Consider the following 71,740-nt stretch of genomic DNA (forward strand, 5'->3'; position numbering starts at 1 on the left):
AAAACAAAAAAAGGACATTGAAGAAGCATAACTGCTAGAACCACAAAGAAAGACTTCATAAACTCCATTCCCTGATCCTCACAGCCACCAAGATCTCTAGAAACAGGTCTGATTTTACCATCCAAGATAAAGTAGAAGTCTTCCACATACCACGAAAGCAGCAAGAGGAGAATAAATGATCTATTTTTTTGACATCTTTATTTTGGTGTGGAGATTACGGTTGATGTCTCCAATATTATTTTATTTTATTTTGTTTTGTCTTTCTCTTTCTTTTTGCACTTGAGTATGATTTGATTTCAGAACCGAGATTATTGTGTGGTGCCTGTCTTTATTGTTGTGGTGCTTATCGGTTATTTAATTCGATATTTTTTTTGTGTGTGTGTGTGTATTGTTGTGGTATTTTAATTACTTTTTTCACATCCTCTCTCAAACTGAGTTTGGAAGCCTCTAGACAGGACTCTGCCTATTTTCAGTATATTTGATTTTTGATTGAGAAGAGGACATATTAGGTGATGGGTATTCCCCTGATTTAATGTGAATATGTACCCAAAATACTACAGTGAAAGATATGTAAGCCATTATGGAAAAAAAAATTGTGTTTTTAATCAGAAACTTTCTTTGACTTACATGTATTATTATTATATTAATTATATTATATGTTATGTTATGTCACTATATTATGTTATATTAGTTTACCTTATTATGTTAATCAATTTTGTCCTTTAAATGAATTCTTACTTAAAAAAAAAACAAAACAACTTTAGTTTGCCCTGAAGAAAAAAAAAATAAAAGATAAAATAAGGCCTCCCAATTCTTACCACAGGCTGTGTTCTTTACACTGGCTGTATAGAAAGAGGAGGTACAGTAAAGGCACCCCATATACACCTCAACACAGGCCCCTTGCCGGGTATGTATTGTGAATTGGGGGACAAAAAAAAAAAAAAAGTCAACTGGGCATGTTTCATTAGAACACTGGTTTTAACCATAGGACTTTGGGGAAAAAGAACTCATTTTAGGCACTCCCTTTAGAGTGGATGGGAAAGTTGTGATAGATATATATGATGGATGAAATATTATAAGTCCTTACTTAAGAAAAGACAAAACCCTGGAGTTCGCTGCAATGTGGAGAGTATTGTGTTATGTGAAGTAAGTCAGAGGGAGAAAGACAAACACCAAGTGCTATCACTCATTTGTGCTATTAAACAAGTAAATAGATGGTATTGAAAGATGACTTTAACTGGCCTTGAATCAAACCTAAGATGATCATGTGGGGGGGAGGGGGAGGAAGAGGGACACTAATGGTAACACAGGGACAATGTTGGCGTCTTTGGTGGTGATAAAGGTGCAGTGATTATGTACATCAAAAGCCACAAATGCTAATTACTAACATTATTGCAACCATGTAACCTAACTATAAAAAAAACTAAAAAAATAATGAAATTTGATGTAGTCCATTCAAAAAATCATGATAAGCTATGACCACAGCGATTGTCCACGTCATGGCCACATGCACACACACCACAATGACTCATTCTCTTTTTCTCTCCTCACCCCTCACTCCCATCTTATTACAGTCCTGCAAGCTGTGTCTTATTAAGACTCAGCCAAGGATTATGCAGAGGAGCCTAGTTTCATCTCACCAGGACCAGAATGTGCAGGGGTAGGAGGAGGAGGTACATTTCTGATTCTCTCTAAATGCCCTGCTGCTGGTGTCAAAGGGCCCCAGTGTTGTTTGTGAAAGACCATTATACTTTTCCACAGTAGACCATCTTTTTGTTGAGGTCAGGGAGATGGAGTTACCAAGGCTTGGCTTCCAGTCTCACACAACCTAAACACGTAATAAATGTTTGGCCAGGAAACATGAAGGAAAGAAAATAATGACATATAATAGGTATTTAACTTTAGATACTCACCAAAAAGATGGAACTTTGTAAGTTCTTGGGCAAGCTCCAGAATTGGAGGAGACCAGGAACTAAAGGCACTTTCTACAAGCATTGAATTATTTCTGGTTACTTGCTTGTTGTACCTTTTAAAATATTGCTTTAGGTCCATATCCTGTGGTGCTCAGGAGTTACTCCTGGCTCTGGTCTCAGAAATCATTCGTGATGGACTTGGGGAACCATATGGGGTGTAGGAAATCCACCCCAGGTCAGTACCACAAGAGCCCTTCCTGCTGTCTTAGCGCTCCAGGCCCATAAAAGTGCCTTTTCTTCAGTCCCAAATTTAAATGTTCAGGTCTAAAATATTCTCTCTCAAGTATTTTTGTGGTTTGACACTTTACTTCGTACCTAGATATTAGACCCATCAACGGGAAGGGGTGGAGGCACTTCTGGGTGTGACGGCTGCAAACATTGCAAGCTCTTAGGGTGCAGAGGGAGGGCAGGAAGGAGCGTGCCAAGAGCTAGTGGGCTGCGTGCCACCTGCAATACAAATGAACAAGCCTGTCTGGCAAACAACACAGGAAAGATTGTTTCTAGCATGGAGTAATTGTCCTGAAAAGCGTTGCCTCACACGTTTTTATTGGTAGACCATGAAGGTTTTACTATTGAAAATCCCACCAGAGGGAGGTTTGAAGTAATTTTAAAGAGGTATTGTATGCTTTATTGTTGTTGTTGTTAGGGCAAGTCAAGCAGCTTCATGCCAATAATTATCACCCTACAGTTGCTTTTTTGTTTTGTTTTGTTTTGTTTTTGGGTCACACCCCAGCAGCACTCAGGGGTTACTCCTGGCTCTATGCTCAGAAATCACTCCTGGCATGTTCAGGGGACCATATGGGATGCTGGGATTCAAACCACTGCCCTGCATGCAAGGCAAAAGCCCTACCTCCATGCTATCTCTCCGGCCCTCAGTTGCTTTTTTGATGCCCTCTTACTAGAAAATCTGGACATCATGTTAACATTGCAGAACATTTATGTCATGTCAATGACTTTCTATGTACAGCAAACAGGAACTATTGAAAGGATAACCTGAGGCCTTAGAGGAGTAACTCCTGAGCACCATCACATATGGGCTAAAACAAACAAACAAAAAAGGATAATCTGTAAAACAGGTTATTTGGGGACAAGTAAATCTACACAGAGAAGATTCTAGACTATGAGTCATTTGGTTGACTACAATGTTTTTTAACTTAATATTTTTATTGAAGTATCATTGTTTATAAGAAGTGCGAATGTTGGTAAGTCTTAGGAGTTCATCCTTAAACAGGGGCCATGCTAATCTTCTCTGTATTTTCCAATTTTAGTGTACGTGCTGCCGAAATAAGCACAAGTCTTAGGGGTTCAGTGTTCACTACATCCCATCCATGACCCAAGTGCTAACTAACCCTACTCATTAAGCTCCCTTCTCTCTTGGTAATCTCAGATCTGGAGACAGTCTCAGTTGTTTTCAGTGGACATTGTCTTTTCCCTTGCTTAGTTTTATTTTAAGAGTAAGGGAAATTTGGGGCACTTAAGTTTTTTATTAAAGAACCATGATTTGGGGCTGGAGAAATAGCATGGAGGTAAGGTGTTTGCCTTTCATGCAAGAGGTCATCGGTTCGAATCCCAGCGTCCCATATGGTCCCCCGTGCCTGCCAGGAGCAATTTCTGAGCACGGAGCCAGGAGTAACCCCTGAGCACTGCTGGGTGTGACCCAAAAACCACAAAAAAAAAAAAAAAAAAAGAACCATGATTTATCAAATTGATAGTTGAGATCATTATTTTAGTTAAACACTGTTTTACAAAAGTTGCTCTTAATAGTTTTCTTTCTTTCTTTCTTTCTTTCTTTCTTTCTTTCTTTCTTTCTTTCTTTCTTTCTTTCTTTCTTTCTGTCTTTCTTTCTTTGTTTCTTTCTTTCTTTCTTTCTTTCTTTCTCTTTCTTTCTTTCTCTTTCTTTCTTTTGGTTTATGGGCCACACCCAGCGGTGCTCAGGGGTTACTCCTGTCTATCTGCTCAGAAATAGCTTCTGGCAGGCATGGGGGACCATATGGGATGCCGGGATTCAAACCAACCACCTTAGGTCCTGGGTCGGCTGCTTGCAAGGCAAATACCACTGTGCTATCTCTCTGGGCCCCAGTACAGTTATTTCTGTAATTCATTGTTTCAACATCAATCCCACCACCATTGTAACATTCCCTTCATCATGTCAGCAGCTTTCAAACCTCCCAGGGGCAAGAATAATTCACCTAAAGAAAAAAGAAAAAGGAGGAAAAGAAGGAAGAAAGATGGAAGGAAGAAAAGAAGGAAGGAAGGAGAAAAAGAAAAAAATGAAAGAAAGAAAAAGAAAATTAAAGAAAGGAAAGAAGAAAAAAGAGAAAGAAGAAAGGAAAGAAAGAAAAAGAAAGAAAGAAAGAAAGAAAGAAAGAAAGAAAGAAAGAAAGAAAGAAAGAAAGAAAGAAAGAAAGAAAGAAAGAGAGAAGAAAGAGAAAGAAAAACAAACCTATATTTGGGAACAAGTAATTGTAAACAGAAGATTCTAGATTATGAGCCATGGGGTTCAGTGTTAACTACATCTCATCCATAAATCCATCAACTAAATGGTAATGGAATGCTCAAAACCAAACTTCATTAAAGGAAAATGTATAAGTTGTCATACCTTGCAAAGTCAGTCTGAAAATTTAAAAAGCTGTTTGTTGCTATGAACAGGCTGTTGTTGGTTTTATTTGCTGAATTTAGGAGGGGGCTTCTATGATAATTTGACCTCTAATTTGGTACATGCCTACTGGGATGTCTGTATTAAAAATAGGAAGTGTCCAGGAGAATCTGTGGAGCTGGGCCAGTAACTGACACGGCTGCCACTGTGGGTTGTGGGACGAGTATGACGTCATACTCCTGATTGATGCTGCACATCTGTTTGAAGTTGGAGAGAGGCCAAGACTTCGGGAAGTACAGACGCATCCGGGAGGCAGCCTGCAATGACTCCACAAAGAGTCCCTGGAGATCTCAGCCACAAAGCTGGCATACCTGGATTTTTTGGTAGTTAGGTGTCTCTACGGAGATTAGTGGAAAAACCATCAAGTTGGGCTTTTGGTGTGTGGGGGTTGTAGGGTGTATGTGCAACTTCTGTGGCTTTAAGAAAAATGGAGGAACTGCCTCGTCCTCCTGCTGTGAGATCAGTATATCCATGAATTTTTGCTGCTTGGCTTACCTCTCTTTTGAGAGTTAAATAAGTCTTATAGGGCTAGCCAATGGGCAGATATGGCAGAGGCTGTGGATCATGGATGTAACTGCTGCTGCTATTGTTGTTGTTGTTGTTGTTATTATTATTACTATTACTATTATTATTATTATTATTATTATTATTATTATTATTATTATGTTGGCTTTGGGAGCCACACCGGCAATGTCCAGGGCTTACTCCTGGCTCTGTACTCTCTTGGTTGTTCTCAGGGAAACTATGAGATTCTGAGGATCCAGCCCAGGTCTGCTGTGTGCAAATCTCTCAGGGTTCGATAGTTGAATTTTAGATACATATATTGTTCTAGCACTGATTGCACCACCAATATCAACTTCCCTCCACCTGCCCCCACCTATCTGCCACCTTGACCAGTGAATTTAAGTTTGGCTGTTTTCAGTGTTGTTAACTGTGCTTTGGATATATAGCTAACCACTCCCCCACATTACCCATTTACTCAAGACCCCTCCCCCACCTCTGCTACTTGTCTTCTCCCCCAACCCCTGATTTCTTTTTTTTTTTTTTTTTTTTTTAGTTTTTAGTTTTTGGGTCACACCCGGCAGTGCTCAGGGGTTACTCCTGACTGTCTGCTCAGAAATAGCTCCTGGCAGGCACGGGGGACCATATGGGACACCGGGATTTGAACCAACCACCTTTGGCCCTGGATCGGCTGTTTGCAAGGCAAACGCCACTATGCCATCTCTCCGGGCCCAACCCCTGATTTCTTACCTTCTCTGCCTTTCTTCTCTCTCTACTTTAGGGTCAAGGGTGGTCTAGGTATCTGCCCTTTACTGCATTGCATTCCCTCATACAGTTATTTTCTGTATTACAAATTAAGTGATATTCTGTGATTGTGGCCTTGAGTCAAAGGAGAATCGCTCCTGTAATGAGTTGAGGGAACAAATAAGCCCCAAAACAACCAGTTGTCAAAGCCAGACCTCTGGGATTAGAGATCTTGGTTTTTGTACAAATCCTAGGCCGAGCCCTAGTCTAGGAACTTCCTCACTGTCCCTTGATAGGTTCTGTCCAGTCCATGTTTGTCAAAGCCAGTCTTCTGTAAATAGTGATTTTGGTTTTTGCTTAGGGCAAAGGATGACATGTCTGACTTTGACAACTGCAACTGAGTAGAACTTCTGGAACCATGCTGAAAGACTATATTAGCCTAGGCTCTGTCTTAGAATCTGAGCAAAAACCAAATCCACTAATTACAGAAGACTGATTACAACAACAGTGATGGAACAGAAATCCTAGAACCGTAAAGAAAAACTCTCTTCTAGCCTTCGCCCTATGATCTATGCAAATAACAAGATCTCCAGCTACAGAAGCGGATGTCATTACCCACATCTGAGTGGAAAGTTTTCGGGCACCATAAAAAGACCTTGGGGTATGTAAATGAGTGAGTATGGAGCCTGTGGTTGTTTCCATGGCAGTATGCTTCAAGAACAGAGAAACCCTGTATCAAGGAAATTGCTGTTCTAATTTCCCCAATATTTACTATGCCTATGCAAAAAATAAAAAAGAAACACAACCCTTTTTTAAGAAGTTGCTGGTCTGGTATTTTTAATTTTTGTTTTTTGGGTCACACCAGGCAGCACTCGGGTTAGTCCTGGCTCTGCGCTCAGAAATCTCTCCTGGCAGGCACAGGGGACCACATGGGATGCAGAGATCAAACCAATGTCGGTCCTGGATCAGCTGCTTGCAAAGCAAAAGTCCTACCGCTGTGCTATCTCTCCCCTTGTCTTTTGTTTGTTTGTTGTTGTTTCTTCATAGCTGATGATTTTGGGTTTTGGTTTATTCTTTTTGTACTTTTGTTGTTAACTCCATTTTTCGTTATTTTTCATTTGGTCTTGCTTTATTACCTTTTTCTTCTTTTTTCCCTTTCTTCCAAATAGGTATTTACAACACCTAGATAGACTCCACCCATACATTTTCTTATATCTTCAACAGAGCCACATTACTGGAATCACCTTGATCAGCTTCATAATTGGAGGAAGAAAAATGGATGGTACCAAGGCTAGACAGTCGTATGTTCATTTGGTGGAAATGAAAAATGATCAGACTTGAATAGCAAATCCAAAGTCAATGAAAACTGAATCAATACTCAATCTACAACAAGCTGTACAAGGGGGGAACAGTTGCACTAGCATTATGGGGGGTAAAGGAGGAAGAAGGGGGATGCATGCTGGGAACAGGGGTGGAGGGAGGACAACACTGGTGGTGGGAATGCCTCTCACTTATTGTCACTATGTGCTTCAAATATTACTGTGAGAGAATTGTAATTCACTTTATAATAATATAATTATTATATTTAATAAAAATTAAAACAACAACAACAACAACAAAAACCAACCAAACAAGGCACCAATCACAACCAAACCCCAAAATGTGGCTACTTCTCCTTCCTTCAGTTAGATCCCTTCCAAGCTCTTTGTAAAGAGCTTGCTCTTCTCAAAAGCTAAATAGGGGCTGTAAAGCAATTTATGTCCAAGTCAGCATTCCTCTACCCTTGTGATCTGCCCTTCATTTCTTTCAGGTACAGTTTCTTTTCTGGCACATGGATGGACTTGGGACCACACCTTCCATTATTCAGAACTTAACTCTTGGCTCCATGCTCAGGTCTTTCTCCTGGCATGGCTCAGGGGACCAAGTGCAGTGTTGGAAAGACCAAACCATCAGTAAGAACCTTACCCCCATACTGTCTCTCTGGTAACTAAAAAGTGGTGCTAAATTAAATACCCTTAAAAAAAAAAACAAGCTAATGGAGGCTGCGTCTCAGGTTGAATATAACTTTGGGCTTCCTGGCAACCATGGTATAAAGGGGCAAGAAAAGTAGCTCGAGGGGATATATTACTTTATATTTACAGTGGCACTGTAACTTACAGTTAACTGCTGACTAGATGTTTTATTCTGTTGTTTTGGGGACATACCTCTGGTACTCTAGCCTTCTCCTGGACCTGTGCTCATTGATTACTCTTTTCAGTGCTCCCAGGACAGTATGTGTTGCTGGGGATCGAACAGTGATTGGTTATGTCAAATACAAGCATCTCAACTCCTGTACTGTATCTTGGGCTCAGAAAAAGAGAGCTCCTTCTATCCATAACCTTTTGGTTACAAGCAACACTTCAAATAATGACCGCCTTTTTATTTTTCATCAGCACTCTACACATCTTCATGAAAAAAAAATTAGTTTTTCGATCATTCACAAGATTCTCCTAAGTATCCTTAGAGATAAAAATGCTAAGCTTGTCCAATCTTGGTAAAGCTATGATCTTTTCCACATGTCACTAGCCAAGTTTTAGTTATGAGTTTCTTCTGTAGTCACAGAGAAACAGTCTATCCCCAAATGCACAGGAAATGGAAAGGGTAACTGTTCAGCACAAATGTTAATAGGAAACAGAACATGGCCACAATCAAACATAATTAGGATTTTTTTTTCCAGTTGCATTAAAAATGCTTGTGTATTGCCAGGAAGGAGCAAGAACTGTGATTAATACAAATAAAGAACCCAGAAGGCATTTCTGTACACCTGTCCATATTCTTCTTATTTTAAAATTAGTGCTTTTCTAGGCTTTGGTGCTGCCATACTCATGGAGTGCTCTTGGCTGCTTCCTGCAGATCTCATGGCTTATTCCTGATTCCTGATTCTGTGATAAGAGATCACTTCTGCCAGATATTAGGCCTGTATGTGGTGCTGGGGATTAAAAACCAGATTAATTACTTGAAAGACAAGCATCTTAACCCCTGCAGGTTTAAGGAGTACTGCCCATGTAACATTAATCCCGACAACATGAAATCTCTTTCCATTATTTGTGTCTTCCAATGATGATTTGTCATAGTAGAAATGTGCACCTCTATGGTCTTTGTAGCACTATGTACAATAACCAAAATCCGGAAACAACCCAAATGCCCAAGAATAGATGACTGGGTAAAGAAACTATGGTACATGTATACAATGGACTATTACTCAAGTCATAAAAAGTTATGCAATTTGCTGCCACATGGAGGGGCCTGGAGTATCATTCTGAGTGAAGTTAGTCAGTGGGGGAGAGACCCACACAGAATAATCTCTCCCATATATGGGATATAAAGAAACAATGATGGAATAAAAAATGCCCAAAGACAATGGAAACAAAGAACATAAAAACTGGTCTTGAGTAGGAAACCTGTCACCTGATGGGGCTAGAGGATAGGAGAGGGAAGGGGGCAACAACTATGGTGGAGGGATCAGCTCAACAGGGAGGAGGATAATGTGTTGAAAGGTGGGTGGGGCAAACCTTGGGGGCTGGGGGTGAGGCATTGGTGGAGGGAAGTACACACTGGTGAAGGAATCCTTGTTCAAACATTGTATATCTGAAGCCCAATCATTAAAACTTTGTAATTCCATGGTGACTAAATTTTTTTAAATGATTTGTCTGTTCAATTTATTCTCATATTTTATTATCTCAAATACTTAAAAATGTAACTTTTTTTTTGTTTTTTTTTGGGGGTCACGCCCAGCAGCTCTCAGGGGCTCCTCCTGGCTCTGCCTCAGAAGTTGCTTCTGGCAGGCTCAGGGTACCATATGGGATGCCGGGATTAGAACCACCATCTGTCCTGGATCAATTGCGTGTAAAGCAAATGTCCTACCATTGTGCTCTCTCCAGCCCCCCAAAAAGCAACTATCTTACCTTTTTTTTAAAGTTTACTGCTTGTGTATAGAAATATAAGATTTTTGAATATTGATCCTGTACAGCTCTATGTTTCTAATTCCTTTTGCAAAGTCAAAAAATATTCCCCATTACTTCTATTTTGTTGCATGACAATGACAGTGGTTTCACACACATGGTGCTCAGTATCCCAAAAGGCAATGCTGTAAGATTATACATGGCAAGTGAAGTGGTGCTGGAGATTGAACTTGAGGGTTATATCTGTTGTAACAATACCTCTAAACCACACCTGGACTGTTTTAGGAAACAATCTGGGGAGTAATACATGAACTATATCACTAAGCAACATCCCTCCCTAGTCCCTCATAAAAATTTATAAAGTCTAATTCTATTTATTTTAGATACTGTAATTTAGAGTTGTTCATAATCATTTTGACATCCAATATTCCAACACCAATCCCCCAAATGTAACATCCCCTCCACTAGTCATCAGCTTCTCAACCTCCCCGGAAGTAGGTACAAATTGGCAGGTATGAATAATCTACTTAATATGGCTTGGTACAACTAATGGTAATGGAAATTGAAAAAAAATTCATTGAAGGAAAATTTGTTCAAATTCTCACAATTTGGTTATGGTATCATTATCTAAAGGTTTACTAAGCTGTTTACTGCTATTTGAACATTTTGTTGTTGGTTTCACATCTAAATTGGTGTGTTCTGAGAATTGTAATGACATGCCCACACAACCCACAATTTTGAGTATCTGTAGAGCTAGGCCGATGAGCTCATATGGTGACAACGGTAACTCATGGGCATGGTTGCCAGGCTTCTGAAAGTACAGAAAGAACGGTGGTGGTGTGCAGGTTGGGAAAGATGGTCCACCTTGGCTCTAACCATCCTTGAAGATGCCAGCTACGCATACCTGAAATTTTGGGTGGCTAAGTCTCTGAAGATTAGTGGAAAATCGGAGAAAACTGACCATTGTGTGTGGTGGCAATTATAAGGTGGATCTATGTGTGCAGCCGCCGGATCTTCAGCAGGATGGGTAAATTGCCCTGCCACCATCCCATGGGTCTCTCTCATAAGCTTATCTGTAGCTTTACCCTGTGTCCTGCTACAAAATACTAAAAATATTCAAGTTTGAGGCTGGAGAGCTAGTATAACAGGTAGGCAGTTTTATCTTGCATGCGGCCAATCTAGGATTGATTCCCTGTACTACATGTGGTCTGAGTCTTGTCAGGAGTGATCGCCAAGAACACAGCTAGGGATAAGCTCTGAGCACAGCCAGGTGTGTTCTCAAAACAAAAAATATTCAAGAATTTTAATAATTCATTTTAAATACTTTAAATAACACAATTTTAATATGCCACCTCAAACTTTATTTGGACTGAATTAGAGCTTCATCTAAAATTACTGCTTTAAAACATTGCTTTAGTATAAAAGTGTATCTATTTTCCCTAAAACAGAACGATGAATTTTGTCTCACCTCATTGAGAAAATGGCATTTATCCTGTTTTGATGTTCTTTTGCTGTATCAGATTTATATTATACACACACACACACACACATATATATGTTGTTTGTTTTTGGGCCACACCGGGTAATGTTCAGGTGTTACTCCTGGCTATACATACTCAGAAATCGCTCCTGGCTTGGAGACTGACTATATGGGACGCTGGGGCATGGAACCGCAGTTCATTCTAGGTCAGCCATGTGCAAGGCAAACACCCTCCTGCTATGACACTGCTCCAGCCCTCCATTTTTATTTTATGCCATTTCTAAAATGAGAACCTATGACTGGGCAACCTTATCTCATCAGAGCTGCCTGTGAGCCCAAGTAGTGCTTCAAGTGGGAATGAACAAAGCAGGGGATATAAATCCTCTTGGCTCAAGGAACAACTTCTATTGTTGCTTTTGTCCACTAGACTCCATATTTGCAAGGGCTTGTGATATTAGACACATAACATTTTCTTGGCATTCTGAGTCAAGCAGAGAGGACACAGTATAAGGGAGTGTAAAAAAAACCTATTTTTGAAAAGCAGAAAAGTTGCTTCAAGTGAAATATGCAAAGAAGCAAGTTACAACACTTAAGGGAGACTCAATATTTATTGTGCAACTTTATTTTCAACAGAACATGTGGCATTCTAGAGGTATGAGGTAATCAAATCAATACTCCAATTAGAACACCTGAAATAAGTGGCTCTAGTAACAAATGTTTCTTATAATTAAAAATATTGAATGTTTAAAAAACTCTTATAACATTTTAGGATCCTAAAAGAAAATTGCCTACCACTTAAAAAACAACTTACTCTTCTATATAAACTGTTCACAAAAAATCTTGCTATTCTATATTACACTATGCATTTATAGTTTTATTAACATATCCCTAGTGGGTACGAATTCTACACAGTACCATCAAATAGAAATTATTCATAGAGATTCAACAAGACTCCAACAATAAAAATATTAAGATCAATGGATTTGTCACAGTTTTTCCACAAATGTTCATCATAGAAAACAGAGTAAAGGCAAGTTGGCCCCAGTGTTAGGTTGCTACATAAAATTTTGGAGATAAAAAGGCAATGCTTAAATTGGGCAAGGTTAGGCTGGCCCACTGATGCTGAAAGTACAAGGCCTACCCTATGGTCTGCCTTGTACTATTCCCAAGAAGCTCAAGCTAGGCACCAGAGCCTTGGTGTGCTCTTGAATACAGCCAGATGTTCAACCCCAAACTACAGGAAAGAATCAGTAGATGACTCTATTTCCTACCAAGTCATTTCTCACAGTGACATCTTACATGAAAACTTCTCCATACTCAGTCAAATCTAAGGCTACAAAGACAATAGAAAACTGAATGGTAAATTGGCAGAGATGCCCACTGTTCTCTCTACCACCTACAGGTTCCCTTAGTGTCATGTCATGGAATTAAACTTCAAACTTCTTGCTACTCTTTAATTGGGAACCTAGGAAGTCAATGTGAACATATCAGTACTTTCAATATATTTTCCAGTTTCATCATAAGGTTTTATAAAGTGTAGTCTAACACATTTTGTCAGGTCTGAAAGAATACATGTCCTATGCTCCAATTTTAGCATCAATATTACCTGAAATGTTTTTTTGTAACTCAAATATCAACATTCCCTCTATGGTATGACTTAGAAACAAATCCATACCAAACCAAAGCATTGACAGGTTCTGAGAATGTTGCTTTGACCACTGGGAAAAACAGAGCTAGAGGTTCAATTTACTAATCCAAATATGGTCCTCCTAAAGTGACAAGGCAATGTCCTTATCAATTAAATGGGGATAGTAACAGTAACAGTCTCCAAGGATTAAAATCAAGTTTAAAGTGCTTAGCAAAGTACCCGGTACAGAAGACACAACAAATATGAGCCATTACAATCACTATTGTTGGTTTTTGGATGACCAGGAAGAGATTTACATATAAATGGACCCATTCAACCACCACCATATGGTGACATTGATTCTGAGAATAAACACGCTTTCAAAAGTCTCCTTATAGATGTATTTTCATTTTAACTCAGTCCCTTTTTTAGTCAGCCATGGGTGGTGGTGAGAGAAAAATGAAGCCAGTCACTTTTACTACAAAGATGTGCTTATTTTAGTTCTTTGGGTAGCCAAATTGAACAACCTAGCTAGTCCTTAGGTGAGAGACGTCCAGTCTTTACTTTTTCTCACTCTGTGATATACTGTTGAGCGTGAAAGTGTTCTCAAAGATTATGTGGGTACTGGTTAACAGTTTTGAGTATTTTTTGTACCAGATGGCAAGTCTGGATGGGCTATTCTCTTGGCACTCCATCTTGTCTGTCAATTTTTCACTCTAAAAAAAATTAACAGAGACAACAAATGCCATTGGCTAACAATGCAAGAACTTTGCAAAGGGCCTGTCAGCTAGGTTTGACAGATTCCTCTATTACTTCAAGAAGGTTATTTTTATCTAGTACCCACTGGTTATTTTTATGCAATGTAACAGAAAGCAGCCCTCACTATGTTTACAAAAATACATCACAATGATACATATCACTGTCTAGACACATTTACATTAGTGTTCTGACTCAAGCATCTGATTTGATATGTTGTGCCAAGCAGTTGTGCCAAGTGTTGCCACATTCACCATATACTAGCAAGATATGCACCATATGTGCAAACTCATTTTCGGTTACATTTCTAAAACTTTGTATAATATCTATGAAATGTCACATGGATCTGAACAAGAATGACAGAGCACTGAATGAGGAAGTCAGAGCTGCTCACAGCTTTTCTAGAGACGAAGTGATCTAAAAATGAGATTTTTAAAGAAAATGATTGAACTCTAAGCAAGAATGAAAGAGGTAGTCAGTGGGCATTAGAATGAGGTTCTAGAGCAAAACCTGAATGATGGATGCGGTTGAAACAAGGGCAATGCAGTGGTGTTTCTGGAGATGGTACTGGTTTATCTTACATGGTGCTACACCTGTCCTGATATTGAAAGAGGGAAATATTAAGTCATTTTAAGTGTCAGGTAAAGGCAGACATCTGGGACCTGTGGGTCCCGAATCTGAACTGCTAATATTTACATTCTGAATATTCAAAGCCCAGGGTGATGCCAGAAGTAACCCCTGAGCAATGAACTGGGAGCAGCCTCTGAGTATAACCAGAAGTGGTCCTCAGACTGAAAATGGTAAAAGAGAAGTGTCTGGCAGTGTGATTGCTCAGTTCACAGGGCACCACCTTTCCAGGCATTGCTTCCCTCATGTGCATCACAAGTGGCCAATATATAGTTCCAACATCTTGTATTTTGTGAAACATTGGAAAATAACTGACAGAGAAATAGCTTACCTGGAAAAGGCAGGGGAGTGTGTGCACAGGGACAGACCAAGCATTATTTTGGAATCAAAGATTGTGTGAAATAAAGAGGCTTGTGATTGGAGGTGGCAGGAGAGGCTTCTCCCACAGATGCTCAGCATAGGCCCTAACAAAGGTCCCTTCAGAAGCAGAGTGAACAACTCCATCTTTAAGCAAATCAACATAGGCGCTGTAGAAAAGAATGAGGCCCATGCTCAGAACAGCAGGATTACAACATAGCCTGAGAAGACACTCAGATTTCCAAGTTTGCATGCAAAGTGGGAGACAGAAGGATTTTTGTTTTTAAAGCAGTGGTTATTTATTGCAGGTATATGAAAAAAAATAATGATATGTTGTTTTGGTATCAAGTCTGATAGCAAAAATAGAAAGTTCAGATGTTAAGATTGATATTTTAGAAAAGTTACTTTCCTTCAGGCCAATATTATATCTGCTTTTTATCAATTCTTCACTTTTAGATCTTAACAAAATCTCCCTGATAGAAAGGTTCGTATTAGCTCTCCCTACAATATGCAGCAGATTGAAGAGATGATCATCTCCATAAAACATCAAATTTTACAATGACTGACAGCCAAAATAACAACAAAACTTAGATGGGCCCTGCACAGAGTAAGTGTAATTAGCAAATACAAATAATTTAAATCCAAAAAAATCACAAAGGTGGACCTAATGTCCCAACAGACTGTTACAGACTTTTCCAAATTTCAAAGCCTTCTTCCTGGTCTCACAGTAAGCACTGGTCATGCAGTCCTTCACTTTACCAAGAACCTAGTATTTGGTTTTGTGTTTGGTCGGGAAACTCCTAACCTCCAAATTTTAACATCTCTACAGCATTCTTGGATAGAAAATGGCTGCAGGAACATGGCTTGTTTCACACAGAGCTCAATAAACTCAACAGAGAGAAGTGGGTGGATGTGGTGTCTCTGAAGAAACTTAGCCAGAACACGTCATTCTAGGAATGACATCTTGGCAGTAGAAAGCTTAAACTGGGTATTTTGGGGCCGGGCGGTGGCGCTAGAGGTAAGGTGCCTGCCTTGCCTGCGCTAGCCTAGGGCGGACCGTGGTTCGATCCCCCGGCATCCCATATGGTCCCCCAAGCCAGGAGCGACTTCTGAGCGCATAGCCAGGAGTAACCCCTGAGCGTCACCGGGTGTGACCCAAAAACCAAAAAAAAAAAACAAAAAAAAAACACAAAAAAAAAAACTGGGTATTTCCATGAACAGAAGAAAATATTAAGTTGATGAAAATTCTGAATATCCATCCAGTACAGAAAGACCCTCACATTTCAGAGAAATTACAGACAAGCCCATTGCATAGTTGCCAGAATGGTCTTGAAGCGATATCTCAGCAATTCTAGAACATCTGGTCAATTCAGTTAGTACTGTCAGTCACCCCACTTTGTTTGGTCTTTAGTGTACTTGTACTAATTGGTTGAAATCCTTATGACTTTGGTATTATGTCAAAAAAGCCTGATTTAAGGCTATGGAAACTGTGGATCTATATTTCTACAAAAGCTTTTGAAAAATGGGTTTGGATCTTTGGGGGTTTCTTGACTAACGTAATGGAAACAATGAGTTTGTAAACTTACACACTGAAGATCACATAGTGCCTTCTTAATCAAGACAAAATTTTTTTTATAAAGAGTAACTTTAAAAAAAACCAAAATGACAGGATTTTGATGAATTCTATAGAGGTGGTCTTGTTCTCTGTAGTAATACCTTTTGTCCACATAGAGATAGTTTGGGACATCACCTTTCCCACATTTACTGAGAAAAATGAATCTTTGGAAACTTAAGAGCAAATTAATGGAATTGAAAAGATAATGTATGTTCCTTGTCCTTTAGAATAATTCTGTCTCTACCTTTCCCCATGGGCAGGAACATGCACTCAAATTCAGTGGGGTTAAGCTCTAGGGAGCAGCACTCACTTGAAAAATTTGAACAGATGACCAAAAGTGCACCTATTTATTCCCTTCACCCCACCCTTCAGGTCTCATCTGGTAATCATTTAAAATCAATTGTGATATTTCCCCCCTTTTAATAATACAGTAGTATGAAACATTAGACTCCATAAATTTTCCAAACCACCCTAAAATGGATGGTTTGGGAAAAATTTGGGACTATGGCCGACAGTCAAGAGGAACGGTTGAACTTGTGAGAAGTTTGACAGAATGACATGCTTTGGATTCTACAGGCGTTTAACAAGACATTCACAATGTGAACCTTTGAGAGGACTGGCCACTACAGAGGAAAGAAAGAGTTGTCTTCTAATCCCCCGATGCATCCTGGGAGGTTTTGTTGAAGACTTCATCCTGGGGAACCTGGGGGTCAAGGCCTTCATAGAATGAGCCACCGTTGTGTAGGAAAGTCCCCACGGCCCGTCCCTGCCGGGCATGGCCCACGGCATCGCTAAATACTTTGTTGATCTGTTCCTCTGAGGGCATCCACCAGTCGGGGTTGGAGGTACAGTGCATCCTAATGAATTCTGTGGGAACATACAGAACAGTGAAGAGACACAGATACACACACGCACACACAGCTGGTTTTGGCAGATGGAGAGGGGACAGGTGCTTACATTAGAACAGAAGTTCTGGAAGGAACATTTTATGAGAAACCCAGGTCATGCCATGATGATGTCACTTGCCAAACCCAACTTATTCCTAAGGCAATCACTAAGGAAAGACCAGTCAGTCTGACTCCTAAGACAGGAGAACTATCCCACCTTCGGAGGAAGTCTTCTGTTCCTTTCAACCCATGCTGTTATCTGCTCATGTTTTTGCAATGTTAACACTGTAGGAGAACAGCAAACATCACTAACATGCACTTCTTACAATTATAGCTTTGTGGACTTCAGCACAATCAAAGATCACCACCACCTGGGTGAGCAAGACACTGTCCACATGCGTGAACTAGAATTAAACACAGCTATGACTTAAATGAAATTAACTCAGCCTCTCCCGTGAAGTCAAATGACTAAGCCCTTCCTGTATTCTAAGGGTTGGCATGGAGTAGGGAAGATATCCATGCAGCAATCTAACTATAAACATTTGTAGCCTTACATTCTTTGTCAGAATGGCAAATTCTGGCATTTGTAGCCAGACGTGAGCATTCTAAGAATCTGAGTTCAGACGAAGTTTTGAAGGTTGAAAAATGACTCTTGTTAACAATGTAAGCTTCTCCAACTACTCTAGGTTTTAGTTCCTTGCCTGAAGCACTGCTATGGACAAGATGCTTCTCTAGAAGGTTTGGGAACCATTAGGGACCAGCCCTAATACTTAGTCCAACTAGTCTAGGTCACTTTGGGGGCTTTTCAAGCTGCCTCCTAGTCATTGCCTTGTCCTTGTTTCCAACAGTCCTCCACAGCAAGTGTCTCTAGAAAGTCTGTTCTCTATCCCCCCTGCCTCTCCTAAGCATAGCCTCGGACAGAAGGATCTTTCTGTTTGAACTTCCCATCTCACGGGTCCCCTGGAAAATAAGAGTTAAGGAATGAGTCCGAGGGTACAGAAACCCAGCTGCAATGCTGGCCCATGGCCTCCTGAGACTGACCTAACACTACTGCCCAATTCCCTTTATCACACACCTTCAGGGGGTAGGGAGATGACTAAGCCTCAGTGACATCCCCAAAGACAACTCACTTCATTTTACTCATGTCCACATTGGGGACCCTCCTGGGCTCTCTGATTCTTTGAGCTCAGGGCCATTCCATCACAGGGAATCCCCATTGTGTTGCCAGGCAGGATCTTAGCAACCAGCATACACAAACAATGGACGTTTTCTATCCTTACAATGACCAGTTTTGGTACATGATAGCATCACAGCTTCAGAAAAGGCATCTTAAACAGTAGCTGTCACAGTGGCAACCACAGCATCGGTATTGTGGGAGACATAAAATGCCCAGCTTCATGGGACTGCTAAATGGACTATAAAATATGTAAGAATTTAAGGGAAGGATGGGACCAGAGCGGTGGCGCAAGTGGTAAGGCGTCTGCCTTGCCCATGCTAGCCTAGGAACCAGGGTTCGATCCCCTGCATCTCATATGGCCCCCCAAGCCAGGAGTTAACCTCTGAGCGTCACCAGGTGTGGCTCCAACCTCTCCCCCACCCCAAATTTAAGGAAAGGAATCTGGTTGCAAGGCCCCTTGCAAGGTTGTACGAACTCTTGTACAAGCCTAAGAATGACTTGCCTGAGACATGCAGAAGCCTGTAGGTAAAGGTCCCAGCTCAATCACTGCCTCTGAGAATTCAAGGTGAGCTAACTGGCTGATCTGAGTGAATGGGGAGTTAAGGGGAGTAATTGGGGACTTGACTGCAGATAGACCCAGGAAGCATCCATCCTTTCACTTGGAAATGAAACTTTCAGACTGGCAACAGGGATGGGCCCGAAGCATTTGTGCCTAATGAATCTTGGTGCAGTCCTAACAGGTGGTTTTTGTCACAAAGGGACAAAACCTTAATTGTATTCCAAAGGGATAAGAAGTGGCGATGATCTGCAATGCATCCCCTCATTCTGTGTGCCCTCAGCCCTCAACAATTTACATTGATAGCTCTACAGGGCTGAGCAAAGTTTCAGCTGCTACCCAGATACCATCAGATCTGTGTCTCACTCAGGCCACCTGCTGGACTACAATGCACATCCCAGGAGGAAGTGTCTAGCCAGGTCGATTGGGTGCCTCCAAGAAGGGCTTTGACTGTGACTTCCTCCCCGGGGCACACTGACTCCCCAGTGTTAGTCAGTGATAACTTTCAAGCAATGTAAACATCACAGACGAAAACTCGGTGCCATTAGTGCTTCGGTAGGTAGGGCTTTTTCAAGGGTACAGGTGTTGCGTTGGCACCCTAGTTCTGCTAGTTCAAGTCTTTTATTTGCACTGAGGACTCACCCTGACATCTTTAACCCCACTAGCTGACATAGCTACGGTAAATAAATAGCTGTTACCACCATCAAGTAGTCTTTTAAAATCAGAACACTTTCAAAAACAAAAAATATCTTTCACGATATGGGAAAGGTATGTTTTAAGCCCTAAAGAAAACTTGCTACTTAACAAGCTGGGAGCAGGGAAGTTGAGAAAGTAACTGGCAGCAGAGGCAAGGCAAACAGGTTACATGTAGGAAATGGGGCTCGTTCTTCAAAGGTTTTAGAATCCTACATCCTCCCTACGTGCATCTCCTCCCCACAATCAGGTTTCACTGGGGCTGGCTCTTCTCTGGGAATTAAGCAAATCCGCGCATGATGCGTGAACCACAAGAGGCCTAGGCAATGCTCAGGTGCTTTTCAAGTGAGAGTATCAAGGCTAAAGTGAACCAAGATTTCTTAAAAAAAAAAAAAAAAAAAAAGAATTTTCAATAAGCAAGTCAATGGTCCACATGAAGCCTAGAAGGTCTCAGCAGAGAGGGAGGGATGGGAGAGGGTTTAACCAAAATACAGTCAAGGCTGAACACTTGCATGGGGAAAGCCACAGCCAATGCGGTGAAATGAGATCACAGATGGGATGTGCTGACAGAAGGATGCGGTACCTCGGAGGCATGTTACTTTAACCGGATCCAGAGGGCGTCTTTCAGGACCTGTCTCTCCTGACTGCACTGACCTTTTCCTTTTCCCAAGGCCGCATGAGTACTTAAGCTCATCGGTTGTGAAAACAAATCTGATGAGGTAGCGGAGGAGGCGTCTCCCATCTTTCTTTGAAGAATTTACGGCCTCGTCCCACTGTTTGCTCGTTATGTAGACAGGATAGTTGTTCAACAGCTGCTTGCTTCCCTGGAAAAGTGAAGGATTTCTCATTACCAGCCAAGCCAGGCAGCCTTTGCAGCCCAGGCCATCTCCATTTCAAAGGCAAAGCTGCTTTTTTAACCAAGTGGGGCTCTGCTGACAACGAACCAGGTATTGAAGAGCACAAGTAATTGCTCACACTCAGAACGGGCACTTTTCAAATTACATTTGCATTTTCTATAACAAGAGCCAATGAGGTATAATGAACACCTTTGAAAGAGGAGCTATTTATAACTTGCATTTTAATAGGTAGGTTAAAATGTATCAAGATCCAATGACAGGGAGTACTATTTAAATATAACCTGTAACTTTCCTTTATTTCAATCTATTAAAATATGAAAAATTGACTTTGAAGAGCATGATCAAACAGAAATTTTTAATCCTTTGGTTGGTCGGGAGGCCCTTTTAGGAATGATGCTGGGGTTTGTATTTTTTTTTTAAGGTGAGGTTTGTATGAGATATGTCTGACATTTAGAACCATGGCTTTATGGAGAATGGAAGTTGAAAAGTGAATTTAAAAAACGGAAGAATTTGGGACCGAAGTGATAGCACAGCTGGTAGAGTGTTTACCTTGCACTTGACTGACCTGGGTTTGATACCCAGCATCCCAGATAGTCCCTGGAGTCTGCCAGGAGTGATTTCTGAGCACAGAGCCAGAAGTAATTCCTTAGTTCCTCTGGGTATGGTCCCAAAACCAACCCACCACAAAAAAGGGAGGAAGCCAAGAGAGGTGGCACTAGAAGTAAGGCATCTGCCTTGCAAGCGCTAGCCTAGGACTGACCTTGGTTCCATCCCCTGGCATCCCATATGTCCCCCAAGCCAGGAGCAATTTCTGAGTGCATAGCCAGGAGTAACCCCTGAGCATCAAACGGGTGTGGTTCCAAAATAACAAACAAAAAAAAAAAAAGAGAGGAAGTGGGCTGGAGACTTGGTACAGTGCAGAGGGTGCTTGTCTTGCATGTGGCCAACCCAAGTTTGTTCCCTGGCATCCTATATGGTCCCTGAGCTTAAAAAAAAAAAACTAATATAAAAATAAAAGGAGGGAAATTGTGGGGACAAAACAAATAATGGATAATAATGTGAAAGACTATCAAATTACAGCTTCTGGAAATGCCCCTATGACACCTCAAAATATTTCTTACTTTTCACCCTTGTAATTTATGTCAGCCATAAAAACCCCAGGCTAAATAGCTGCAGTGGGACTAATTACAGGAATTTCTGTAACATTTATAAGCCATGTTTAGTCAATTGCACCTACATCACCATTACTTTAGTTCTGGTTGTCCATAAAATTCTACAGTCCAGGACAAATTAATTAACCCATGATCTCAGTTTTAATGTACTTCTTTCCCCCAGTAATTAAGGTGTACAAAATAAAGAAGGAAAAACTCGTTGAGTTGTAAAAAACTGTGCAGATTTACTACAGGTTGTAAATTTGGTTCTGTTGGGGTCTGAGAGACTTTTATTAATAAATAGTGATCTGTCCAGTTAAGACACCAAAAAGGACAAATGATGGCATGAGAAGCCAAAAAAGGGGCTACTGTCAAATTTCTCAACCTAGTAAAGAGTGGTTGGTCCAAGTTCAGTTCTTTTTTGCTGTCCTTGGGTTCGTTTCCTAAAGGTCCTGGGCAACCTACAGGCCAGGCCCGTACTCTCCCGGAACTGTATCACCCTTTTTTAGGAGGGGCAGCTGAGATAGTCAGTTTACTGAGTTTTGTGAGTCAGTCTCGATTGGAATTCAGTTGAGATTCCAGATCTTAGCCATCCATGAGCAAGGTACCTCTAAATGCTTGGACTGAGAACTGTGTCTCCAGAGCATGAATAATGTAACAGGGTCTTTAAGTCAGGAGACTCTAAGCACCAATCAGGGTGACAATGCGTGGGTAGGGCCTGGTCAATTTGGGTTCAGTCTCTGCATTCCCCATGGTCCCTCGAGTACTGCCCGTAGTTCCTGAAAGCTGAGTAAGGAATAAGAGCTCTAAGCACTGCCATAAGTGCTTAGACCCAAAAGTACCACAACAAAGACAGAGATTCTGAGCCATATCTATTTAGGGCTCCTTAACTGATCAAGAGTGACTGGAACCTTGTGGTCAAGGCTCTTGCCTTGGTGCCATTCTGGCCTGAGATGAGAACTGGTGTGAAACGGAGGGATGGCCGGAGCATGAAAAGTGAGAAGGAAAAATGGAAAGATAAGGGGTGCAGGTAGACTCAGTCAGGAAGCCTGGAAACGGGAGAGTGAGGATCAGAGATGATCTGGGGTTAAGCGGTGGCCTCTTTGGCAGAGAGGAGGATGAGATGAGCAGGAAGGCCTGGGGGTGCTGGACAGTGCTCAGAGCAGCAGGTGGTCTGGGGTAGGGGAAGTTCAATAGGTTGTCTCAGACTAGGAACTGTATCCAAAGAAAGTGTGCAACAGAGCCTGCTAGTAACTGTCACTGTTCACCAGTGATGGGTTGAGGAGGAGTGGGACTGTCCCTTACTCTTCCCGACTCCTGGTGCCTCCCAGGGGGTGCACTGTCATCAGAGTCAGTTCAGGACTCAATTTCCTTACTAGACTCAGCTCTTTTCTGTCAAAAGATGGGAGTTGGAATAGAACCTAAAGAAATGACATCCTGACTCAATCTCTGAACACTACATAGCCTGCTTCTCCCAGCACTGCCTGGTGCAGCTCTTGAATAGAGTAAGCAAAAAACCAAAGACAAGGGGCCAGTAAAAGTGCTGGTGGGGTCAAGGACACTCTTCTGGTAGCCTTAAGCTGAAATGATCCCCCTTGGTTATGGTTAGGGTCCTTGTGAGAACATCATTAAATATCCCACCACCAGTGTGACCCTTCTTCACTCAGTGTCCCCAGTTTCCCACCTGCCACTCTAGCCTGCCTCCATGCAGGCACATACAAATTTACTATGTTTTATATAGTAATACTTTCTTGAGGAGGTTTTAAACCTTTTAACTCTGAACAAAAGGTGTTTGGGGCTAAGTGGAGAGAAGTCACCCAAGCAGTTTCATGGTGGGGGCCATGCTGGCAATACTGAACCAACTGACCTGGACGGTTCAATGCTCAGAACAAGTGTTGTCAGGGAGCCATGTAGTGCAGGGAACTGAATTTGGGGCATTGAATGTGCAAGGCTTCTGCACTCCTGATCCTTAAACTAGCTCTCTGGCTCCTGTTTGATGCCCCGCCTCCAACTGCTTGCCAGAGGTCCCAGGAGGTGAGGACTTCAACATCACTCTGGCAAATGTGAACAGCACTAAGGTTTGGAGCTGTGGCTTTTGTGTGCGTGTCTTGAAGCTACTGGGTCATTTATTCTAGGTCTTTCTCATTGGTGATCACCAACAGCCCAGACCTAGTCACAGTGGTAGGACCTGCATCTCCCACAATAAAATCTTTTTTGAGGATCTTCCTATTCCAGTGCCCACATTTCTGAGAGCTCTCACTCTGGTGGGTGAGTCTCCCCAGGGTTGTGGCAGAGAAATGCACTTTGTTCCCAGGGTCTTACAAGTTAAAAAGTGGAACTAGGACCCCTGTCCCAAACCTCTAGTGTAGGGTGTTTGCTTTGCAGTGACCAACCTGGGTTTGCTGTTTGACATTCCATATAGCTCCTCTGAGCACTGCAAGGAAATGATTCCCAAGTGCAGAGTAAGCAGTAACCCCTGAACGCCACCAGGTGTGGCCCCGAAATTAAACCAAACTCAGGGTTCACTCTTAACTTCAGCTGGGCAGATGCCTGAAAGAACTTACAATCTAAAGGAGCAGCTGTTAGGATGATCCACCTGAAAATATCCTTACACACACAGGATTTCACCAGCTTTTCTGTCTGATGAAGCAGCTCAAAGTAAAATGGAGCTTTCATAAAATATAGTACCAGTTGAAGTAATTTTCTTCACAAAAAAATTGATAAAAGGATGTAATTTACAATCCCAAATATGACTCAGAACGCTCCCTGTACTGTGGTAAGATCCATCATACTCGTGCAGAATAGTTAACAGAAATAAAATGTGATAAAGCTAATGAGGAAATGCTTAAGAGGCCTGAGACAATAATAAAAATGTTCATAATGATGCTGATTAGTAATACGTTTCAATGGTCTGGTCAAAAATTTCTTATTAGTTTATAGAATTTTGATCATATATTCCCTTCAATTAGTTACAGACAGGTTATTGAACTCTGACCTCTTGTGGAACTGCATTCATTTACTGTCTTTCCCAGACTGGTCAGGAAGGGGGGGAAATGTATCAATCAGAGAAAGCTTTTTGGAGGAAGGGGCCTTTCCTATGTGCCATTTCCTAGCATTTAGAATTACCCAATGTGGACTTGATTTTAGAAAGCAGAAGATTTTTGGAGAGCTAAGCTAGTACAGTTGGTAAGGGTTCGATTCCTGGCACCCCAAGAGTGATCTGAGCACGGAGCCAGGATTAAGCCCTGAGGACCAACTGTGTATGGCCTCAAAACAAAATCAACAATGCTATTTTTTGCACGGTGTTTTGAGTCTTTTAAGGAAAAGTTTCTTCCCTGGGAGAAGGGAGAAATATCTACCACAAAAGCTCAATATGCCAAAGGGATGAACATGAGAGGAAACAGAGGTTGGCTGCAACATGGATGAATCCTCGGAAGGAGAATGAGAAAAGTCAGGAGTTTCAGATAGCTTTGCCTGGGCTTAATGCTGCCTCTACTCAAGAAAAAACCAAGAAGTGTGGATGTAGTCTAAGAAGTAGTCTTAGAGGCTTGTTGGGATGCCATGGGTACAGGGGATTCAGGGAGTGACATTGTGGTCTGGCAGTCGAATATGCTGGCCTGGAGCTGGTTACTACCCACTGCTGATGCTGAGAGAACAAAACTGTGCAAAGCTCCAGGAGGAGATAAAGGACCAACTCTGGAGTAACGTGTAGACAGATCACTGAAGGAGGCAAAGGAAAGATTCAGGAAGCAAGAAAGAGCCTGGAGACATGAGGGCCCAAGCAGGGGGGCAAGGAGAAAGCATGAGGTAAGGGGACAGACCCTGCATTCACTCCTCTGGGATTGAATCTCTGCTTTCCCAGCACAGCTGGATCTCAAGCCTCCCACCTCTAACACACTGGTGGGCCCAGGCAGCATGGCAATCTCCGAACCAGGTACCAGTACTGCCAAGAGTGGCCCAAGATCCTTTGAGCATGACTTGGAGACCCCAAGAAAAAGGGAGACCCTGGAGATGGATAAATTAAGGTACAAGGGTGGCAAGGGATGGAACCAGGGTCCCAGGACTGGGGTGCTTCTTAAATTGTTCTGCAAAACAGTGGAGGTGAAGCTGGGTGTGAGGGAACAAACAATACTAGAGGAGAGAGGACACAGTGACTCAATCCCTTGAAACACTGAGGCTCCACTTTTGCAAATGGCTTCTTTATTAAAGTTACTTTTTAGGGACAGGGGCTACACCCAGCAATTCTCAGGGGGGATCACATGTGTACCCATACGCCTCGGAGTTAAAAATGCAATTCTACAGGTCTACCTGCTCTAGCCTACAGGGATAAATCATCAAGATGCTTTTCCCTGAAGAAAAGGGACCAATCTTGGCTTCTGATGGACACTCACCTCAGTTGGCTGATCAGTTGGCTGGGGCATCAGGAGCTGGTTGTGGTGTTGTAGCACCGTCTTAAGGTAATCTAGAACAGTCTGGCAGGGCACTAGGGGAAGAAACACAGCAGTTACATGCCAGTGAGTCTGTGACAAGAACATCAACTTTAAGGTCTAAAAAAGATTTTTGATGTAAACTTCTACTAAAACACACACACATCTTTTCTAAAGGAAATAGAATCTTCTTTCATTTGACATCCGCAGTTATTTCAGTTTGTAAATACAGAACAGATGTGACGGTCTCGGGAGAAATTTTAGGCTCAGCACAATTCACCGAAAACTTTCAAGTCAAACTTACTGGAAGATGAATTTGGGTCAACTATAATGATCAATGAACAACTTCCAGAAGATCCAGGTTCCAGGTCTGCTTTGACTCAAGGCACAACATAAGCACCCAGTGATGCTTTCAATGCACCATCTTCCAATGACGCACTTGGAGATGAAAGAAATCAGAGGCCAGAGAGATAGTACAGGGATACAGCTTATGCCTTGCAGCATGTGGTCAAACCCAGTTAAAGCCCCGGTACCACATTGAACGTTGCTAGGAGTGATCCCCGAGAATAGAGCCAGGAGTTAAGCCCTGAGTACAGCTGTGAGTTACCTTCCCCAACAAAAAGAGGTTTGAAAAAGTTAGAAATAAAAGTTTTGAATTTTATTTTGAGGTTACACCTGGCAATGCTCAGGGGTTACTCCTGGCTCTGAACTCTAGAGTAACTCCTGTTAGAGGACCACTTGGAATGCTAGTGATTGAACCCAGGTCAGTTGCATGCAAGACAAATGCCTACCTGCTATACTATCTTACTATCTCTCTGGCTCCAAGTTTGAAAAATTTGAATTCACAGTAGGATGCTCAATATTAGTGATGAAACATGCTACTCATTTTTTAGTAATTCAGTAGGCAGGATTGCTATAAAAATATGAGTTACTGGGGCCAGTGAGATAGCATGGAGGTAAGGCGTTTGCCATTCATGCAGAAGGATGGTGGTTCGAATCCCGGCATCCCATATGGTCCCCCCAACCCCCCTGTGCCTTCCAGGGGTAATCTCTAAGCGTAGAGCCAGAAGTAACCTGAGCACTGCCGGGTGTGACCCAAAAACCAAAAAAAAAAAATATGAGTTACTTTCCTATATGACTATGGCTAGACAGTGTTTTATGCAGAGCCAGAGAGCCAACCCAGGACCACACAAATGCAAGAAAATGCTCTCATACTCAATTTTCAACCCAGTTTCTGGCCACACATTTCTTTTTTTTTTTTTTTTTGGTTTTTGGGCCACACCTGGTAACGCTCAGGGGTTACTCCTGGCTATGCGCTCAGAAGTTGCTCCTGGCTTGGGGGACCATATGGGACACCGGGGGATCGAACCGCGGTCCGTCCAAGGCTACCGCAAGCAAGGCAGGCGCACCTTACCTTTAGCGCCACCGCCCGGCCCCTGGCCACACATTTCTTACTCTCCTCTTAAGCTCCATCAATTGATCTGGTCCAATTCACATTTGGTTATTAATTATGGACTTCATTAAATGGTACATTCCATCTTCAGAGGCATAATTCTTAAGAGAATCACGTAATAATTACAGTAAAACAGAATAGATCTTAACTCATCATAGAAGCTGACGGTTTTGTTCCAGTGCATCAATAATTTCTACACCTGAAGATTTATGTTAAAGACCTTTCAAGATATTTACTAATTGCTTTTAAAGGTCTTGGTAGGTTAGTTAATGACCCAATATAGACAAATTATTGCCACCATCTGTCTTAGCTGTGTGTTTTCTTATGGTGTTTGTCACACTAAAGAAATATTTCATTTCAGTCCCAATGTAAAGTTATCACCTTTGAGCTTTCTTCACTTTTTCTCACTTTTTTCTTTAAAATAGCAAATAGAAGTTATCATCTTTAGTCACTTTATCCACTGCTAAGAATTTAAAAATACTTGTTGGGCCAGTGCTTGTCTTACATGCAAATGACCCAGCTGGATTCCAAATACCAAATATAGTCCCCTGAGTGCCACCATGATTGTTCTCTGAGTGCAGAACCACAAGTAAACCCTGAACACAGCTAGATGTGTATAAAACTGTTGTGGGGATGTCACATCAGATGGTGCTGGGGATTGAAACCATGGTCTGGGGCCAGATAAGAGTGTACATTGGGTAGGGCTATTGCCTTGCACATGGCCAACTTGGGTTTAATCCCTGGCATTCCATATAGTCCCCCAAGCCCACCACATAAACAGGAATAACCTGAGGACCACCAGATAATGGCCCAAATGCAGGACTAGGTCTTTAGTGGAGTTCAGGGTTCTAATCACCACACAGCTCTGGGACAACCCTTAGTGCCAGTAGGCCAGTAGCAAGTGCCCACAGCAGTGATTAAACCCACTTGGATGGAGGATGCTTCTCTGCCAACCGAAGTGGGCAAAGCTCTCCTCCAGATTCAGTTGGAAGCTTCAGCAAAATGCACAGCAACTCATTGACAGGGGCCAAATGGATTTCTTCTAATCCCTAACTCATCATTTACAGTCAATAAGTTGTTTATTAAAAACTTAAATGAAGCACAAAAATGCTTACAAAGCAGCAAACATAGATGGAATATTCTGGAGGAGCTCAACCATGTTCAAAATACTTAGCATCATAAGGAAGGGGCTGAAAGGAAATAAACTGAAGTATTAATAATAATAATTAGCCATCATTATGTTTTAGTAGCAGGATTAGGGTAGTTATTACATCCGTGTTAAAGAAAAAGTGTATAGAATTATCTGTGGTTATGCCATAAGAATTTTTATTTATTTATCTTGGGTTTTTGGTCATACCTGGTAGTGCTCAGGGATCACTGTGGTTGATACTCAGGGACTTTATGTGGTGCCAGGGGTAAAACTGGGGACAGCCATGTATGTTGCTACACACATCATACCCTGCTTTCCCCCAAAACAAAGACTCTGCCCTAGCTTCCTTTTCCCTTACCCATTCCCTGAGATGTCAAGACCCACCTAAGCTTGATTAGCATGAGATAGTGTTAACAAAGTCTGTTTCTTCTTCCATATGGATTGAGCCTGTTCAATAAGGTTTGAAGAAGGTCTGTTTGGCACTCTGGGTCTAAGAGGCTGGAAACCTCTAACACCCCACACCTTGTCTCTTATGACTGTCTTGGTTTATTATTTCTCCCAGCAACCCTGCTTCATACCCATTCTTCCAGAGTTGGATAATGGCAGTGGAACTCTTACATCGTGCAAGGCCTTAAAGGCCTTAACCCTGGTTACTGTCTCTCTGGCCTAATAAATTTTTATTTATTTATTTATTTATTTATTTATTTATTTATTTATTTATTTATTTTTGTTTTCGGATCACACCCAGCAGCGCTCAAGGGCTAGTCCTGGCTTTGTGCTCAGAAATCGCTCCTGGCAGGCTCAGGGGACCATATGGGATGACGGGATTTGAACTACCGTCCTCCTGCATGCAAGGCAAACGCCCTACCTCCATGCTATCTCTCTGGCCCCCTGGCCTAATAATTTTAAAAGTTGAGGCAGGAGAGAGAGAGTACAAGGACGAAGGCACTAGCTTTGCAGACAGCTGACACTCAGTGCTACATGATCCCTTGAGCATCATCAGGAGTGAACCCTAAACAGAGTCAGGAGTAGGTCTGGGGTACTGCCAGATGGTGGCCCCAACCACCACTAACCCCCAAAAGTTGTTTAAAAAAATCTACAAATACAAGCACTCACCGCTTAGCAGATGTCACAATTAATAAGAAAAAGGTTAATAAAAATGTCTACAACATTCTTCATGCTGTACAAAGCCCCCCCCCCCCACCTTCCTGGTTACTGTGATACAGATGCGACAATTTGTAAGGGCTGGGATCGACAGAGGCAATGAGGACAACATAATTTCACTTTTTCTTTTTTTTTTGGGCCACACCCAGCAGTGCTCAGGGGCCACTCCTGGCTGTCTGCTCAGAAATAGCTCCTGGCAGGCACGGGGGACCATATGGGACACCGGGATTCGAACCAACCACCTTTGGTCCTGGATCGGCTGCTTGCAAGGCAAACCGCTGTGCTATCTTTCGCTGTGCTATCTTTCCGGGCCCAATTTCACGTGTTTTTATGGCTCTAATAGATTCAGGGCTCTGATTTCAGGGAAATGGGGTATTGGAAGGTGGTATCTGTGGCAAGTTAAAGGTTCCTAATTAGGCGATGGCTTCCTGGAGATCTCCCAGACTCAGTAATTAAAAAGCACTGGGCCTGTCCTCGCTGTTTTTGATATGGAACAGTGCCCCCTCCTGGGGGCTCTGGGGAAAGCTGCCTAGATTTACACAGAAAAGGAAAATACCCGTCAATTTGGTTAGTGGCATTCGATGTACAAAGAGAGGATAAAAGTGAAAGGAGGGTGCAGCCCTGACCAGAGCTGCCCCTCCCTGAGACTACATTGTATAAAGGCCAAGCTCCAAGCTCCTTAATAATATAATCAATAAATTAATTCTCTTTCTATTAATTGGATACTTGGAAAATTTCAAGGTATAGGGACTGGATATAGTACAGCTAATAATATGGCAGATTGGGTTTAATTCTTGGCACCTCAAATAGTCTCCTAAACCAGACAAGAGTGATCCTTTAGTACAGAGCCAGGAATAAGCCCTGAGCAGAGCTAGATGTGGTCCTGAAAATACTCCCAAAATCAAAATGAAAAATAAATTAAGATTTTTATAAAGTGCCTACAATTATTTAGCTTTGGAAACTCCTTTAAAATTCTGTTGTACAGAGACAGAGTACAATGGGTAAGGTCTGTACACAACCAGAGATCTCCAGCATTGCAAAGTTACCCAAAATATTACCAGCAAGTGATTCCTGGACAGTCAGGAGAAAGCCTTAAATACTGGCAGGCATGGTCCAAAGTTAAAAAATTTCAGGATTAGAGTCTAATGTGTAGGGCAATTGTTTTATTAAGCATCACAGGAGTTTTCCAAGAGCAAATTCTGAACATTACCAGGTATGGGGGAGAGGGGTGGGGGTAGGGGAAGAGTTAGCCCGGGTTCAATTCCCAGCACCACATTCCTCTAATCACTGCCAACAATGATCCCTGAATAGTCACGAATAGTTCTTGAGCATGGTCAGATGTGGCCCAAACTCCTCCCAACCTAATTAAATAGAAATAAGATCACATTCATGATAAAAATATTTTTTGTCTAAATATTTCTGAACCTCCTGCATGGAGGTATTTATCAGATGCTATGTGATCTCTTTTTCTTAGTAGAATATGGCATATCAGGAATCTGCTAATTTGGTGTTCCTGACTCTTCCTGGGGAGTCCTCAAACCTCAGATGTTGCCTAAGGTTTTCACCAGGGACTGTGCTGACATTCTCCCCACATCATCCCTAATCTCCTTTTTCTCTGGTCTCCACATTCTTGATCCAATGTTCTTTTCCTTTTAGCTTTTTGTCACTTTTAATTTTTTTTGGATGGGGAAAAGGTGTCCAGTCCAGGAGTCCTGCAATTTCTCTGGGAAATATTCGGCCAACTTGTTTCAGTCTAAGACCCAGGGACGAAGCACTGCTTGGGCCCTGCCATGGAGGACCATCAGGGCCAGGCCAGTAATGTTGTGGGGCACTGCAGAACCTGAGGCCTGAACAGGGGTCCCAGAGCATGCCAGGGATGCTCCCCTGACTACTGCACTGTCCACTTGGTCCCTATTTGTACTTCCTGTTCAGGAATGAGCTTTGTTATTTTGGTGATTTTGGAGCCACACCTGATAGTGCTCTGGCTATTTTAGAGTCTATGCCTCTTGCATGCAAAGTTAGGGCTGTGCATAGAGTTAGTTAACTTTCCCACTCCAAGATACGCAAATGGGTTCTCTAGTAATGAGTGTGGAGTTGGAAATGCTATGTATGCAAAGAATATTTAACAGCATTATAAATCCTGGTCTAAGAAGGCAGACATGAGGCTGGAGCAATAGTACAACACTCTTTTATGTAGCTGACCCAGGTTCAAGCCCTTGCATCCTATATGGTCCCCCCCGGGCTCTTTAGGAATGATTGTGATTGAGTGCAGAGTCAGGATTAAGTCCCGAGCACTTCTGGGTGTGAATCAAAAAAACAAAACAAAACAAATGGAAGAACAGAGCAGATAGGCAAACAAGGCCTTTTGATTTTGGGCCACACTTAACGGTGAACATGGTTTGAAGTGCATCCCAACCAAACAAATTCATTTATTATAATAAATGTATTTATTATCATTTTGGTCACACCCAGCTGTACTCAGGGCTTCTTTCTGTGCTCAGGGATACTGGCTGTCAGTGAGACTCACAATGAGGTGCTGCCCTTTCAAACAGGTATGGGGGTCAGATCTCACTCTCTCATGCCCCCATCTTCACAACATAATCCTGGGCCATTATCTTTTGTTTGTGGCAGTTCCAAAAGTAGAGGATGGGGGGCAAGCGAAAGAGTAAGAGGACGGGGGTTCCTCCCTCTGATTTGAGCTTTCCTTTCCAAATGTCTGTCCAATGAATTCAGCTGTATGTTCCCCTTTGACACTCACTTGTTCAATTGCCAAAGAACTTTTTTTGGGGGGTCACTCTTGGGAGTGCTCAGAGGGGGCTAGCACTGTTGGTTGTGGACAAGGCAAGTGCCTTAACCCCAGTACTATCACTCTGGCCTACCAAATGAATTCTAATCTATAAAGCTGGATTATATACATTTATGTTTGTATATATGTATATATACATGCATATATGTATGTATATATACATATATGCATGTTTTGGGACACACACGGCGGTGCTCACGTGTTATACCTAACTCTGTGCTCAGTCCACTCATGGCGGGCTCGGGGGACCATATGGGATGCCAGGGATGGAACTTGGGTCTGTCAGTCACATGCAAGGCCAATGCCTATTCACTGTATTATTGCTCCAGACCTTGAATTATATATTTTAATCAATAAAGCCAAAAAAGATTCATTATCTAAATTATAAATGAATTAAAGCTGAATCAGTATGGGGTTATTTAAAGCTGTCATGGATTCCCATGGCCACTGGTCACATTCAGAGAGCACTGCCAATGGGATGGAGTATTTCTAGAAACAGTGGCGAGCATTAGTAGCCCAAGTTTAATCAGTGTCATTGTTCCAGTGCCTAGAGGGTTCAAGAAATGGTAGCATTTTCTCCTCTCTGGAAAAGAGAGGTCATGGTTACCAGGAGGTCAGTGAGGGGCTACTCCTGACACAGACGTTTGGCCTGGTAAACTCAAGAAATGGGAGCTGGACTGACTCCCAGATTAGGATAGGATTTAGCCAAGAAAATGCTTGCCATTGAGTGAGGATGAGGACTTAGGCAATATTATTCTGCACACTGGTGTCATCTCTGCTTGCACTCTTAATACTCCTACATGAGCTCTGAACAGCTGATTAACTATTTTCTCCTTCAAAGAATTGAGAGGATGGCAAGATGGGGAATATCCTTGTACAGATGAAAACTCATGTTCAAGTGTAACTCAGGGATCTGTGAAAGAGGTAAAATTCCATAGGGTGCTTTGCTCTTAGCCTTGGGGGAAAAAGGCAGTGCTCAGGTCCAGTGAATTCTTCCAGGCTCCACCAGGCCCAGTTAGCACCCTAAGATGTAGAAGACCCAACTCAGGGCCTTAATGCATGCCTGGTTCTGCTGCTTCAATTATCTTCCCAGCCTAATTCAGAAAACCTCTGAGCCAAAGGAACAGGGCAGAATCATAGTGCTTCATGTCTGATCAGCACTTTTGGGTAAGGTACTGGAGGTCTCCAATATTGCAGGGTCTGAGAAACACTGGCATAGCTGGCCAGGCCTGAGCCTTGAATCCTTCACCTTTCTTGGGTGGCCTGGGCATAGATTGGGAGACCTTGCGGAAACAAAAACTCCTTTGGTGCTGTGGTGCTCAGGGACTCACTTCTGATAGGGCTGGGGGGGGGGGCACATGGAGTGCTGGGGATCTAACTGGGGTCAATGAGATTCAAGGTAAATGCCTTTATCTGATATATCTCTCTGGCCTAACAGATTTACCTTTGATTCCTGTATGTACTAATGAACAAGTAGCTAATTTCTTTATTTCTAGATCAGCTGCCAAAGTGGGTGGTGCAAAGACACTAAGTAGGAAGAGAACATAACATATTTCTATTTATGCATCTATCTTCATCTTCTTGGGGGGAGGTTTTTGGGCCACATCAGGCTTAGCTCAGAGATGTGGCTTTGCTCAGGGATCACTCCCAGTGGTGCTCAGTATGTGATGCCAGGAATCAAACCGGAAATCAAACTCAAAGCACCTACTTTGAGTATCTTCTAGACTCAATTTTTAAACAGATGTATGTGTCTGTATTTGGAAGAGGCTCTTAGTAGATAACAATATGCATATTGTTAGAATTACAGCTGTTAACTATACACCAGAGAATATACAAAGTAGTTTATCATTGGGGCCCAAATGATAGCACAGTGGTAGGGCATTTCTTTTGCACATAGCCAATCTGGGTTCAATCCCCAGAATCCCTTATAGTCTCCCAAGGGATGATTTCTCAGAAGATCCCAGGGGTGATTTCTGAGTGCAGAGCCAGGAATAACCTAAGAGTGCTGGTGTGGCCCAAAAACCAAAAAAAAAAAAAAAAAAAAGTTTAACATTGAGTAAAAAGGTTTAATGACATGGTTTTAACTCGTGATCTTCATGGTTTTGTAAGCCACAAATGTGCAGGAATAAATTAAAATACACAAAACCAGAATATTTGCATGTAATTGACACCCTGGGATCTTGCCTCAAAGATGATGGTACTACTCTGGATATTAAGTGTCTCTGAGAGGCAGGAAGTGCCTCCTGTTTTGCCACGGGGCACCAATAGTTTGGAACCAGCTTAATTACTGCTCTGTCTTTGATCTATTTCTCTTGTTCACCTGTTTCTTATTTCAGGGGGGCTTGCATGCTAAAAAGAGACTATGCCTGTTGGAAACCAGAAAGGTGAGAAATCAATGGCACAGAAGAGATCATTTGTTCATCTCATTTAGTCCAAATCTAAGGGAATCAGTTCATTTCTCTTACTAAGCAAGTACACACACAAAAGCCCCTTTAGGATCTTAGAACCTGACCATTTTAATTTCATTACTGAAATCATTTTAGTATTGATCAACATCTTTTCATGGCACAGGGAGGGTGGGTGGTCTTTAGTCTTCGACTTAAGAAGATGAGGATTGAAATAGGACAAACTGAATTGTTTATGCTGAAATTTCTGTTTAGCAATGGCAGGCTATGGACACCTCTTTCCCCAACTTTGCAAAACAAGCGAACAAAATATTTGTGTAATGTGTGCTTGGGCACACACACCCACCCACCCACCCACCGAGATGCAGTTGTTTTACAAATAACATGCAGGGTACCTGGGACACTCTCTAATTTCCTCCGGAGCTCTTCATTTTCTTGTTGCAGGGAAATGACCTCCTGCTCCAGTTCTTGGCATCGTGGACAGTAGCCTTCCTCTTCCTCCTCTTCTTCTTCCTCGGGCAGTGTGGAGGAGGATGGATGGCCATGGGATTCAGAGGTGGCTGGTGAGGTCCAGCCTCCTAATGTATGCACAGGGGAGGTGGAGAGTGGGTCCCCGTCGACCAGGTGGCCATACTCACTGATGGATGAGGTGCTGGCGGTGGGAAAGCTCCCGGAGAGTAGATAATTTTGTAGTGAGTCCGTGAAAACCCGCAGGAAGGCTGAAGTTTGCTGTTTCCTTTGCATATATTGCATCTCTATGTCTAAAGTGTCTGAGGTCTGACTATGGACCACTTTTCCCATGTGGCATGGTTCCTGCCTTTCAGGATAACTTGAACCTTCCTGTTTGACGCAGGAAATCATGGATGGGGAGTGGTTGGAGTCCAGAAGTTTTCCGCCACAGTTTAAGAGGCTAAGGACACGGCTGCATTGCTGGGCGAAAGCATCCAAGATCATACGGCTCTCTGGGATGAAAGGAAGACAGTCAGAAGCTGCCAATGGCCACAGGTAGCAATTTTAATTTAATCTTTAAAACCTTTTTCTAGTTTTGTGTTGTTTTCAGGCCACACCCAGCAATGCTTAGGGGTTACTCCTGGCTCTACACTCAAGAAATTATTACTGGAAGTGCTTGAGGAATCATGTGGAATGCTGACAATCAAACTTGGATCAGCTGTATGCAAGCAAAGCAAACACTTTCTCTTTTGTACTCTCATATCACTCTGATCGAAACCTTCAAAAATATTTTATTTCTATTCTCGATTTGAATAATTAACTCACCTGTCTTCCTGATCTGTAGTGGGTGGGGAGGCTGGTGAGTAACCCCCAGCTCCCTCCTCTGCTAAGCAGTGGGACTGGGACTCTGGCACCTTTTGGTGATGGCCTCTTAATGGCACCAGCTGGCCTGCCTGGGTCTGCACTTAACCCTTTGCTTCATTAATATCTTTACTCTAATGAATCGAGCCAGCCACCGAGGACTCAATTCCTCATTGATAGAAAGGCTTACAGCAATCATTACTTCTATTTCTGGAGTGCCCTCATGCCCTTGCTATTAATCAGCTGATACAATTCCCTGCTGAGGAAGTTGCTCCGGGATGCAAAGTGGAGAAGAAAGATAAGGATTTCTGAAGCTCCAACTAGATCCCTGGGGTAAACAAAGAGGGGGTCCTGGGAGGAAAATGATGACCATCCTGAATAACGTCCCACATCTCCACTGAATCTCTTCATCTCTCTGCTCCCTTGGGTTTCCTATCAGGGCCAGTGATGGGCCACTCCATCAGCAAGCAGTGTGGGCTTTGCAAGCCCTCTTCCAGGAGCCCAGCTTATCTTCTATGAAAGGACAGGCCCAGAACACCCTTGCATGTCCTACAGACGCAAACCCCAAGTCCTGTGACAGCCATGAGTGTAAAGCAAACAGAAGGCATTCAGTTCAGTGCCAAAACAAACCAACAAACAAAAAACCACAAAAAACAAACCAACAAACAAAAAACACTCCAATTCCATGGGGGCCAGAGCGATAGCACAGCGGTGGAGCGTTTGCCTTGCATGCGGCCAAAACAGGATGGACACTGGTTCGAATCCTGGTATTCATAAGGTCTCTGGTGTCTGCCAGGGGCGATTTCTGAGCGCAGAGCCAGGAATAACCCGTGAACGCTGCCGGGTGTGGCCCAAAAACAAATAAACAGGATGGTGGGGGTATAGCTCAGTGTTAGAGCACGTGCTTAGCATGCACAAGGCCCTGAGTTCGATTCCCAGCACCTCCATTCACTCAATGAGCAGAATCCCAAGCTCTAAAACTTAACTTTCATGCCTATGTTTGCTGTTGGGGCCAGAGCAGTGGCGCAAGTGGTAAGGCGTCTGCCTTGCCCGTGCTAGCCTAGGATGGACCTTGGTTAGATTCCACGGCGTCCCTTATGGTCCCCCCACGCCAGGGACGATTTCTGAGAGCATAGCATAGGCAGGATTGTAATAATAACCCCTGAGTGTCACTGGGTGTGGCCCAAAAAAGCAAAAAACAAAACAAAACAAAACCACCCAACAAAACAAAACAAAAACCCAAACAATAAAAACCCCAACCCCTTTCTCCTTCCCGGGTGCAAGTGTGATTGAACATCAGTCTGAGTGTAGAAAATTCACTCTAAATATACTAGTCACCAGGCTGAATCTTGGTTTTTCCTGACCAGTACCCCAAAATGGGTTCAATAAAGAGATAGAGGCCAGTCTGGGGGTTTAGTTAAGAGTGTGGAATAAGGAGGCATCTTGTTCTCTCTTTTTTTCTTCCTCTCCCAGGTAAGAAAAACAAATAAAAATACTAAGAATTCTGGCCAACAAGTTGTTTGGGGCAGAAATTAAGTAGATAGTCTGAAGTTGTTGTTTGACTGAGGCGTTTCCCCTACCACCTGGAGAAATGAAACATGGGGCCTGGGGGAGTGTCCATCCAAGTGGTGAGCTTGGATGTTCACCTTGCCTTGGCTTGATGCCCTTCCCCTCTCGCCTGGGTAAGCAGGGAGACAGAAGCTTTGAGGAACTCTGCGGGGGCTGAAGGAACAGCTGTAAGGAGGAAATCAATTTCTCCAGAAAATTCAAGCTTCAGAACCCACATAGCCCGCTTTAGAAACTTCCAGCAGTACACGAAGTTCCAGAATGTTCTTTTGTTTTTCACAATTCTGCTACAAAGTACTTCAGATTTAAGAGGAGGGGGGAGGCCGGAGTCTTCCCCTTGGCACTTACTTAAAAAACATTCTTAGAGCAGGCTGGAAAACATCCCTCTCGCTTCCCATATCCCTATCTCTCAGAAAAATTACAGTTCTGAACACTAGAGGCCAGATCTCCTCAGCCGAAGAGAATATTCTGTACTTTTCCTGAGGGCAGGTGATGTAAACACACCTGGATCAACTTTTAAGAAATACTGTGCTTCTTTCTGCAAGGGCCGAACTCGACCTAAGAGCAGTACTACCCTAAGTGCAGGTGGAGTTTTGGTGTAAATGGCTGATATCCTGGTAAAAGTTGGCTTAAGCAGCAACTAAGATAATTCACGTTCCTTAAAAGATGAAGGGGGTCCATGGGTCTTTCACTCATGGACACTGGCTCTGGTCATGGGTCTGCTCTGGGCACAAGATGTCTGGGCTCATGGCTTAACTCAAATTTTAGATGGCCTCAAATACTAGAGTACATTTCTTTTCATTGTGGCCAAAACTCAAATCAATTGAACCAGGCAAATATGTGAGAGGGGGCTAGTTTAGACTCTCACTTCTTCACTTCTGGGTTTTTTTTTTTTTTTTTGGTAAGTAAAAATCAAAGGATAATATTGATTGTGCATCTTCAATTCTAGCACCCTAGCAGTTTTCATTCAGTTTAATCCTATAATCCCATCCAAGACCTGAACTTGTATTTACTGTTTGCATTTTAATCAGCCATCATCCCAACTGAATTAAAGCCTATACACCTTTAGCACAACCTTGATGAAAGGAGCAAATTATGAAAGAAAGGCTAAAATAGAATTGTCTTGAAAGAACTGCTTGAATATATCTGTTCATTGTCCTACAGAACATTCAGTTTTAATCACATTGATAAATCACATTAGGGTTTAGACTTCAAGGGGGGAAACTCTGACTTAGGAACAAGCATGATTTATTTTCTTAATTGAAGGATAAACTTGTACTATGCTGAGGAAAAATATCATTATGTAATATACTACATTATGAAGATAATGTATTAAAGTGCACTCAGGATGTCAGAAAAGACCATCATCAAACAGCTCTTGCCTGCAGTTTCTCAAAATGCCTTCTTCTAAATTTATGTTTCAGGATTGATAAGTGCTAAAATAACAATGCCAAACCTAGCAGTTGAATTGCTCCTTTTTTTTGGTATCTTAAAATATTGGGACAGTCTTTAATATCAATACAATGAAGAGAGTGATGAAACATATTACCATTACACTCAGTGGAAAACAACAATCTTTCCACTTACTCCATATTGCAGACAGAAGACTTTAGCTTTCCAGACAGAATGTAATTAGAAATGCAAGGACTGTACGTTACCCATTATTGCTAAGAAATGGAGAAAAGTTCTGTTTTCATATGAGCACAATTGAACGGTCACTGATCCATGATTCTTAATTGTGCTAAGTGTGAGCATGTACTTTGAATTTTTGAAAACTGTTCTGTTTCCCCATTCACATCCCCTCCCCTTTGAATCACAGAATATTCCACTCAAGGGCCAGAGGCAGTATGGCTTTTGCTTTGAATGAAGCTGACCTGGGTTCAATCCCCCGGATGTCATAATCCCCTAAACACTAAGCAGAGAACCAGAGTAAGATCTGAGCAAAATGTAGCACAAACCTGTTCTCCACCCCAGGGGAAAAAAAAATAAAAACACAATATTCCACTTGAGAGGGAAGAATAAAATGAACCTAGAACAAAAACTGCCTCCTTTATTCCTAACTTCTCCAAAATGAAAAACACCAAATATATCACCAGATAAAAACACTAATAAATCACCATCGGCAAGCACTCCAAATGGTCACCTCTCTCATTTATGTCCCTTTACTGTGTAGATAAACTCAGGCCGCCAGTTGCGTCCACTTCAATTTCCAAATCTGAACCCCCGATTATTTTTTAATTAAAAAAATTTCACTGCCAGAAATTCTTGTGAACTTAAGTGGTTTAATCCATTCTACATCTGATAAGTGACTAGGAGGAGGGATGGCAAGTTGGCAATCAAATACAGTACCCCACTTTAATGTCCCTCTTTGTAAGTAAAGCTTGGAATGGGATTTGCCCATCAGAGCATATCCTGCGTATTCTGTTTCTATGAAGGAGATCACAGTCATTGAGATTAGGGATTAACCTTTTGATTTTGGCCTAGTGAAGGGTGAAATACATTAATATTAAAAATGCAGGAGTCAAGAAAAAAAAATTGTGACCTAACATCCCATCTTCATATCTTGTCCCGACCAAGCAGGTTTCCAACTAGTTCAAAATGAGAGAATTCTCTGGAAATGTTGGGGTAACTTAATTTTTAAGAGAAGACGACTTCCTGGCAGAGAAAATACAAGTTAGCAAATGAAAGCATCACACTTGTCTTCAATCAATGAACTGTGCCTTTTTAAAAAATGCCACCCGATTTTTTCCTCCCATAATGGCAAACATCAACACAGCGAAGCAGGATGCAATTTTTCTAAATAAATAAATCAATGATGTGTCAAAAATTAACAGATGAGTTAATATACTTGGTGCTATCAAAACCAGATGGTGCTTCCTAATATTCATCCTGCTCAGTCAATCCCTGAATATTTTCTGGACCATCGGTATATAAAATAGGATGCTGCTATTTGTGATGGCAAACAAAAGCAATCATGCCTGCCAAGCACATACTATAACAGGCAGCATTTCAGCTCTGCTAGACAGAAAGTAATTAGAATGCTTTTAATGTCCAAAAGAATGATGCTGATAGGCTGCCACAGATGTGTAGATTTATGAATATTTATATGGTGGTTTATAGCTGACACTTTTATCAGTTGAAGAAGATAAAATATCTGCCTGACTCAAAAGCTTGACAGTCAGGTTAATAAAATCTCATTAAAGAGAATGACCTATGCAATTATATAGGATTTATTGTAATTCATTTTTGATTGTACTCTGCTTAAAGATGCAATTTCCCATTTCCTGATGCCAAATTTAGGCTGCATATCAAGATCTACGTGGGTTTTAACTCTAAGCCTCCCACAGAGGAAAAAATATGCTTTTAAAACCATGGTATATTACCCCTTTTAAGGACAATTATACTCTTCATGAGATTTTCTAAGAATGTGGGGAAAAAAATCTATTTTTAATCATATATTTCTCCCCTCAATGGTGTATGGACCTTAATGGCAAATAAGATTCACTTCAAACCCTTTCATCTTTTCACTGCCTTGACTGTGGACACTACTTTCCTGCTTCTCCCTCCTGACTCACTCCATCACCTGGGCCTTTTGAAGAGTCTCAGTTGATGAGGTAACCCTTCACATTTCAGTAACACTCTAGGGAAGATGCCACAAGCCTGTCTCTCCTCTAGCCCCAAAGGGGTGGGGAGGGGGAAGTGCTGAAATGGCCCTAAGTCTGCTCCATGTTCATTGGTTCAAAGTGAAACCACTCAGTCCTCCAGGAACCAATCAGCTTTTCAGGTAACCCTCTCTCTGAAGGCCACTCACATCACCAAAGTTTTTAAGAGACAGCCTAGTCTATCAATAATCAACATGAAGACCACACCCATGATTCGAGGACAGATTCTCTTTACTCTGGCCCCTGACCATTTTCCTCACTGCATGGGAGAAATCTACCAACCAATGCCCAAGAAGCTCCTGGCATCCTACTACTGGTAGCTAACCAGCTTGTTGCTCCACCATCTCTCTTCAAGAACAAAAAGGGAAGCCTTCAGGAAAAAAGAGAACTAATAAATGTTTTACAGGGAGGGTTGTCAACAAAGACCCTGTTTAGATTCATTCGTTGAGGGCATGATAATTCACAATGGGAACGAAAACCAAGGAAGCACATTAGAAAAAGCACTAAGAGGTGGCACTTAGGGGATGTAGCTCAGCAGCAGAGGACTTGCTTTGCAAATGTGAGGCCCTAGGTTCAATCCCCAAGGACCACAATATACAACCGACAAGAAGAGGAAGGCAAGAGAATGTTCAGAGAAAGGGGAAACAAATAACTTTATGAACCAGGGGTCAATGGAAACTGCCAGGCTGGAAGGGACTTCAGGAAGGAAGTTATAGAGAAGAGGAGCAATATGGAGAAAAAAAAAAAAAAAGGAAGGTCATGAGTTTAAAACTACCGAAATAAAAAATTGAGGGAAAGATCTATAGAGTATGGAAGAATAGAAGACAGCAAAGCCTGAAAAGAAAAACAAATGAGATTAATACTACACTTAGTCAAGAAAGTGCAAGAGTCAGGAATAGAGAAAATATGAAAAAGGGTTCAAATGTTTTGAGTAAGAAAAATAAAATTTTTCTAGAACCGGAACATAAGGGCATAACTAAAAGCAGCAAGGAAGAAAGTATGATTTCACACAGAAAAATAAACCCACAACCCCGAAACATTAAAAAAAGGGTAAAGGAAAAAATGAAAGCAGGTGAGATTAGTATAGTGGGGGGGGGATAAAGGCATCTGCCTTGTATTTAGTTTACCGGGGTTCCATCCTTAGCATCCCATATGAACCCCAGAGCCAGGCAAAAGTGAGAGTCAGGATGAAGCCCTCAACACTGCTGGGGATAGCCCCAAACCACAAATAAAGCGGGTGAGTAGACTTAACGACCACCACCAACAAAAAATTTAAACATCAACCACCGGCCAAGAAAGATCCAGAAAAAGGAAATTAATGAGTCTCCATCAATTAACGACACCCATAGAAGAACCCCACTACTCCAAGCTATAGAGCATCTCCCACAAACCAGGAAGGTAAAGACAAAACAAGTCTTCACTGTAACCTGTAATTAGATTTTCTTACTCAAAACCCATCCCTCATGTGTCAAAATATTGACAAACAGCCGAAAGCCGGCGCCAGCATCTATAACTCATTTAGAGACAAAGCTCATCTTGGAGGAGAGAAAAGGCCTTGAGTTCACTGACTGCATTTATTCTGGGCACTCCGAAGTGCCAGCAAAGGCCTTGGCAAGAACTTATAACTTTTTTTAGTTCTATCGGGAGGATCAGTGTGGCTACTGCGACTGTGTTCACCCCGTTGGGCATAGTCCCCAGGTCGTGGCCTTTCCACTGCTCCTGCCTGCGGCGGTGGACCAGGCCACCTGCCTTCCCCTTGGGGGTTTGCCAGCAGGCTCCTGGTCTCATGCGCCCCAGGGCAGTTTTCCGCACCAGCATTAGGCCTTTCTGCAGGGCACTGGCTGGAGGGGGGCGGAGCGCTGGGCTCCACCCAACTGCAGTGTCCCCTGAGCTGGGGCTGGAAGTGGGGCCGGGCTGGGGAGCAGGGTTCCGAGTAAGAGGACAGAGATCTACCTAAATGGACTGCGGAGACCAGAGCTGGTGCCTGAACAGCAGCGGACAGGACAGGCTTGTCTTTACTTACACCCGCGCACTTTCCTCTAGCTGAGACTGATTTGGAAAAAGGCTGAAAGAATTCGAGCGAGCGCGAAACGGGCAGAGAAGAGAGGCAGCAACACAACACCTTCCAGAAACAACTCTGCCAAAGAGCAAAGAGCGACTCAGTGGGGAAGGGGGGAACTACGACAGAATGTCGGGTCCCCAAAATAATCAGACAAGGCACAAGACAATTTAGAGCAGCAACAACACTCGGAGCAAAAAAGAGGGACCCGGAGAGATGCAAGGGCGTTTGCCTTGCATGCAGAAGGAAGGTGGTTCGAATCCCAGCATCCCTATGGTCCCCTCATTGAGCCTGCCAGGCGTGATTTCTAAGCGTAGAGCCAGGAGGAACCCCTGAGCGCTGCTGGGTTTGACCCCAAAATCAAAAAGCCAAAAAAAAAAAAAGCGGGGAGTATATGTAAAAAAAAAAAGGCTAAATGGAACCCCCCCTTGCTGGCATAGCAACTCCGGTTCCTCGGGAGCAAAGCGCCTGTGGCCCGTGCAGTCACCAAACACTCCACGACTTGGGGAGTGGGGGGACACTCATGGCGCACGATCCGGGCGACAGAGACGCTTCTCGGGGGGCTCCCGCCGCTAAGATCCTGGTGGCTTGTCCGTCTCCACCGCCGCACCAGCGGGGCTCCCCAAAAACCAGCTCTTAGAGCGGCGCGGAGCCACCTGTTAGTAAGAAAGCGCGCGCGCCGTCGGATGCCCGGGACGCGGTGGCCGAAGCTCCTCCAGAAGTTGTCGCCAGCGCCGCCGAGAGGTCTTTGGGGTTCGCCGGGACTCTTCTCTCTTTCACAGTCGCCCCCCCCCCGCCTCTTTCCCCACCAGGGCGCTTGAGAGGGGTCCATCCCGCGGGTGCCCCAACTGTCCCCCTGGCCGAACACCCCATGCGAAGTCGCATCCTACCTGCGCTCAGCTCCAGGCTGCTGTCGCTGCCCGTGCAACTGCTGCCGCTGTTGCTGCAGCTGCTATTGCTGCTGTTGCTGCTGCTGCTGCTGCTGTTGCTGCTGCTGTGGCGGGCCACCACCGCCGGGCCCGGCCCGTACCTGACGACGGCGGCAAAGGAAGAGGACGAAGAGGCGGCGGGGCCAGCGGACGGCGAAGTCCTCAGGTGTCCCTGGTGGCACGCGGCGGGCGTGGAGGACGGTGACGAGGAGGACGCGGCGGCGACCCGGCCGGGCCCCGGGGGGTGGTAGGAGCCCTGCGCCGGGAACGGCGGCGGCGGCGGGGGCAGCCGCTCGTTGCCGCCGCCGCTGCTGCTGCTGTTGCAAGTGCTGCTGTTGCAGCTGCTGCTCGAGGAGCCCGAAGCCGGCGGCGGGAAAGGCCGGACGTGCGGCGGCAGCTCCACCAAGGTGGGTCGCTCCGGGTAGCGCTTGGCCAGCGCGGCTCGCTTGCTCGGGAACGTCTTGAGCACGCTGTAGGGGCTGCGCTGCTGCTTGGCGATCTTGGCCAGGCTGGGCCCCTCCTCCGCCGCCGCCGGCTGCATCTCCTCCTCCATGCCGCCGCCGCCGCCGCCGCTGCTGCTGCCAACAAGCCTCGGGGCCGGGGCTCCTTCGCGCGCCCCCTCTCGCTGCCCGCCGGCCGCCTCCGGGCTGCCGCTCCCAGGGTGCTGCTGCTGCTGCTGCCGCCGCTGCCGCCGCTCGCCCGCCGGCGCTGCCCGGGTGCGCGCGAGTGGGAGGAGGAGGAGGAGGAGGAGGAGGAGGAGGAGGAGGAGGAGGAGGAGGAGGAGGAGGGTGTGCGTCGTGGTCGCCGTCGCCGCCTGTCGCCGCCGAGGCTGGCATCGCCGAGCCCCCGCGCGGGGGGCTGCCGCCCGCGCTCTGATTGACAGGAGGCCTCGCCAATGCCTGGAGGGAGAAAGCAAGGTGAAGCTCGAGTGTTTGGGGGTTCAGGGCCGGCTAACTGAGCCAAGGGCGGGCCCTGAGGTGCGCCTCCGACGGGGAGGTCCAGAGGGGTGCCAAAGTGGAGAGACGCAGTTCCTTCCAAGTGGCCCAGAGCGGGACGGGAGGGCTGGGGGGGGTGAAGGAGCACCCCCAAAGTGGAGTGCGAAGAGGGCCTGAGGTGCAGAGGCGGCGAGGTGGGCGCCAGGCCCAAGCCCTCCACCCTACAGCAAGGCGGTTGGCCTCTCGCCAATGCCCGGAGGGAGAAAGGAAGGTGAAGCGCAGGGTTTGAGGGGTTCAGAGCTGGCTAATGAGACTACGGGGTGGGCCCTGAGATTCGCCTCCGACGGGGAGGTCCTGAAGGGGTGCAGAAGTGGAGACCCCGAGAGTCCGGTTCCTTCCAAGGCGCCCAAGGCGGGCAGGGAGGACGCAGGGGGTTGTAGGAGCGCCCCCAAAGCGAAGTTGGGTCCAAGTCCTCCACAACAAGGAGTCGGCCTCTAGCCAACGCCTGGAGGGAGAAAGGAAGATGAAGCAAGAGTTTGGGGGGTTCAGAGCTTGCTAACTAAGACTAACGGGTGGGCCCTGGGGTGCGCGTCCGACGGGGAGGTCCTGAGGGGCTGCAAAAGTGGAGACCCGGAGAGTCCGGTTCCTTCCAAGGTGCCCAAGGAGGCAGGAAGAACGCGGGGTGGTGGTGGTGCAAGGAGCCCCCAAAGCGGAGTTCAAAGAAGGCATGAGGTGAAAAGGCTGCGCGGTGGGCTCCAGGCCCAAGCCCTCCACACCACGGCAAGGCGGCAGGCCTCTCCCCAATGCCTGGAGGGAGAAAGGAAGGTGAAGCGAGAGTCTGGGGGTTCAGGGCTTGCTCATGAGAATGAGGGGGACGGGGCGGCCGGGCCTGGCCAGACCCTCCGCAGCAAGGCCGCCCGTCGAGGTTGCAAAAGTTGGGGCCTGAGAGTGTTGGAGGGCGGGTGCTAGCAAGGGAGGCATTAGAATTGGTTTTTCTCTTCCCTCCCCAATCCTGAGGATTCCTCCCTTTCTGCCTGGGGGAAGGAGGAAAAAAATAATCACTCACCCCATCTTCAGAAAAGAACATCTCGTCCAGAGTCGCCGCCGCCGACTCGCCGTGTTGGCGTGGCTGAGCTGCAGGAGGAGAGACTGAGCGTGCGGGGGTGCAAGGAAGGTCGCTCGGGGAAGTCTCGTGCAGGGGGCGAAAGGGCGCGGGACTTCCGACGTGAGCCTCGGGGTTCTTTAGTTCCCTCTAGGGGCTCGAGAGTTCACCACAGACTCCTTCCCCCCCATCGCACAGATGGGAACACCGAGGCCTCCTCTAGGGTGTGCATGCTTGCGTGCCTGGAGGCAGGCGCAGTCTTTGGAGTTGGGGGGGGGCGGAGCGAGTGGCAGAGTTTGTACTGAGACACCTGGTCTGGGATTTTGGAAATCAGAGACTCAGTTGGGCTCCAGAAGGGATTCTGTGCAGACTGTGAGACCCTCCAGACTTCTAGAACCTTCTATGGTCATTGAGTGCCTGTCCATGCTACAGAAGGCCCGGCCTTCTCAAGAGCTCACACTTTAATGAGTAGTTGTCTAGATGCAAATCTCTGTGATTTGGAGCAGATTCACGGAGAGAGAAGAGGTGTCTTAAGAGGCCAGCCTCTTCCAGGCCCCTTGTGGCAATGAATGGCCAATCCCTTGGGCCAACTTTAGGGTCCTCATCAATGATGACTTTAACCTTAACCTTCCCATGGCCCCAATCTGGATTCTCCAGAGTAAATTTCCTTAATATCTGACTTATATCTCATTTATCCACTCCGAAGTTTTTTTTTTTTCAGAGTTTTGCTCTCAGTCCTACCAAAATGGCTCTTTTTTTCTTCCTCTGGGGGTTCAGGTCTTTGGCCTTTCATTTCCCTGAACTCCCATTGGAGGTCTCCTCTCTGCAAGTTCAGCTTCTTTGTGCCTCCACCCTAGACCATCCCGTTACCACCGCTCCACCACCTCTTCTCCCTGCAGCCTCTTCCGATCTGCTGTGCTTCCCCCTCCTCCATTTATTAGAGATGAAATAAATAATGCCATAAATAAAAGTATTTGGGAGTCCAGGAACTGTCAAGGCTGATTAGGGCATAGAGGACATTTTCTTTCTCATTATGCAAAAGCATTTCATGGGGAAATAAAAGAGGTTTCATTGTAACTCATGCATGTCATATTTCAAGGAATTCAAGATATTAATCATATTTAACATTATTTGCAACGTTTCTCCCTGGCTTCTGAAAACTGCTAAATGAGGACACGTGGATCGTTCGGAAAAAAGGAGACAGGCATGAGAGGGACAGTTAAGAAATAATGAAATGTTAGTGAAAGACCGGGAGAGAGAATGAGATGCCAGAGATGTTTCTTAGGCACATAAGTGAGAAATGGGGGTGCTTCTTCTTCTGAGAGAGACAGCTGAAATGGAATGATACACTGGAGGAAATAAATGATAACAAATCTCCCCACACTTCTCTTTTGTGAAGCTATTTTGAATTTTTCATCAAAGTATTTTCCTCCTACTTCACTCCCAGATAATTTACCAATAACTCTGGGTTTTTGAAAAGAGATTTTGGTCAGCTGAGCTATGGGAAGAGGCTTGGAAGGGAGAAAAGCATCAGCTCCTTCACTGAGGAAGTAAAATTCTTCTACCTGGGAACTTTCTCATCTGATAAGATATTATTGTTTGGCTAGCTTTACCATTTAAACACCTAAAGAAATGGGAGATGGTATTTTGGTGGTATTTTACCAACTGAGAGGGCAGGCCATGCTCTATATCAAAGTGGTTGCTTCTTGGGACCAGAGAGATAGTACAAGGACTAAGATTGCCTTGCCAGCAACCACCCAGGTTAGTTTGCAGGCATTATATATGGTCTCCTAGCTCAGCCAAGTGTAAGCCCTGAACTAGGCCACCCAGATAGGGCCAAAAACGAAATAATAAAAAGTGATTGCTTTTGAAGCCTGAAAAATAGTACAACAGGTAGGGTGCTTGCCTGCAAACCAAGAGTGATTCCTGAGTTCAGAGCCTGGAATGAGTCCTGAACATTGCTAGGAGTGCCTCCCACTTCCGCCCCCTTACCCCCAGTAGTTGCTTCTTTGTAAGTAAACAATCAAATGAATGGTTTAACAACAACAACAAGTCCCCAAAGGAAAATTCTGGGAAATTTAAAAATAATGAGCTTTCAGATCTTCAGGCTACCTTAGCTATCTGATAGTGACTTTGAAACCTCTTTAAGGTTGCATAGGAACTGAAAAGACTGGTTATAATATCCATACTTGAATCTTTGTAAGGGTTTACTCTTGACTAAAAACAGAACTGGGGCCCATGCATACTACTGCAGCGAGTAGGGCACATGACTTGAACAAGGTAGAGTAGGAAGCTCTTGAGCCCCAGTATGGCCCCCAAATGAAATAAATAAATAAATAAATAAAATGACCCCCCCCAAACGCACCAAGTCCAATCTAAACTGTGAACTTTTGAAAACCAAGTGGCTATTTAAGTACAGGGTGATGTTTTTTGATTGGCAGCCTGTCAATTCCTTGAGCCATGTAGAATATAGCTTTTAAATAATAACTCAGCCATGGGAAAGGCTTTTTATTGCACCAATTTCAATGATATTTAATGAGCTTCTGATTGACTGTTTGATCTCCCAATGTTTTGTGCTACTTTTAATTCATTTTGTATAATAGGGAAAAAAAGTAATTGGAATAAAATTTTGTGACAAGATAATGACCTTCCACTTTGAAATTAAATGTCTGATTAGCTTCAACATTTTAATGCCGAGATGATATTGCAGCAAAAACAGGGGTGTGCATACTATCATTGGTGGAAAATGATGGAAGCTTTTGCCCTTGCTTTTCCCATAGCTTCCGATCAAACATGGTCATAAGAGACCTTGTTGTATCTTTCTCACATGGACCAGATCTGTCATTCATTCTGTGATATAGCCTATGTTCACAGGACTCAGCCAAATGATTGTACAAACCATTGTAAAAATCTCCAGGAGTGGAGACCTCATGCCTTCAGAAGTGTCATCCCCCAGGGATTTTGTCAACAAATATTATGACATTGTGCTTGGCTCCTTTCTAAGTCCTGAACCAATTCCCAGAATTCTTCTATGCAGTTGGTACAGGTAGACATTAACTAGGAACCGTTGACTTGGAAATAAGCAGACTCTGCTTTAATTAAGATTGTGTTTATGGGGCTGGAGCGGTGGCATAGTGGTAGGACGTTTACCTTGCACAAAGCTGACCCAGGACGGACCAAGGTTTCATCCGCTGGCATCCCATATGGTCCCCCAAGTCAGGATAGATTTCTGAGCACATAGCCAAGAGTAACCCCTGAGCATCACTGGGTGTGGCCCAGAAAACAAAAAATAAAAGAATGTGTTTATGAGGCCAGAGAGATAGCACAACGATAGGGCATTTGCCTTGCATGCGGCTGAGCTGGAGGGACCCGGGTCAATTCCTGGCATCCCATATGGGCCTCCAGCCTGGCAGGGGTGGGTTCTGAGTGCAGAGCCAGAAGTGACCCCTGAGCGCTGCTGGGTGTGACCTAAAAAAAAAAACCAATCAATCAATCAGGTTTAAAAAAGAAAAAGAATGTGTGTATTTAAAAATAAGGAATTGTAATTTGGGACCACAACCAAGATGTGAGCTAAGGAAGGGCCCCTGTGAGTTTTATTTATTGGGTAAGCTTGAGGAACATACCAGTAAAACTGGGGTTGACTACATGCAAGGTACCTTACCCCCTGTACTATCTCTTGGGTCCCAATCTAGGGGCATTTTAAAATTGTCTTCATTTAGTTTGGTTTTTAGTTTTGGGGCTACATCCGGCAACACTTAAGGATTACTCCTGACTTTGCAATCACTCCTGATGGGATGCTGAGGATTGAACCTAGGTTGGGCCACATACAAGGCAAGAGCTCTACTTGCTGTTCTATTGCTCTGACCCCCACTTTTATTTAATTTTTAAAATTTTGATTTTGGTGTTGGCATAATTGTGTCACACTCACTGTTGGTGGGTGCTGCGCCTCTTTCAAGTTCCCATACATGCATCCTTGACCCTGCACTCATCAGGGGTCCCGGTCCTTTAACTGTGATGTTTGCACATATACACTCTGGAGTTTACACTCTCTTAGCGTGGTGCTCAACCACATTCTGGTTATTGGGTTATCTGGGTAGCTTTTCATCTTACACATGTGCTCACCAGGGTCGCACAGTTGATCACAGTGTTCACACATCTTTTAATTGTAGTATTTCCTGAAGGGTGAGTATATCACCCATTATTTCCGGTGTTTGCATGTACTTGACTACAGTGTGACTTGAAGTAGGTTGGGGCATTATGGACAGCCAAGTTACCAGCGCACCTGCTTAGCGCATGTAGATGGCACGTGGGGTTCAAACTCTTGTCCTTACAATTGCAAGGTGGGCACTTGGTCATGTTTGGGATTTATTTTAAATACCATGGAAGGCTTTGAAAGAGTTAAGCTGGGAAAGTGACATGATCTGATTTATATTTTGAAAAGATCATTTTTAAGAAAGGTAACTTCATGACTCTCCTTCAGACCAAAAACATAAAGACATTAAAGATTTTATTTAATTTGTCTTAACATCATCCCCTGTGCTTAAATAAAAGTTTTTAAAAAGCCACATTGATGTGGAATAAAAAGACCATTAAGTTGAATGGGTCAGTGAATATAGAGGGTGAGGTGGGAGGGGAGGTCCTCTCCCAGTCAGGTGTTTTTGGGTGTCTTTCCCCTAAATTTTCTCCCTCTTTCTATCCCTTTGTTGTGTTGGTGGGGCGCTGTCTGGGGAGCCTTTGCTTAGTTACTGAGATGGGCACACATTTGGTGTGCATTTGAAAGCACATGGTTTCAGTGCAAGAGATAGCACAGGAAGTAGTCTTGGTTCTGGGGTGTCACCCAGGGATGCCTTGGATATAATCCTTGCTTCTGAGCTGCAGTGCAGGTGCTATGCCGCCCACCCAACTCCTGAATTTTTTTGAATTGTTTTTGTAAGCATAAAGGTTGTAAGCATCAGGGTTGATGTCCCAAACTTCACGGCCTTTTGAACATTGCCATGTGTAACCCTGGAAACCTCCCAAGTGCCTCCAGTTTAGCACCCATAGTCCCGGGCATTGTGGGGTCTGAACAGCACTGCATCCTTCATCCTCAGTAGCAGTCCACTGGCCCAGTTGGACTCCTGAGCACTGCTTGTAAGGTTCTCTACAAATAACAAACAAAATTGTTAACATGGGTCAAAGATCACGAAAGAGTAGAATCACATAACTGAGAAATAACATATGCAGATAGTGCATATGTTCAATGTATAGATTCCCATTGAAATGCAATTTCTTTCTTCAGTTTTTTAAAATGAAAACTTATCTATTAGTATTTGTTCTTGGATTACCTTTGGCTAGTCAACTGTGCTGCTGGGTAGCCATACTTGGAATATTCTGTGATGTCAGGGGTCAAGCCTGGTCTTCCTGCCTGCAAAGCATATGCTCCAGCCCTTTGAGCTCTTCTGTCCTGGAAAAAAACTTCAATTTTTTTTTAGTCACAGAAATTACAAAGATAGTACAGAAGGAAGGGTTCCAGATAATCTTTGCTCATTTCCTGCAATGGGTACATCTTACATAACTTAACACTTTATGTCTCCTTAATTCTTCCCCTTCACTGTGCTGTGACCCTGTTTCAGAATCACAACAGCAGTGCCCTTTTCCCTCCCATCCACATCACACTCTCACATTGATAATAGGTCCTAGGAATAAAGCTGAGAATTGAAATAGTGTCCTCAACCCTGCCATACAGGCCCTCTTGCCTTGAGCCAAACCCTGGGACCTCTACTGTCCTCCTTTTTGTTACAAACAAACAAACAAACAAAAAACATTAAAACTTACTTTCAAATCCCTTCCTCACACTGATATTCATTGCAGCACTATAGCCAGACTCTGGAAACAACCAAGATGCCCTTCAACAGATGAATGATGTACATGGAATCTATTCTGTTATGTGAAATAAGTCAGAGGGAGAGAGATAGATACAGATCTATGGGTTTTAAGAAAAATTAAAGATATTACTGTACGAAGGCCCAGAGACAATAGAGTTAAGGACTGGAAAGGCTGGAAGGACCAGTTCACAATTTGAAGCTCACCACAAAGAGCAGTGAATGCTGTTAGGGAAATAACTACACTAACAACTAACATGACAATGTTAAAGAATGAGAGAAGTAGAATGCCTGTTGAGAATATAGGCAGGGGTGGGGGAGGAGTGGAGGACATTGGTGGTAGAAATGTTGCACTGGTTTATAACTGAAACCCAACTTCAAACATGCTTGTAATCATGGTGCTTAAATAAAGATTAAAAAAAAGAAAAAAGTTGCTTTCAAACTCAATATCCCACTCAGTTCCAAGTAAAGTCTTAATCTCTCTTGATTTCCCCATGTATATTATAGAGCTGTGATTTACTATACTGTTCGTGATAGTTTCATGCATACATTTTTCCAACTCCACATCTGCCACTAGAGTGCCACTTCCTAACACCATTGTCCCCAAGTCCTTCCCATCCAAACCCTCCCCTCTGTAAAATCAGTTCTGTGGCACAACTCTCAAGTTCTGTTGCCTTTAACCATTTGTTACTCCCTTATTATGCTTCTTTATAGCCACCATGACCCAAAGCAGAGATAATAATTTGAAACATAAAGTTATTAATTTGGAGAACTATGTGCACACCTCTTTTCATTGAAGTGCTTAGTACAAATAGGATATGGAAACAATGCAATCACTTAATGATTGAAGTGTAATATATACACAACGAAATACTATGCAGCTTTAAGAAAAGATGAATGCTTGCAATCTGCTGCTACCTGGATGGAACTAGAAGGTATCATACTAAGTGAAGTCATTTAGAAGTACAGAGACAGATATAGAAGGATCTCTAGTATCTTTTTCTTCTTGATGCCTTTGTTGAGTCTATTTACAATTGTAACTGCCCCCTGCACACAGTCTGCCACCTAACGCATATTGCTCGAAATAATCACTGTCATTCATGATTTGTTTCCTGGGGCTAGAATGCAGTCCTGTGAGGGCAGGGACTTTTGTCTGTTTGCAACCACGCTCACAACATTGAGAATAGTGTCTAGCACAAAGCAGATGCTATCAGTGATTATTTGTTAGCTGGGTAGTCCTGGCAGTAGTCCATATGTGAGCTCAGATGCCTCTAACTGTGCCAGAGAGGAAGGAAAAAACTACATAGAGCAGTAAGCAGTGCAGTATGTGATGTTCAAGTGGTTGTCCTTTCATTTGCTACAACTGTGAGCAGTGGAAAGTTTCCCCTTGATTTGAACTCAAATTTACCTTTTTAATTCTCCCAACTATTGCCCATTGGGGCTATCTGGAGGAAGTTTCACCCCTTATCCAAACTTTTTATTTTTTGCAGTGATTGAATAAAAGTGGCACATGTCTACCACAGAGTCACAGCAGCCCCACTTTAACCCTTACCCTTTAGAATGACTCTGCAACTTTTCTGCTTTGTTTTAGGGCCACACTCAATGATGTTCAGAATTTACTCCCGGCTCTGTGCTCAGGGTAACTCCTAGCAGTGCTCGTGGGATTATAAGATTTCTTGCAAAGCAAGAGTCTTAACCTCTGTAATATCTATCTTATTACCAGTCCTATCTTTTATGTTTAAACCTTCCTGTGATCATTTATAGGGAAACATCTTAAAAAAAAAGATGTTAGAAAATCATAGTCCTTTTGACCTAATTTTTGGTTTACTTTTGGGGCACACCCAATAGTGCTCAGGGGTTAGTTACTCCTTATTCTGTGCTTATGAATTCCTCCTGGTGATGCTCAGAGGACCATATGTGGTACAGGGATTCAAACCTGAGTCCACTATACAGAAGACAAGCACCTTAACCCCTGCACTGTCTCTCCAGCCCCCTTATTACTAATTTTCCCCTTCACAAATAGTACTATTCAATAGAAATCTTTCAGTTTCAAGTAAACACAAAACCCAGCTCAAATGGACTCTGCTTAAAGATGCTTTTGGGTAATGTTGTCCAATGGATAGAGCTATGACTGGTGACAGGAGCATGGACCATGTGATGGCAACAGAAGTCCACCAGTCTGCAATTCTCATTTCCTCTGCTCTGATTCATTGTCTGTCAGGTACTTCCTTTGTGGCCTTGAAAAACAGTAATTGCGTCCTGGGAGGAGAGACAGAAACTTGTTCTAAGTGTGCCAGCAAAAGTACGATTATAGGACATTGGAATTATTTCTCTTACTGTGTGGAGAGAAGTAAAGAATCAAGAATGGAAGGGACCAGAGCTCTGAGCAAGGAAACACTTGCCATGCTATATGAATGAGGCCCCAGTATGGAAAAACGAAAAACAAGCCAAGAATTGAAGAAAGTCTCCCAAAGTGACAGCACTGAATCTAATTTAAATTAAACAAAGTAGGAAGGAGTGAGGCTAAAAGTCAGTGGAGAGCAAAGTCAATCTTTCCCTGCATGTTGGAGGCCTTGGTCTTGCATTCTAGTACTGAATAGCTTTCTGAGCACTGAAGAAAGTAAGTCCTAGGAACACCAACCCAGGAATAGCCCCGAGCACCATCAAATGTGGCACAAACCCCCAAATACATAAATAAAATAAGAAACTAGTACATATGCCCTTGTTAGGCTTAATATATTTCATCTGTAATTTTCTGTTCTTTATTTTTCCTTTCTTTGTGTGGAGAGAGCACACCCAGCTGTGATCGGGGATTATTCCAGTCTCTGTGTTCAGGGACCATTCCTGATGTTTCTCCAGAGACCAGGTAGGATTTCCAGGAATTAAACCAGGTTGGCCACATGCAAAGCAAGCACCTTACTCTTAACTCCCTAGCCATGCTTTTCTTGAATTTGCAGAATAATTTTTCTTCTTTCTTTTCTTTTGCTATGTCAGCATTCAACCCAGGGCCTCACAGATGCAAGACCCATGCTTTAGTGTTGAGCTCCATTCCCATCTGTTCTCCAATTTCTAAAAGAAACTTCCTTTCAAATAGTTGAAAGCACCCTGGACATAGCTATGAACTGATATGTTTGAAAAAGCAGGAGGGGAAAAGAAAGGAAACACCATTAAAAGAAAGTGGATAAAATTAGGCAGCATCAAATCAAATAGAGGGTAACTCAGTTTCTTTTTATTAAAGGTCCAGGGATGTAGTTCTGTGGTAGAGCACATATCTTACATATGTGAGACCCTGGATTCTATCCTTGGCATTACAAAAAAATTGATTATTATTTGATTAACTTTTAAGATTTAAGTAACCGTGCTTATCTAAGCCTCAGGTTATAGAATAGTGTTTCAATTTCTGTACATACTACATTGTGACCACCCCAGAAGTCTAGCTTCCTCTCACACCCAGACAATTGATTCACTTGATATTCTTCCAGAAACCCTTTCCCTTCTCTTTTTTCCCTTTTTTTTCTTTTCCTTTACCTTCTATTAATCACCAATCTTTTTTCTGCATCGAAGAGTTTTTTTTTTCTCATTTGTTTGCATTGCTTCTTTTCATTTCATATGTGGTGAAATAATCTGGTATTTGTCTTTCTATGTCTCACTTCATTTACAATTCTACTCTCAGCCCATTCTTTTTGTTGCCAGTGACTAAATTTCATCAGTTGGGGGGGGTGTGAGGTTTGGGTCAGACCCCATGGCACTCAGGTTACTCCTGGCTCTTTGCTCAGAAATCCCTTCTGGCAGGCTCGGGGGACCATATGGGATGCTGGTGATTGAACCTGGGTCTGTCTCAGGTTGGCCTCATGCAAGACAAACACCCTACTGCTGTGCTATTGCTCTGGCCCCAGATTTCATCATTTTTAAAATAGCTGAATTGTATTCCATTCTGTATATGTACACCAATCTTTACTTGTCTGTCAGTGTCTGCCCTCTTAATTTTTTTTTTTTTGGCCACACTCAGAGATACTCAGAGGTTATTCCAGGCTCTGAACTGAGCAACTACTAGTGTTCTGGGGACCATATGGGATGCAGGGGATCAAACCCCTGGTAGGCTGATGAAAGGCAAGCACTCTACCTACTATTACTCTGACCTCTCTTTCTCACTCGCTCTCTCTCTTTTTTCTTTTCTTTCTTTCTTTCTGTTTTTTCTTTTTCTTTTTTTGGTTTTTGGGCCACACCCGATGGCTTCCAGGGGTTACTCCTGGTTCTGTGCTCAGAAATCACTCCTGGCAGGCCTGGGGGACATTGTGGGATGTCGAGATTATAAGGCAAATGCCCTACCTGCTGTGCTATCGCTCAGGGCCCCAATTGACCACTTCATTTGAGTATAGTATAGAATAGGAAATCATTGAGTCATAATGTTAAAATTCCGTTGAAGTTAGTATTTTATTCCATGGTAAGACAAACTTTTGTGAAGTTTCTCAAATGGGCTGGTTAAAAAAAAATCACCTTAAATATTTGCAACATGAGATTTTGTCACATCACACATTGTACTTTATAGAAGGTGTATGTATGTGTGTGTTTATCACACCTGACAGTGCTCAGGAGCTATTTCTGGCACTACTCAGGGAACCATGTGGTGCCAGGGATGGAACCTGATGCTCTCGCATTCCAAGCATGTGCTCTATCTTTTGTGTCTCTTCCCTGCCCTCTTTACTGGATTTTCACTTGTCCAGGTTGCCTAGAATGTTTCATGTTTTACTAATAAACCTAAATATTATCTTCTTTTTCCTTTAAAACTTAAGTTTTTGACATGTAAAAAGATAATTAAATGAAAAAGAAAACAACTATGTACATGAGGAATTAGGAACAGAGATATCAAGCAGACGACATAACCCTAAGATCTTTTTTTTTTTTTTTCAAACCTCAACAACTATGCACTATAATTTTATTGAAATATGGTTCAATAACACACAAAATTCATTAGTACTTAGTTGAATTTGAGGATGTACAGTTAGTGTTTATTCCTGAAGGGTAATATGCAGGGTAGACAAAGGGATTTTTGTTTGTTTCTTTCTTTTGGAGGTCCACACTTGTACTCATGAGTTACTCCTGTTCAATGCTCGGGGATCAATTTGACAGTGCTGCTTTTCGTTTTGAGGCCACACCCAGGAGTTACTCCTGGCTCTGTGCTGAGAAATCACTCCTGGCAGGCTCATGGGACTGTATGAAATATCAGGAATCGAATCTGGATTGGTCCCAGGTCATCCACGTGCAAGGCAAATGCTCTACCGCTGTGCTGGCACTTGGGCCCCAGCAGTGTTGGTTTTTTTTTTTTTTTTTTTTGAAGTTTTATTTTTTTTTTTAATTTATTTTTGATCATAGTGGCTTACATATTGTTGACAATGATATTTTAGGTACATATTTACATAAAATCAGGGGGAATTCCCATCACCAAATTGTCCTCCCTACACCTCCGTTTTTGTCCTATCACCCATATCCTCTTCCCTCACCCCCAGGGTAGCTAGGATGTGTGGTCTCCTCTGTATCTAGCCTACTGCATAGTAGTCTTGCACCTCTTTGGTCCTGGTGTCTCCCTTGTTTCCCCCTCTAATTGGGGGGGCAGGACTAGCTAGTTCAAGTTACGTGGTTTTGTTTAAAGGAGAGAAAAGTAATAAACTGGGGTAAAAGTCTAATACGCCGAAAATAAGTGGAATTCTTCCAGAGGATATCAACATCGGTTTGAGAAATGAAGGAGAGAAAAAAGGTGAAACATTCCACCAGTACAAAAAGAAGTGTCAAATATCCCGTGAGGGCTCCAACAATAAGCACAAGCACCAAAAACAAAACAAAACAAAACAAAACAAACAAAAAAAAAAACAAAAAAAATAAAAATCCACAAAAATAAACACAAAACAAGCAAACAAACAAACAAAAAAATGTCATGGTCTTGATATAGGAAACATGGCATAGCATACAAAGGAAGAACAGAAAGGAAGAGAAAGAATAAGTATAACTGGGGACAACTTCAATTATCACACCCAAACAGAGAAATTGACCAAAAATAGATGGGTAAATAAAAATAATAATAATAAATGAAAATAAAATAATATATATATATATATAAAAAATAATGATTTGTGCTTTTTTTTTTCCCTCCTGCCCAGGCACAGTAAATATTGGGGTCATTCGAAAAGGAATTCACTTGGCCTAAGAGATATGGGGTTTCTCCGCCCTTGGAGTGTATTGTCATGGGATCAACTATAGACTCTGTTCAGGATCACATACTCTCCTGGTGGTGCTTTTGTGGTGTTTGTAAGACCTCTGCTCTGTCCTGGGTGATACTATCAGGCCTCTGTGACTAGGGATCTCAGTATCTGCACAGATCCTGCGGTGGGAGTTATGATGAAGTCAGTCTTTGTGGTTCTAGAAGTTCTGTTCCATCATTGTCATTTTAATTCATCTTCTGTGGTTGGTGGTCTTGGTCTTTGCACTGAAGCTAGAATGGCACCTAGGACAGTGTCTTTCTTTGTGCTTCCAGAAGCCCCATTCCATTACAATGGTCTCTGCCAGACCTTTGAATCTGGGGATCATGTTCATTGTGCAGATCGTAGTTCAAACCCTAGGTTAGGGCTTTTTTATTGGTCCCAAGCTGTATACAGTCTGGTCATGGTTCTAGCAGCAGTCATCTGTAACTCGAAATCTTGGCTTTTGGGCCTTCCAAAGGGTGACAAGTCTTCTGATTTTGTCTTGTCGTTAGCTAGAAAGGTTGGATAACCTTCACTTAGGTCAAGTTGTTCCCATTTTCTTCGTTGTCAGGATGTCATATTAGAGCTGGCATTTGTTGGTGGCCTCGCAGTATTGCAGCTGTCCCGGGTGGGATTTGTTTCCTGTAGCAGTTGTGAAGGACTGTGCCGTTCCTGTGTCTGGGATCCAGGGTTCAAGGCTGGATTGATGGTATCTAAACACCTGAGGTCTAAGTTAATTCCACATGACATATTTTCAAGGAAGGAGATATTCCTCTATTGTAAACAACTATGAGTTCCTATCTCTAATAGATAAGAGCTCTCTTTTTTTTTGAGATATATATGTATATATATATATATATATATATGTAAGAATCTCCCTTTATTTTAGTGTGCCTTTGCAGGGGGAAATGGTGCTACCTTATATTGTTGGTGCATTTGGGGGTGGTCAAAAGGGGAAAACAGAAACAGGTTACATACCCAAAAAAAAAAAAAGATGAAAAAATAATAAATAAAAAAAATAGGTATCAAAAATGTATGTGCTTACATATGTATATGTAGGCCAGATTTTTTTTAAATGAGGTAGCAAAGTATTTAAAGGGCCAAAGTGATGCATATGACTATCTTACATTTGGGGAAAAGCGGGTAAAGAGGTGGTGTGATACAGTTCTTATGCTTATGTTGGAAATACAGGTTTTCCCATTGTCTTTTTGGTTTTTCTTGTGGTGTGTGGGTCCCCAGGCATCTTTCCATCCCATCCCCAGATCTTCTTCAGAGTGGCAAAAGATTTGTGGCAGGGAGGTCCTGGAAGGGTTCTTGCATTGAGGATACTTTTAGACCAAAGTCCGGTTTCAGGTAACAGTCCACGTTAGGGGGAGTTGGTGGGGAGGGCCTCGCAGCATGGATCTGCAGGGGAGTTGGCTGCCTTTTCATGCAGGAGACGAGATGTGGGTTTGACTGGGTGTCCTCTCGACTGGGTGCTGGGTAATGGTTCGTTGGGGTAGGAGGTCAATCTTGATGCCTAATAGATTAAGGACTGAGGGTGGAGAGTTTTAATATGGCGGGAGGTCTGTATGGGATTGAGGGGTGAAGGGATAGTTGGATTTCCAGAGGGGGAAAAGGGGAAGGTATATGGAAGGGGTAGGAAGGGAGAAAAGAGAAAATACTTTAGAAGGAAAGGGAGAAGATAAATGGAAAAAAGTAAAGAGAAGAGTAGAAAAGAGAAAAAGAAAAAATAAAGAAGAGAAGAAAAAAAAAAGAAGATAGAAAATAAAAAAGAAAGTAGTGAGAAGAGAGGAGAGAATAGCAGGGGAATGCTAGTTTGCCTGAATTTGTTCACAGAATAGAGCGTGTAGTTTAAGTCTGTACGTCTTGGTTACTGCTTTGGTGGTCTGACTGGTCACGTGCTTCAGTTCCTAAAAGAAGGTGTAACCTAGAGATAAAATGTATGTTAAAGAGTTTTCTCGGGGCCATCTCATATTGCAAGCTAGGTATGGTATCTCATGTGGTATTCCGCGCTGCCATCTTAGTTTATCCGCCATTTGTATTCAAGGATGCCTGTGGATATAAAAGCTGAGAGGTTATTTTAAATGTTATAAGATAAAGACAATAAAATGTAGTGTTATGGGATGATTCCATTGCAGACAGTGATTTTCCGTGGTGTTCTTTACCTGTGTTCCTGAATACTATCTCTAAATGATTGTTGTGGGCCTTTGTCGTGGAAGGTTGATTACATACCTATTCTCTCTACGGTGCAGTTTTTGGTGTTGCTGCTTTCTTTGTGGAATAATGTGTAGTCAAGAGTTTGCGTTGTTCCTTTTTCAAGTACTTTGGGGACTGCTCCTGAGTATATGTTGACTATTGCAGTGTTTAGAGTTTCTACCCTGTTAAACCGTGTTGTTTGATTGTTGAGTATCAGTTGTGTATAAGATGTGTGTTCTGGGTGCTTCAGAATAGTGCTACCATTCTGTGTTTCTCTTTTGTCTTCTGACTTACTTTGTTTAATATAATATGATCTAGGTCCATCCATGTTGCTGCAAAGTCTGTGATTGTATCATTTCTGACTGCCGTGTAATATTCCATTGTGTATATATACCACATCTTAATGATCCATTCATCTGTTGTTGGACATCGAGGTTGGTTCGAAGACTTGGCTATTACACTGAGTGCTGCGATAAATAGTGGGGTGCACATATATTTTGGAATGAATGTCCTTCCCACTTGGGGGTATATACCTAGGAGAGCAATTGCTGGGTCAAATGGCAGCTCAATTCTGAGTTCTTTGAGTACTCTCCAGACTGTTCTCCATAGGTGTTGGACAAGGGGGCATTCCCACCAGCAGTGTATGAGAGTTCCTTTCATACCGCATCCCCGCCAACAGAGATTGTTCCCATTATTTTTAATGTGAGCCATCCTCACTGGTGTCAGGTGGTATCTCATTGTTGTCTTGATTTGGATCTCTCTGATGATGAGTGAAGGTGAACATGTTTTCATGTGTTTGTTGGCCATCCTTTTGTCTTCCTCAGAGAAGTGTCTATTCATTTCATCTCCCCATTTTTTTATGGCTTTATTCGGTTTTGGGGGGCTCAGCTTTCTGAGTGCTTTGTATGTTCTAGATATCAGCCCTTTATCTGATATGTCGAGTGAAAAGATTTTTTCCCATTCTGTTAACTGTCTTCTTGCGTTAAGTAGGGTTTCTTTCGCCATGCAGAAGCTTTTTAGTTTGATGTAGTCCCATTTGTTTATGTTTGTTGCTAAAGTTCTTGCCAATGGTGCTCCATTCTCGAAGACCTTTTTGATATATAGGTCTTCGAGTGTTCTGCCTATTTTATTCTCAATAAACTTTATAGATTCGGGTCTTATTTCAAGGTCTTTGATCCATTTTGAGTTGACTTTTGTATAAGGGGTGAGGTATGGGTTGATCTTCACTTTTGTACATGTGGTTTTCCAGTTGTACCAACACCATTTGTTGAATAGACTTTCTTTGTTCCATTTCAGGTTCTTGCCTCTTTTATCGAATATTAGTTGGCTGTATATCTGGGGGTTTATGTCAGGGAATTCTGTTCTGACCCACTGGTCTGAGGTCCTGTCTCTGTTCCAGTACCATGCTGTTTTGATTACTATGGCTTTATAGTATAGTTTCAAGTTAGGTAAGGAGATGCCACCCAGCTTCTTGTTTTTCAGTATTTGTTTGGCTATCCTGGGTCTTTTGTGGTTCCAGATGAATTTTGTGATTGATTGTTCTATTTCTTTAAAGAATGGTGTCTGGATTTGGATAGGGATTGCATTAAATCTATATAGAAGTTTGGGTAGGATAGTCATTTTGACTATGTTAATTCTACCTATCCATGAGCATGGGATGTTCTTCCATTTCTTTAGATCTTCTTCAATTTCTTTCTGAAGTGTTTTGAAGTTTTCCTGGTATAGGTCTTTCACTTCCCTTGTAAGGTTGATTCCTAGGTACCTGATGTTTTTTGATACTATTTTAAATGGAATTGTATTTTTAATCTCTCTCTCCTCGGCTTCGTGATTTGTATATAGAAACGCTACTGTCTTTTGTGTGTTGACTTTGTATCCAGTCACTTTGCTGTATTGGTTAATTGTTTCTAGGAGTTTTACTGTGGACTGTTTAGGGTTTTCAATGTAAATCATCATATCGTCTGCAAATAGAGATAGTTTGTGTTCCTCTTTCCCAATTTGGATTCCTTTGATTCCCTTCTCTTGTCGGATTGCTATTGCTAGGACTTCTAAGGTTATATTGAATAGGAGTGGAGAGAGTGGACAGCCTTGCCTAGTTCCTGACCTTAGTGGGAATGTTTCTAGTTTCTCACCATTAAGTATAATGTTGGCTGTTGGCTTTTCATAGATAGCTGTAACTATCTTGAGGAAGGTTCCTTCTAAGCCTATTTTACTGAGTGTCTTTAACATGAAAGGGTGCTGGATTTTGTCAAATGCCTTCTCTGCATCGATTGATACGATCATGTGGTTTTTATCTTTCTTATTGTTGATGTGATGTATAATGTTGATTGATTTGCGTGTGTTGAACCAACCTTGCATTCCTGGTATAAATCCCACCTGGTCATGATGTATTATCTTTTTTATAAAGTGCTGGATTCGGTTTGCTAAGATTTTGTTGAGTATCTTTGCATCTATGTTCATTAGTGAGATTGGTCTGTAGTTTTCTTTCTTGGTGATGTCTTTGCCATCTTTGGGAACGAGTGTGATATTTGCCTCATAGAAGGAGTTAGGGAGGATTCCTGTTTTTTCTATGGTTTGGAAGAGCCTATGGAGAAGTGGTAGTAAGTCTTCTTGGAAAGCTTGATAGAATTCACCTGTAAATCCATCTGGACCTGGGCTTTTGTTCTTAGGGAGTTTTTTAATTACATCTTCAATTTCCTCTGAGGTGATTGGTCTGTTTAGGCTTTCTAGATCTTCCATTTCCAGTCTTGGAAGAGGGTTTTTTTCCAAGAATCTGTCGATTTCTTCTGGGTTCTCTAGCCTGGTGGAGTATAGTTGTTCATAATATGATCTCATGATATGTTGTATTTCTTGGGGTTCTGTTGTAATCTCTCCCCTTTCATTAGTGATCCTATTGATTTGGGTGTTTTCCCTCTTTTTTTTGGTGAGTTTTGCCAGCGGTTTGTCTATCTTGTTTATTTTTTCAAAAAACCAACTTCTGGTCTCATTGATTTTTTGTATTGTTTTCTTGGTTTCGATATTGTTTATTTCTGCTCTGGTTTTTATTATTTCTTGCCGTCTGGCTGTGGTTGGATTTCTCTGTTGCTGTTGTTCCAATTCTTTGAGGTGATCTTTTAAACTGTTGGTTTTGTTATTTTCCTGCTTCTTGACATAGGCCTGTATTGCTATGAATTTCCCCCTAATTACTGCTTTTGCTGTGTCCCACAGATTTTGACATGTTGTCTCTTCGTTGTCATTTGTCTCAAGGAATCTTTTTATTTCTTCCTTGAGTTGTTCTTTGATCCAGCTGTTGTTGAGCAGCATGTTGTTTAATCTCCAGGTATTAGTTTTTCTCCATTGCTTCTTCTTGACGTCAATTTTGAGTTCTGTTGCATAGTGATCTGAAAGGGTACTTCTAATGATCCTTACCTTTGTGGTCTTATATAGGTTGGCTTTGTATCCTAAGACATGGTCTATTCTGGAGAAGGTTCCATGTGGACTTGAGAAGAATGTGTATTCTGCTTTCTGGGGATGTAGGGCTCTATATAAGTCTATTAGCCCCAAATCTTCTAATTTTTCATTTAGAGCTCTTATTTCTTTGCTATTTTTCTGTTTGGTGGATCTGTCCAGTGGTGATAGTGGAGTATTGAGGTCCCCTACTACTATCACATTTCCCTTCATGTGTTTCTCCAGGTTTACGAGCAATTGCCTCACATATGTTGCTGACTCTACATTAGGTGCATAGATATTGACCAGGGTTAGTGTTTCTTGATCTAATGTTCCCCTGATCAGTAAGTAGTGGCCCTCTTTGTCTCTGATCACTTTCTTGATGTTGAATGCAATTTGGTCTGATATAAGAATGGCTGTCCCTGCTCTTTTTTGTTTTCCATTGGCCTGAATAATTACTTTCCATCCTTTTATTCTAAGCCTGTGCTTATCCTGTAGTTGTAGGTGTGTTTCTTGTAGACAACAGAAGTCTGGTTTATTTTTCCTAATCCAGTTCTCTACTATGTGTCTTTTAATTGGGGAGTTTAGTCCATTAACATTTAGTTAATTGGGGAGTTTAGTCCATTAACATTTAGGGAGATTATTGAGAGAGATGACTGTTGTGCAGTTGTGTTGTGTAGGGTGGTTTTTGTTACAATCGGGGGTTTGGATTGTGTAATTCATCTCTGAGCAGGTCATTTAGGATTGGTTTAGTTTGCACAAATAGTTCAAGCTCGTTCTTGTTTGAGAATGTTTTTAGTCTATCCTCCCATATGAATGATAATTTTGCTGGGTATTGGACCCTAGGTTGGAAGTTTCTTTCTTTCAGTCGTTTAAATATGTCATTCCACTGTCGTCTTGCTTGAATTATTTCGAATGGGAGATCTGGTTTGATTCTTATGTCCCTATCTTTGTACTTGAGATTTTTTTTCTCTCTTATTGCTTTAAGGAGTTCCTCTTTCTCTTTATTTTTTGCCATTTGGATTACTATATGTCTTGGAGTTGTTTTATTAGGGTCTATTTTATTAGGGACTCTTTTCACTTCCTGGATTGGCATTGAGGTTTCTTTCCAGAGGGAGGGGAAGTTCTCTGCTATTATCTCTCTGACTACCTGTTCTTCCCCTTTCCCTATTTCCTCCCCTTCTGGTATACCCACAATTCTTAGATTGTTTCTTTTGTCCTTGTTCATTAGATACTGGACTTTTCCTTCCAGTGCTTTGCCTTTTATTTCTTTGTTGGTTTCTTGATCATTTTTTGTTTGCAGTTTTCCTTCGAGTTCTTCAATGTGTCTCTCTAACTCTGTGTTTCTGCTTGTAAGGCTTGTTACTTTGTCTTTTAATTCCTTCATTTCTTTTTGTATGGACTCTCTCATGTTCTTTAACATTTCTTCTTCAATTTGGCTGATTCGTTCATCCATAGATTTCTTATACTCGGTAGCTAAGGTTTCTTTCATTTGTTTTATTAATTCTTGCATTTCCTTCCTCATTGCTGCTTTTAGGTCACCTTCCCATGGATCTGTGCGTTTTGGCGGACTTGGAAACTTGATAGGGTCTGTCTCTGTATTTTCAGATGTTAGGGTTCTCTTTGATTTCCCCATATTTCTTTGCGTCTATTGGTATGCTTTGGAATACACCCACGTGGAATGATCCCAGGGGAATGCACTCTTTCTGGGCACTGGTGCGGGGGGTCGTGGATGCGGGGATCCCTATGCCCCAGGTGGAGTGGCCTCTGGGCACTGCACTCACTTTAGGGAGAAGCACGCAGACTGTGGGGCACAGAGGTCTCTGAATGCCCACCTTTTTTTTTCCCAATTTTATGGGTTCTTGATTATTTAAGAAATTTTGGTGTTAGGCTTGAACTGGCTATACCTATAAGTTGTGTTAAGCTATATTCGCGCGAATGCGATAGCGTTCGCGCGGTTCACGCGGGCTGCGTCTTTGGACGGGGTCTCCCTAGCTGGGGGGAGCTTCAGCAAGTCGCCGGGGGCGGGGCCAGGCTACTCGCGCAGGCAGCGTGTTTGGGCGGGGGTCTCCCTACCTGATCAGCACGGAAGGAATTCCCCTGGGGCAGAGCCAAATTGCTCGCGCGGGCTGCGTCTTTGGACGGGGTCTCCCTAGCTGGGGGGAGCTTCAGCAAGTTGCCGGGGGCGGGGCCAGGCTACTCGCGCAGGCAGCGTGTTTGGGCGGGGGTCTCCCTACCTGATCAGCACGGAAGGAATTCCCCTGGGGCAGAGCCAAATTGCTCGCGCGGGCTGCGTCTTTGGACGGGGTCTCCCTAGCTGGGGGGAGCTTCAGCAAGTCGCCGGGGGCGGGGCCAGGCTACTCGCGCAGGCAGCGTGTTTGGGCGGGGGTCTCCCTACCTGATCAGCACGGAAGGAAGTCCCCTGGGGCAGAGCCAAACTGCTCGCGCGGGCTGCGTCTTTGGATGGGGTCTCCCTAGCTGGGGGGAGCTTCAGCAAGTCGCCGGGGGCGGGGCCAGGCTACTCGCGCAGGCAGCGTGTTTGGGCGGGGGTCTCCCTACCTGATCAGCACGGAAGGAAGTCCCCTGGGGCAGAGCCAAACTGCTTGCGCGGGCTGCGTCTTTGGACGGGGTCTCCCTAGCTCGCAGTGTTGGTTTTTATGAGATTATTCTACAGCTGTTTTGAAAGACAGTTCTGAGGGTCCAGGGTTCAGGTCCCTGTCCAGGCGTCATTATGTAGCAGGTCAGCCCCTGAAGAGGTTGACTGATGGAGGGATGGAGAATGAGGCCCTTTTCTTCCAGCTCGGAGCACGCGTCTGCCACCCTGTCTAGCCCACGGTTCTGAGGTGAAACGGCGGGTAAACAGCTCGCAGACAATCAGGCTCGTGGAAATATTTGCTTTATTCGGATGGACAAAACTGAAGTCCAAAGACTCAGATTCAGTTCCAGCCAGCAAAAAGCTCAACCCTAAGATCTTTTTTATATTTTATTTAAACACCTTGATTACATACATGATTGTGTTTGCGTTTCAGTCATGGAAAGAACACCACCCATCACCAGTGCAACGTTCCCATCACCAGTGTCCCAAATCTCCCTCCTCCCCACCCAACCCCGGCTTGTACTCTAGTCAGGCTTTCCATTTCCCTCATGCATTCTCATTATTAGGACAGTTCAAAATGTAGTTATTTCTCTAACTAAACTCATCCCTGTTTGTGCTGAGCTTCCTGAGGTGAGCTGTAACTTCCAGCTCTTTTTTCTTTTGTGTCTGAAAATTATTATTGCAAGAATGTCTTTCATTTTTCTTAAAACCCATAGATGAGTGAGACCATTCTGTGTTTTTCTCTCTCTCTCTGACTTATTTCACTCAGCATAATAGATTCCGTGTACATCCATGTATAGGAAAAATTCATGACTTCATCTCTCCTGACAGCTGCATAATATTCCATTGTGTATATGTACCACAGTTTCTTTAGCCATTCGTCTGTTGAAGGGCATCTTGGTTGTTTCCAGAGTCTTGCTATGGTAAATAGTGCTGAAATTAATATAGGTGTAAGGAAGGGGTTTTTGTATTGTATTTTTGTGTTCCTAGAGTATATTCCTAGGAGTGGTATAGCTGGATCGTATGGGAGCTCGATTTCCAGTTTTTGGAGGAATCGCCATATCGCTTTCCATAAAAGTTGAACTAGACGGCATTCCCACCAGCAGTGGATGAGTTCCTTTCTCTCCACATCCCTGCCAACACTGTTTATTCTCATTCTTTGTGATGTGTGCCATTATCTGTGGTATGAGGTGGTACCTCATAGTTGTTTTGATTTGCATCTCCCTGATGATTAGTGATGTGGAGCATTTTTTCATGTGTCTTTTGGCCATTTGTATTTCTTCTTTGTCAAAGTGTCTGTCCATTTCTTCTCCCCATTTTTTGATGGGATTAGCTGTTCTTTTCTTGTAAAGTTTTGTCAGTGCCTTGTATATTTTGGAGATTAGCCCCTTATATGATGGCCGCTATTTCCTTTGAGGTGCAGAAGCTTTTCAGCTTAATATATTCCCATCTGTTAATCTCTGCTTTCACTTGCTTGGAGAGTGCAGTTTCCTCCTTGAATATGCTTGTAGTCTCAATGTCCTGGAGTGTTTTGCCTATGTGTTGTTCTATATATCTTATGGTTTTAGGTCTGATATCGAGGTCTTTAATCCATTTGGATTTTACCTTTGTACATGATGTTAGCTGGGGGTCTAAGTTCAATTTTTTGCAAGTGGCTATCCAGTTGTGCCAACACCACTTGTTGAAGAGGCTTTCTTTGCTTGATTTAGGATTTCTTGCTCCTTTATCAAAAATTAGGTGATTGTATGTGTGGGGAACATTTTCTGAGTATTCAAGCCTATTCCACTGATCTGAGGGCCTGTCCTTATTCCAATACCATGCTGTTTTGATAACTATTGCTTTGCAGTACAGTTTAAAGTTGGGGAAAATAATTCCTCCCATATTCTTTTTCCCAATGATTTCTTTAGCTATTCTAGGGTGTTTATTGTTCAAACGAATTTCAAAAGTGCCTGATCCACTTCTTTGAAGAATGTCATGGATATCTTTAGAGGGATTGCATTAAATTTGTATAATGCCTTGGGGTGTATTGCCATTTTGATGATGTTAATACTGCCAATCCATGAGCAGGGTATGTGTTTCCATTTCCGTGTGTCCTCTTATTTCTTGGAGCAGAGTTTTATAGTTTTCTTCGTATAGGTCCTTCACATTTTTAGTCAAGTTGATTCCAAGATATTTGAGTTTGTGTGGCACTATTGTGAATGGGGTTGTTTTCTTAATATCCATTTCTTCCTTATTACTATTGGTGTATAGAATGGCCATTGATTTTTGTATGTTAATTTTGTAGCCTGCCACCTTGCTATATGAGTCTATTGTTTCTAGAAGCTTTTTGGTAGAGTCTTTAGGGTTTTCTAAGTAGAGTATCATGTCATCTGAAACAGTGAGAGCTTGACTTCTTCCTTTCCTATCTGGATTTCCTTGATATCTTTTTCTTGCTTAATCACTATAGCAAGTACTTCCAGTGCTATGTTGAATAGGTGAAAGAGGAAAGCCTTGTCTTGTGCCAGAATTTAGAGGGAAGGCTTTTAGTTTTTCTTCATTGAGGATAATATTTGCCAGTGGCTTGTGGTAGATGGCCTTACCTATATTGAGAAAGGTTCCTTCCATTTCCATCTTGCTGAGAGTTTTGATCAAGAATGGATGTTGGACCTTATCAAATGCTTTCTCTGCATCTATTGATATGATCATGTGGTTTTTATTTTTCTTGATGTTGATGTTGTGTATGATGTTGATAGATTTACGGATGTGAAACCATCCTTGCATTCCTGGAATGAAACCTACTTGATTGTAGTGATGATCTTCTTAATGAGGCATTGAATCCTATTTGCCAGGATTTTGTTGAGGATATTTGCATGTATTCATCAGCAATATTGGTCTGTAATTTTCTTTTTCGTAGCATCTCTGTCTGGTTTAGGTATCAAGGTGATGTTGGCTTCATAAAAGCTATTTGGAAGTGTTTCCGTTTGTTCCATGAAAGAGTCTTGCCAGGATTGATAGTAGTTCCTCTTGGAAAGTTTGATAGAATTCATTAGTGAATCCATCTGGGCCTGAATTTTGTTTTTGAGCAGACATTTGATTACCGTTTTAATTTCATCAATAGTGATGGGGGTGTTTAGATATGCTACATCCTCTTCCTTCAACCGTGGAAGATTATAAGAGTCCAAGAATTTATCCATTTCTTCCAGGTTTTCATTTTTAGTAGCGTAGAGTTTCTCAAAGTAGTTTTTGATTACCCTTTGAATCTCTGTCATATCAGTAGTGATCTCTCCTTTTTCATTCCTAATATGAGTTATCAAGTTTCTCTCTCTTTCTTTGTTAGTTTTGCCGGTGGTCTATCAATCTTGTTTATTTTTTCAAAGAACCAACTGCTGCTTTTGTTGATCTTTCGGATTGATTTTTGGGTTTCCACTTCACTGATTTCTGCTCTCAGTTTTGTTATTTCCTTCTGTCTCCCTATTTTTGGGTCCTTTTGTTGAGCACTTTCTAGTTCTACTAGCTGTGTCATTAAGCTACTCAGGTAAGCTCCTTCTTTCTTCCTGATCTGTGCTCGCAAAGCTATAAATTTTCCTCTCAGTACTGCTTTTGCTGTGTCCCATAAGTTCTGATAGTTTATGTCTTTATTGTCATTTGTTTCCAGGAACCTTTTGATTTCCTCCTTGATTTCATCTTGGACCCACTGGTTATTCAGTATGAGGCTGTTTAACTTCCAGGTGTTAAAGTTTTTCTTCTGAGTCCCTTTGGAATTCACAAATAATTTCAGAGCCTTGTGGTCAGCGAAGGTAGTCTGCAAAATTTCCATCCTCTTGATAGTATGGAGGTATGTTTTATGTGCCAGCATGTAGTCTATCCTGGAGAATGTCCCATGTACATTGGAGAAGAATGTGTACCCAGGTTTCTGGGGATGGAGTGTCCTATATATATCCACTAGGCCTCTTTCTTCCATTTCTCTCCTCAGGTCTAGTATATTCTTGATGGGTTTTAGTCTGGTTCACCTATCCAGTGTTGACAAAGCCATGTTGAGGTCCCCCACAATTATTGTGTTGTTACTGATATTATTTTTCTGATTTGTTTACAATTGTATTAAATATTTCGCTGGCCCCTCATTCGGTGCATATATGTTTAGGAGAGTTATTTCTTCCTGCTCTACATACCCCTTGATTAATATAAAATGTCCATCTTTGTCCCTTACAACCTTCCTGAGTATAAAGTTTGCATTATCTGTTATTAGTATGGCCACTCCAGCTTTTTCATGGGTGTTGTTTGCTTGGATAATTTTTCTCCAGCCTTTTATTTTGAGTCTATGTTTGTTCTGACTATTCAGGTGTGTTTCTTGTAGGCAGCAGAAGGTTGGATTGAGTTTTTTGATCCATTTAGCCACTCTGTGTCTCTTAACTGGTGCATTTAGTCCATTGACATTGAGAGAAAGAATTGTCCTGGGATTTAATACCATCTTTATATCGAAATTTGGTGTGTCTTTTGGTTAGTCTTGTCTTAAATTAGGTCTTTCAGTTTTTCTCTTAAGACTGGTTTTGAGTCTGTAAAGTTTCTGAGCTGTTTTTTGTCTGTGAAACCATGTATTCTTCCGTCAAACTGGAAAGTGAGTTTTGCTGGGTACAGTATTCTAGGTGAAGCATTCATTTCATTCAGTCTTGTCACAATATCACACCACTGTTTTCTGGCCTTGAGTGTTTCTGGTGACAGGTCTGCTGTAAATCTCAAGGATGCTCGCTTGAATGCAATTTCCCCTTTTGATCTTGCTGTTTTCAGAATTCTGTCTCTATCTGTGGGATTTGTCATTGTGACTAGGATGTGTCTTGTGGTATTTTTTCTGGGGTCTCTTTAGTTTGGTACTCTTCGAGCA

The 71,740-nt window shown here is 42.8% G+C and overlaps 1 protein-coding gene and 3 non-coding genes across 4 annotated transcripts; 2 read left to right on the forward strand and 2 right to left on the reverse strand.

Moving 5' to 3' along the window:
* Positions 1-801: 801 nt before the first annotated feature.
* On the forward strand, positions 802-934 carry LOC126032675 (small nucleolar RNA SNORA51). The gene has a single exon (XR_007503898.1). It is a non-coding gene; the product is annotated as a small nucleolar RNA SNORA51 (small nucleolar RNA).
* Positions 935-3,158: 2,224 nt separating this feature from the next.
* LOC126033177 (U6 spliceosomal RNA) lies at positions 3,159-3,265 on the reverse strand. The gene has a single exon (XR_007504318.1). It is a non-coding gene; the product is annotated as a U6 spliceosomal RNA (small nuclear RNA).
* Positions 3,266-16,858: 13,593 nt separating this feature from the next.
* On the reverse strand, positions 16,859-45,083 carry BEND4 (BEN domain containing 4). Its single transcript, XM_049790145.1, has 5 exons — positions 44,492-45,083; positions 35,399-35,965; positions 25,990-26,081; positions 20,174-20,414; positions 16,859-17,144 (listed from the first exon to the last, which is right to left on the reverse strand). The coding sequence occupies exons 1-5, from the start codon at positions 45,081-45,083 to the stop codon at positions 16,927-16,929; spliced, it is 1,710 nt and encodes a 569-aa protein (XP_049646102.1). The 3' UTR covers positions 16,859-16,926.
* On the forward strand, positions 37,190-37,261 carry TRNAA-AGC (transfer RNA alanine (anticodon AGC)). Its single transcript has one exon. It is a non-coding gene; the product is annotated as a tRNA-Ala (tRNA).
* Positions 45,084-71,740: the final 26,657 nt, after the last annotated feature.

This window comes from Suncus etruscus, chromosome 16 (genome assembly GCF_024139225.1).
Source record: "Suncus etruscus isolate mSunEtr1 chromosome 16, mSunEtr1.pri.cur, whole genome shotgun sequence".
Taxonomy (NCBI): domain Eukaryota; kingdom Metazoa; phylum Chordata; class Mammalia; order Eulipotyphla; family Soricidae; genus Suncus; species Suncus etruscus.

What these genes read in the sequence shown, in the direction of transcription:
- BEND4 (XM_049790145.1), bottom strand. Translation starts at nt 45,083, where the DNA reads ATGGAGGAGGAGATGCAGCCGGCGGCGGCGGAGGAGGGGCCCAGCCTG. An exon ending in CAGCCTGGAGCTGAGCGCAG is followed by an intron (nt 35,966 to 44,491) that starts GTAGGATGCGAC and finishes CTTTCATCCCAG; the next exon opens with AGAGCCGTATGATCTTGGAT. An exon ending in GAAATTAGAGAGTGTCCCAG is followed by an intron (nt 26,082 to 35,398) that starts GTACCCTGCATG and finishes TTCTTCCCCTAG; the next exon opens with TGCCCTGCCAGACTGTTCTA.